Source organism: Helianthus annuus, chromosome 12 (genome assembly GCF_002127325.2).
Source record: "Helianthus annuus cultivar XRQ/B chromosome 12, HanXRQr2.0-SUNRISE, whole genome shotgun sequence".
Lineage (NCBI taxonomy): Eukaryota > Viridiplantae > Streptophyta > Magnoliopsida > Asterales > Asteraceae > Helianthus > Helianthus annuus.
This window is the reverse complement of record NC_035444.2, coordinates 2,305,678-2,376,847: the sequence shown is the minus strand read 5'-3', so window position 1 is coordinate 2,376,847 and position 71,170 is coordinate 2,305,678. Positions and strand designations below refer to the sequence as shown.

At 36.0% G+C, this 71,170-nt stretch overlaps 6 protein-coding genes across 10 annotated transcripts in view; 3 read left to right on the top strand and 3 right to left on the bottom strand.

Moving 5' to 3' along the window:
* LOC110893748 overlaps nt 1–9,296 on the bottom strand; it is a 9,495-nt gene extending 199 nt beyond the window's left edge. Inside the window, exons 1-11 of one of the 3 annotated variants that reach the window (XM_022140868.2) lie at nt 8,996–9,296; nt 7,669–7,866; nt 7,464–7,548; nt 6,707–6,782; nt 6,433–6,603; nt 6,224–6,326; nt 2,666–2,775; nt 2,428–2,517; nt 2,198–2,278; nt 949–1,659; nt 77–201 (exon numbers count right to left, since the gene is read on the bottom strand). In XM_022140868.2, coding sequence (XP_021996560.1) covers nt 109–201; nt 949–1,659; nt 2,198–2,278; nt 2,428–2,517; nt 2,666–2,775; nt 6,224–6,326; nt 6,433–6,603; nt 6,707–6,782; nt 7,464–7,548; nt 7,669–7,866; nt 8,996–9,218 — 1,941 coding nt within the window. In that variant the 5' untranslated portion in view covers nt 9,219–9,296 and the 3' untranslated portion in view covers nt 77–108. Of the gene's footprint in view, nt 202–948; nt 1,660–2,197; nt 2,279–2,427; nt 2,518–2,665; nt 2,776–6,223; nt 6,327–6,432; nt 6,604–6,706; nt 6,783–7,443; nt 7,549–7,668; nt 7,867–8,995 lie in introns of those variants that run through there. The other 2 variants (XM_022140867.2, XM_035980717.1) reach the window with 2 other exon arrangements.
* A 2,006-nt stretch (nt 9,297–11,302) lies between these two features.
* On the bottom strand, nt 11,303–18,818 carry LOC110893749 (proteinaceous RNase P 1, chloroplastic/mitochondrial). 2 transcript variants are annotated; one of them, XM_022140869.2, is made up of 7 exons: nt 17,310–18,818; nt 16,231–16,320; nt 14,811–14,992; nt 14,576–14,696; nt 14,382–14,450; nt 12,700–12,829; nt 11,303–11,721 (listed from the first exon to the last, which is right to left on the bottom strand). In XM_022140869.2, exons 1-7 carry the CDS (start codon nt 18,768–18,770, stop codon nt 11,564–11,566), a joined length of 2,211 nt encoding a protein of 736 aa, XP_021996561.1. In that variant the 5' UTR covers nt 18,771–18,818; the 3' UTR covers nt 11,303–11,563. The 2 variants fall into 2 exon arrangements, with proteins under 2 accessions (XP_021996561.1, XP_021996562.1); XM_022140870.2 differs by having other exon boundaries at nt 11,303–11,765; nt 17,310–18,812.
* Nucleotides 18,819–19,525: 707 nt separating this feature from the next.
* Nucleotides 19,526–23,239, top strand: LOC110893750 (putative uncharacterized protein YDL057W). Its single transcript, XM_022140871.2, has 6 exons — nt 19,526–19,640; nt 19,909–20,039; nt 21,325–21,407; nt 21,475–21,596; nt 21,736–21,900; nt 22,534–23,239. The coding sequence occupies exons 1-6, from the start codon at nt 19,598–19,600 to the stop codon at nt 22,812–22,814; spliced, it is 825 nt and encodes a 274-aa protein (XP_021996563.1). The 5' UTR covers nt 19,526–19,597; the 3' UTR covers nt 22,815–23,239.
* A 6,580-nt stretch (nt 23,240–29,819) lies between these two features.
* LOC110893751 (peroxisomal fatty acid beta-oxidation multifunctional protein AIM1) lies at nt 29,820–39,114 on the top strand. The gene is made up of 18 exons (XM_022140872.2): nt 29,820–30,087; nt 30,538–30,609; nt 31,592–31,654; nt 31,746–31,802; nt 31,899–31,966; nt 32,057–32,138; nt 32,244–32,299; nt 33,174–33,476; nt 33,555–33,641; nt 34,025–34,199; nt 34,337–34,458; nt 35,800–35,963; nt 36,436–36,690; nt 36,788–36,909; nt 37,002–37,123; nt 37,558–37,706; nt 38,211–38,349; nt 38,794–39,114. The coding sequence occupies exons 1-18, from the start codon at nt 29,994–29,996 to the stop codon at nt 38,836–38,838; spliced, it is 2,175 nt and encodes a 724-aa protein (XP_021996564.1). The 5' UTR covers nt 29,820–29,993; the 3' UTR covers nt 38,839–39,114.
* A 16,054-nt stretch (nt 39,115–55,168) lies between these two features.
* LOC110893752 (peroxiredoxin-2B) lies at nt 55,169–56,850 on the top strand. The gene is made up of 3 exons (XM_022140873.2): nt 55,169–55,392; nt 56,232–56,311; nt 56,403–56,850. Exons 1-3 carry the CDS (start codon nt 55,238–55,240, stop codon nt 56,654–56,656), a joined length of 489 nt encoding a protein of 162 aa, XP_021996565.1. The 5' UTR covers nt 55,169–55,237; the 3' UTR covers nt 56,657–56,850.
* A 6,741-nt stretch (nt 56,851–63,591) lies between these two features.
* LOC110893753 (polyprotein of EF-Ts, chloroplastic) lies at nt 63,592–67,751 on the bottom strand. Of its 2 annotated transcripts, none has more exons than XM_022140876.2 (4): nt 67,622–67,751; nt 65,441–66,548; nt 63,967–64,066; nt 63,592–63,871 (listed from the first exon to the last, which is right to left on the bottom strand). In XM_022140876.2, the coding sequence occupies exons 2-3, from the start codon at nt 66,471–66,473 to the stop codon at nt 63,984–63,986; spliced, it is 1,116 nt and encodes a 371-aa protein (XP_021996568.1). In that variant the 5' UTR covers nt 66,474–66,548; nt 67,622–67,751; the 3' UTR covers nt 63,592–63,871; nt 63,967–63,983. The 2 variants fall into 2 exon arrangements, with proteins under 2 accessions (XP_021996568.1, XP_021996566.1); XM_022140874.2 differs by having other exon boundaries at nt 63,634–63,871; nt 63,945–64,066.
* Between the last annotated feature and the right edge of the window lie 3,419 nt (nt 67,752–71,170).

Below are 71,170 nucleotides of genomic sequence, written 5' to 3'. Positions count from 1 at the left end.
ATTATTGATAGGTTAGATTTTGCATTTAGTTTCTTCATTGACCTGATGAAAAGTCAACGTAACAGGTCAAACTTACCTGTTTTGAACCTGTTAGTAGAGGTCAGAGGGTCATAAAAATGAACTGTAACCGCCACCAAGAGGTACTCTGGGACTAAATTCAACCGATACTTTCAAACACTTGCAAATACTGAAGCCGACACTCTGTAAATAAATAACAAAATTTGTTAGGTCCCGGAAAATGCGCATTTATTCAAGAATAAAGATAAATGGCAGTAAATGAAACGAACAAACATGAACAGAGGCATGTTCATGTTCGCTCATTTGACTTTAACCGAACACGAACATATAATCAAACACATTTTTTTGTTCATGTTCGTTTATTAGGAAAATCGGCATGTTCGTGTTCGTTTAAAACCTATACGAACAGTTCATGAACGTAAACAAGCATAAACAAACAAACTCGAACAAGCATAATTTAACAAACAATAAACAACACAAATGAACGTAATTGAACAAACATAAATGCACACAAATCAACAAAATTGTTACGAACATAAAGTAATTTTTTATAAATGAGTGATTAATTACGATAAATTATATTGGAAAACCTATTTTTATTACTAGAAAGCACAATTACCAATTAGTTATATTTATACAAGTAGTTAGAAAATTCCTTTTATGTATAATATATATATAATCATAACTACATATGTATTTAAATTTAAATGAACATAAACAAATGTAAATAAACGAACATAAACAGACGTTCACGAACATAAATGAACGAACAAAACGCGTGTTCGTGTTCGTTCGTTTACTAAATAAACGAACTTCCCGCTGAACAAGTTCATGAATGTTCAGTTCGTTTACAGGCCTAGCATAAATGTGTGAAAAATATAAATTTGAAAACATCTAAATAAATTTTTGAAATTAGCATAAACACATTACCGGGATGCTTACAACCCGCCCTTCAGGGTTAACCATAACCGGAAGACTTCTTCTTGCAGCAACTGGAATAGACTTTAATAACAAAACACTTCTTTTCGCTTGTTCAAGTTGACAATTTTCTAAATTCGTACTTTTGGTCAATTCGGAAAGATACAACCAATCAGCATCTACCATGTGGCGCACCTCCATGACCGAATCTTGACCGGACCCACAACAACGACAACCGTCATTTCCACCGACAAACTCCCACGACACCAAGAACCTATCCATAAAATGACCAATTTGCCCATGACCAAGTTCGTTGACTTTGACTAATTCCATACCCTTTTTCGACTTATGATCAGATAACGTCTCGGGTTTTGCTTGAAACTTTTCGAATTCGGTTTTGTACAGTTGAAAAACGCTTGTAAACGTTGGCTCGCTAAGAATCTTGACCCGTTTGGCGTCTGTTAAAATAGACCCCGAAGATGTTGCGTTCAGAAAATGCACGTTTGAGATGTTTTGTACCGTTTTATTTGAATATGATTTTCCGTTTTCTATGATTTGTGATAACTCCGTTGAAACGTAAACATTTTGTTTGTCAAAAGGATCGACATAATATGATCCCATTTTCATAGGTGAAGCGGAGTTGACCGAACAACAAACGAGAATCTTGGTGCCTTTTGAACCAGGGGCTGCGCATAGGTAGCAGCCGGCTGCAGTAAAAGAAGACTGCAAAAATCGTGAAAATATTAGTAAACTAATAAAAAAAAAAACAGTAACAAATCAGACAAGGAGAATATACATAATTCAGATCGAGTAAAATGCCATTTTCGTCCCTGAGGTTTGGCCAGTTTTGCGACTTTCGTCCAAAGGTTTGCTTTTCCGCATCTGGATCCAAAAGGTTTAAAATCTTGCCATTTTCATCTGGCTCGTTAACTCCATCCATTTTTATCCGTTTAGTCAGGGGTAATTCCGTTGTTTTTGTTAACTTAAAGAGCAATTCGGTTTTTTTGAGGGGTATTCGGTCTTTTTACATAAAGTGAAAAAGATCAAATTGCCCTTTAAGTTAAGCAAAAAAGACAGATTTACCATTGACTTAACGGAGAAAAATGGATGGAGTTAACGAGCCGGATGAAAATGGCAAGATTTCAAACCTATTGGATCTAGATGCGGAAAAACAAACCTTTGGATGAAAGTCGCAAAACTGGCCAAACCTCAGGGATGAAAATGGCATTTTACTCTTTTAGATCGGTAAAAAATAGAACACCTTGCATGGGAATGTACGAAAGTAATCCAATAGCAATTTCTGTGCATTGCCCCGAACCGGTCTTTGCCTTTGTGATACGAACTATAATAATAAATCAAGTATCAGAAAATCTTGGAGATGAATAGAAGTGGAAAGATGGGCAATTTTTTAACAAGTCAAAATGGGTCGGGTCGGGTCAGATTGACCTTCGCCCCGTTTTACCCATTTGACCCGTTAGAGATATAACTAACCTGCAACAGGAGTGTCACAAACTTTGAAAGACAGATATCCAGAACTTCTGATGGATTTAGAATTTCTAAATCGATAACGGCGTATCCTTGCTGCATCAAACAAGCAAGAAAGTTAAAAGATTGAAGTATAAAGAATTATTTATATCGTATAAAAATTTAAAAAAAAAAAAAAAAAAAAAAAAAAAAAAAAAAACTATAAAGAAGTATTATAGAAAGTTAGAAACCAATAGATACTTACAGGCATAACAGTCACTGATTGGTTAATCAACGTTTGACAAATTTGGTCAACATAGACACGAGTTCTTCGACAGGCTAATATAACTGCCTGCAACTCGGACTTGAATATAGCTGTAGAAGGTCAGAACTTAGTTTCAAGAAAGTGCTTATTTGTCAAATGCTAAGCAGTTAATGCGGTAAAATATCGGATATCGGTCAGCGATTGATATTTGAGATATAGGTTATCGCAATTGGATATCAGTAATTTTAATATCATGCAGAATATATATATATATATATATATCGGGTAAGGATAGTGTAAAAAGGGCCTAAAGTGTGAGAAGTGTGAGAAGTGTATTATAACACTATATATAATACTATATAACACCATATAAACACCGTATAACAATATGTAACACCATATAATACCATATAACACTATGTAACACTATATATCATTATATAACAAATATAACACTATACATCTATCATAGACATGCTATCAGACAACCTATAGTGTTATATTTGTTATATAATGATATATAGTGTTACATAGTGTTAAATGGTATTATATGGTGTTACATATTGTTATACGGTGTTTATATGGTGTTATATAGTATTATATATAGTGTTATAATCCATTTCTCACACTTTGAGCACTTTTTACAGGATCCTCTACCTATATCTATACTATATAATAAAAGAAACCTGTTTTGGGACACTTGTCATTCTCTCATTTAATTGATTAAAATTATTAATAATACTAAAAATAATAATATTTAATCTAAAAAACTAACGGATTGATAATAAACCAACAATTCAATAAACTTGATAATTAAAGTTAGTAAAGTTTCATACAGTCATAATCAAGTAATCGGTCATAGAATACCTTTTAATTTATTTATAATTTTATGTGATAGAACATAATTTTCAAAACTCTACACATTTGTTGATTTAAAATTTTAGCAGATAAGATTATAACAAATATAACTCATCCACCTAATAATACGTGTTTATGGTTTAGATAAAGTTTTATGTATATAATAATTTTTAATGTATTATCTATCTATCTATCTACTATATAATAAAACAAATTAACCAAGTTTTTAAATCCTATCGTACTTTAATAAAATATTATCCTCAAATCTAAATTTTTAATTTAATAGATTTTTAAAACAAATACCTTTCTTTCCTATTTATCTTATATTAAATATATAAATAGGGTAGGGATATGGTAAAAAGTGTCTAAAATGTGAGAAGGGTAAGAAGTGTTTTAAACCATTGGATATTTGATCTAATGGTTGAGATCAATAGGGTATAAAAATGTAAATTGTATTTTAATTAGAGGGACCTTATGTAAAATTGAAGGGCAATAGTGTCTTTTCCAATGTTTCAAGTATGGTAACCGTATCCTACACAACCAAAACCCCCCATTAATCTCCTAAAAACTAGCTATTCAAATTTAATTCCTAAATTATATCGATCCTCAATTCTAAAAATACAAAAATATGTAACTGCTGCAAAAAACGTATAACACTATACATCCATCATATAACACTATACATCTATCATATAACACTATACATCTATCATATAACACTATATAACAATATATAACACTATACATCCATCATAGACATGCTACCAGAAAAATATAACACTATATAACACTATGCATCCATCATCTAACACTATATAACCAAAGAACACTATATAACACCATGCAACACTATATAAAAAATATATAATACTATACAGTTCTGAATGGTAGTTGCACTACAAAATTAATAATTTATGGTGTTATATAGTGTTTTTTGATGGTTGCGCTACAGAATTATATAACACTACAAAATTATATAACACCAAAAACCATATTATAACACCATATAACACTAAGTAACACTATATAACACTATATAAAAAATGTATAACACTATACAGTTCTGAATGGTTGTTGCACTACAGAATTATATAACACTACACAAATTCGTAGATTAATTCCTAAATTCGAATTCCTATAATAAAGGGTGGCGGTTATTTTGGGCAGTTATCTTTTAATCAATTAATTGAAAGAAATAGAAAATTACTAATCCACCATTTTGAATTAATTTAGATATAGGACACTTGTCATCACCACATTATTTCTCACCCTTCTCACAAAAGTAGGACTTTGTACAGGATCCTCTACCTATATAAATAATAAATTAATATTAAATGTTACCCTAATTTATTAAAAAAATTATTATTTAGTATACAAAATTATATTTATTCAACTCGTGTAAAACACACGGTTTTTTAAAATACAAAATTTTTATTATTTACTACAAATATAATTTTTTTTATTATTTACTATAAATATAATTTTTTTTTAATTATTTACTATACAAAGTTACATTTATATAACCCGTGTAATACACGAAGTTTTTAAAAATATAAGTTTTTTTATCATTTGCTATGTAAAATTAGATTTATTCAAAACGTGTAATACACAAGGTTTTTTAAGGATATAATCTTTTTATTATTTGGTAGATTTTTCAACCCGACTATACATGGGTTTTTTAAAGATATGACGTTTTTAGTATTTAATATACAAAATTACATTTATTTAATCTGTGTATAGACATGGTTTTTTAAAGATATACCTCTTACTTTAAATATAATTTTTTTCAATTATTTACTATACAAAGTTACATTTATATAACTCGTGTAATACACGAAGTTTTTAAAGATATAACTTTTTTTTATCATTTGCTATGTAAAATTAGATTTATTCAACACGTGTAATACACAAGGTTTTTTAAGGATATAGTTTTTTTTATTATTTGGTAGATTTTTCAACCCGACTATACATGGGTTTTTTAAAGATATGACGTTTTTAGTATTTAATATACAAAACTACATTTATTTAATCTGTATATAGACATGGTTTTTAAAGATATAATTCTTTTTTAGATCTATTCAACACGTGTAATATACGGGGTTTTTAATGATGCAATTTTTTATTATTTGGTAGATTTATTCAACCCGATTATACACGGGTTTTTTTAAAAGATACGACGTTTTTAGTATTTAGTATACAAAATTACATTTATTTAATTTGTGTAATACACATGGTTTTCAAAGATATAACTTTTTATTATTTGATATATAAACTTACATTTATTTAACCCGTACAATATACGAGGTTCATAAATATATAACTTTTTATTATTTAATAAATAAAATTGCATTCATTCAACCCGTGTAATACACGGGGTTCTAACCTAGTGTGTATATATATATATATATATATATATATATATATATATATATATATATATATATATATATATATAGCAATTTAACACTCAAATATCGGTCAATATCGCTGATAATATCGGCACCGATATTTGACACCGATATTTTACATGGGGACCGATAACCTATATATCGGTAAATCACCGAATTAACTGCATAGGTCAAATGTCTAAATTACCTTCCACTAGTGACAAACAAAGAATCTTCATCATCAAATTTTATGTAATAATGACAATGGGTAAGTATATATTTGCAGATTAGAACGTAAAGCTATGGAACTCACATGATGACAAGTCTCGTAATGACATTCGGATCCTATTTCGTGCAAATATCGTATTTTGATTTGTGGGATCTTCCACCCACTCCTGTTTTTCCGCTTCACATACCTGTCAAAAGATAATAAATATATCAAACACTTTACCGTAACAAAAGAATGATCGTTTGACCAACTAGTTTGACTTTGGTTCAGACAGAAGTAAGAATATAGCGGACCTTATAAAGATCATGTTTCGAGAAATCCAAAAGTGGCCGAACAAGTAAAATACTATTCGATATTCCATCGTTAAAATTCGAACGTGCTGAAAACAGTTGTGTGGTCAATGCCATACCGGCAAGTCCAAGAACACCACTATTGCGAGATAACCGTAAAACAAATAGTTCTGCCTGAAAATTTATTCATTTGTTAGCATCTTAAACCGTCGATTTTCAGAATATAAATTGAGTTTTTTTGGGTAAGAATTGTGTTAAAGATTGTATAGAATTGAACCTGGTCATCGGCATGATGCGCGATTAGTAATACTCCTGTTTGGTGTTGACTACAAATGTGTTGTAGTTTTTCATACCTGCAAAATAAAGATAGGATTATAGGGCTGCAAAGTAAGATTAAAAAATAAAGATTGGATTATAGGGCTGCAAACGAACCGAACGAATTCGTTTGTTAAGAAATATATGTGTTCATGAAAATTTACCGAACGAGATTTTATATTCGTGTTTGTTTGTTTGTTAACGAAATGAACGTGTTCGTGTTCGTTTGTTAATTTTAGGCAACGAACGTTGATGAACACAAACGGACACAAACTAATGTTCATGAACACAAATGGAAACAAATGAACACAAAAAAACGTTCATGAAAAGAATATATCATACTCTGACACTTATTAAATATTTTATTTGTCGGAATTTTGAAGTATTTGAATAAAAATAAAAACTAAAAACACTAATGAACTATCGAACACAATAGAACATAAACGAACACGTTACCGAACGTTCATGGACATAAATGTACGAACGGGCCTCTGTTCATGTTCGTTCATTTAACTAAACGAACTTTCCGCCGGACGGTTTACGAACTGTTTATGAACGTTTGGTTCGTTTGCAGCCCTAGAGAGGAATAATCTATGTGGACCCATCAAAATATTTAACTTTTTTAATTAAGGCAAACTACTTTATAGGTCATTGTGAACCAAACCCTAGCCTAAAGTGAGCTCACTCAAACTCACTCACATAGATTGAACTACCGGTACCTAATATCTCGAGCGGCTTCTTGCAAATGACCCAATTTTGGCCTGCCATTGATCCATTCACAATGGGCAATCTCACATCTGATTCCTACAAAGATCCCGTATTAACCATCTATTGTTCGGTAAAAATAGTTAACTATTTGACACGCAAAAAAAAAAATAAAAAATAAAAAAAACTCAAGACTATGAATTGGAGAGTATTCAGTACCCATTTTCAGAACCCGATTTTGAACCATCTCTGCCTCACTTTTACTCTCTGCGCGTAATCCATGATCAACTATTACCGCCAATAACCCATCAACGAAACCATTGTTTACCCTTGAAGCAGCATCTAGTCCATTAGTTTTCCAATTAGCAGCTAGTAAACACAATGCCATACTGTCGGGACCACCAGAAACACCCACAGCTGAAACACGATAGAACTTATAACCAATAAATTTTCATCGAAAATCAGAGGGTTAGAACACACAGATCGAATCTTTATGCGCAAAGATTGAAACTTTCTAATGTTAGCTTTTCTACCCAGTTATCTAAGGAACAAGAATAGCTTCTATTATTGCTAAACAACCCACCAACAGAGGAGTAAAACATACAAACTACAAAGTTCAAATCTTTATGTGAAAAGGTCGAATCTTTATGCGCAAAGATCAAAACTTTCTACCGTCAGCTTCTATTTTTGCTAAACAACCCACCAACGGAAGGGTAAAACACACAAAGTTCAAATCTTTATGCAAAAAGATCGAATCTTTATGCGCAAAGATCAAAACTTTCTTCCGTCAGCTTCTATTTTCGCTAAACAACCCACCAACGGAAGAGTAAAACACACAAAGTTCAAATCTTTATGCAAAAAAAGATCGAATCTTTATGCGCAAAGATCAAAACTTTCCACCGTCAGCTTCTATTTCTGCTAAACAACCCACCAACGGAAGGGTAAAACACACAAAGTTCAAATCTTTATGCAAAAAGATCGAATCTTTATGCGCAAAGATCAAAACTTTCTACTGTCAGCTTCTATTTTTGCTAAACAACCCACCAACGGAAGAGTAAAACACACAAAGTTCAAATCTTTATGCAAAAAAAAGATCGAATCTTTACGCGCAAAGATCAAAACTTTCTAATGTCAGCTTGCTACCCAGTTATCTAAGGAACAAATATAGCTTCTATCAATGCTAAAAAACTCACCCCCACCACCATTTTGATAACTAATAGCCTACACTTACTTACCCAACGTAAAGCAGGGGCGAAGTATAGAAGGCGCGGGAGGGGGCGCCCGACCCCCCCCCCCTGAACTTTTCGCTAAGTAGTGTTATATATGTGGTTTTCGTATATAAATTTTTGGGTTACGTTTTCGACCCCTGGTTCTATGTAAATTTTTGGGTATATACGTTTTCAACGCCCCGTCATTCGGGTCAAGCTCAAATCTTATCATTGTTATACTGTTAACATCACAAAAGAAAAGATAACAAATTTATCAGGTCAAACATAATAAGATGACACAAGATTGAAAATTACAAGTGATATGGGGGGAAACTAACCAATACGGTGATGGGGTTTGAGACCAGCCATGGTCATACGCTTTGAGAACGTTTCTTTGTAGTTTGAGAGTACATCTTGGGGATTAGAGGAACAAGTACATAAGAATCGAACAAATTTTGAAGTGGGAAAGATAGGAGATTTAGTTGGGTATGAAGAAAAGGCAGTTTGGATAAAGTGTGAGTTTGGTTTATAATGTGGGAGCATGAGTAAACCCCGAGCCATACATTCGCAGGTGGAGAAGAAGAAGAAGTATGTTTAAAACAGTTTTGGTACAGGCGGCGAGGAAGGGTTGCTTCGTATGATTGGGTTTGTATGAAACTAGTTTTTGCCCCATCCGCGTTGTGGGGCAATAAACCGAATATTTCTCTCTCATAACATGTATGTCTGTATGGAAGGCAAAATCGTAATTATATTTTGAGCTGAAGGCGAAATCATAATTTTAAACTGAGAGCAAAATCATAATTTTGAGCTTGGGGGGGGGGGGGGAGATCATAATTTTATTTTGAACTGTGGGCAAAAACGTAATTTTGAGCTAAGGGCAGAATCGTAATTTTAAGGTAGAGGAAAAACCTAAATGTTATTTTGAACTGGGGGCAAAACCGTAATTTTACACGAAGGGCGAAACCGTAATTTTAAACCGAGAACAAATTTCAAAATGAGTTTTTGAACCGAGGACAAAAGCGTAATTTTGAGCTTGGGGAAAAATTATAATTTTATTTTGAGCTGGGGGCAAAAACGTATTTTTAAACGAAGGACGAAAGCGTAATTTTAAACTGCAAATAAAATTAAATTAAAAAAAGTTTGGTCCAATGGGGAAGTGCCAGGCAGCTGCCTGGCACTGTTCCCCTATCTTGTGCCTGGCACGGCACTGTTCCCCTATCTTGTAATTGTATATGTAGGATAATTTGCGATTTTGGATTTGGTATAAATGGGTTCGGTTAATTTACTTGATTCCGAGTCTGTCTGTCGTCATGAGATGAGATGTTGACGCAGTGGTCAAAATGTCTGTCCTTTTTAATGGAGACGTGGGTTTGATTTCTGCTTAAACCATTTTTGAGCGATATTTCATATTTGGGTGGATGGACGAATCAGGGCTTTAATTCCGGGTTCGAACTTGGGGGAAGGATTTATGGATTTCATCCGGTTCCCGCACATCAGGTGGCACGGTCTCATGGCGGTCAGAGAATCAACTTTGGACGTAGCTCCGAGCAAAGTGAGTTTACACGTGAGATTCTTTGCCAATTAAAAAAAGTTGATTTCAAGTCAAACTTATGAATATTTTGCTAAATGAGTTATGTTTGGATTAATCTGACATGTTTATGGATTGACCTGTTTATTTTATTATATTTTCTAAAATTGTCTTTTAGGTCATAGGTAGGTAATTTATGCTAGAATATAAAAGTCTAAAGACAAATAGCAATTAAGTTCTATAATTTAAAAGTAACTGTTTTATATAAATTTGTAATTTTACAGTATTAAAACGCAAAATAATAATAATAATAGAAGTTAGTTTAAACAGGTCGTGGGTTTGTGTCAACCCAGGGATATTAATGTCATGTTCAGGTCCATCTGTCTAACATGATTTTCGGGTCCGTATCAATTTTCTAGGCTCTTATCGAATTGGACTTGTCAACCAACCAACCAACACGACATGCATAACACCCATTAGATGTTTGAATTGTTGTTCTTGATTGGCATGTTGTCTAGTTGTAAGGAATGGCTAAACGTACCTCATGTGAGAGGGATATTACTTTTTAGAAACATATATTTTCATATTATATTTTAGTTTTTGAAACTTATATTTAAACACTGTTTTGATGATGCCACCAATGTTAGTTTGGTCCGGCTATAGCTTCATCAAGTATATAGAACGAAGTTGTAATATACAAACGAAAATATTATAAAGCGTCTCGACTCGAAAGTTTGCCAGACAAACCATTGGTGTTACACATTTTAAAAGAAAAAAAACCACGTGATTTTAGAAGTTGAAAAATAAAATTTGTAATTTACAGAACTACATGGATGATCCGTGAAATTTTCACTATCAGTGTATTTATTAGGTTTTTATAAATTATTAATGTTGATTATGATTATTAAAACGATACTGGTACAATAATTTTGTATGATTTAAAGAAAACAATTAAGGATGTTGTATGTATTAAAAATAGATTAAGACGAGGTACAACAAGGTTGTCACGTTTTTAGCTATTTTCTATTTAACCCGTTAAATACTTAAATTTAACCATACAACGATCCATTCATAAATGAATCAAACCTTCCATCAATGAACTCTAATCCAGACCAGATTTTTTTTTTCTTCCAATTTTCATTTTCAATTAGACATAAAGATGAATAATTGGTAACCAACATAAAAAAAAAAAAAAAAAAAACCAAAATATAATAATTACCCAGACAAGTTCTTTTACATAAATGGCCCTTAAGAAAGATGATTCATTCATTGGTACCCAACAAATGAAATTGTAGCTTTCTTCAGGAAAATCTTGGGTCAGCTCCATTGGATGGTCAACTAAAGTCAAAGTCTTCAGAGTCAAACCCATACCACATCATCATATTTGGAAATCTATCACACAGTCACCAACCTTCTCTGCTGCTATTATTTGAGTCAAAACTGTATCTTGATTTAGTTGAAAAGATGACAACATGATTTCTTTTAAACTTCCACAGATTTCTCGAGACGTCTTTTTGTCGCTCCCATGGCTGCTTTCTGTTCCAGAATCAAACCCTTTGAAGCGTTTTTTCGACCCGATTCTAGTGATCACAAAAAGCCCTCAACTTTAAAAGCATTGTTACATTTAAAATTGTCAAATGATAAAAATACCCCTGAATCTACTAAAAAGAATCCCTTTACATGAATTGACCAAAAAACATTTGTGTAGGTTCATGGGCATCTTTGGTTTTTTTTTTTTTTTCTGTGAGTAAAATGCCATTTTCGTCCCTGAGGTTTGGCCAGTTTTGCGACTTTCGTCCAAAGGTTTGTTTTTCCGCATCCGGATCCAAAAGATTTTAAATCTTGACATTTTCATCTGGCTCATTAACTCCAACCATTTTTCTCCGTTAAGTCTGGGGTATTTCCGTCTTTTTTGTTAACTTGAAGGGCAATTCGGTCTTTTTACATAAAGTGAAAAAGACCGAATTGCCCTTTAAGTTAACAAAAAAGATGGAAATACCCCTGACTTAACGGAGAAAACGGATGGAGTTAACGAGCCGGATGAAAATGGCAAGATTTCAAACCTTTTGGATCCAGATGCGGAAAAACAAACCTTTGGACGAAAGTCGCAAAACTGGCCAAACCTCAAGGACGAAAATGGCATTTTACTCTTTTTTTAATTTTCAAATGTGGTATAAGCTTTAAAGTTGGGAGAATTTTCGATATTTCATACTTTTCCAACAAGTTATTTTTGCCAGAATTAGTATAAATGAAACTAAGCTGAGGTGGCTTGTAAAGTTGTTCTAATAGTCGGGCGTCTAAGTGAATCCTTTTAAATACTTCGGTGTCGTGTAAATACATTATCCCTAGATCGTTTAAAGATTAGCGAGAAAACGAACAATATTTGCAATGCGATTTTAGAAAGAGACCGACGTTTAAAAGATTAGCGAGAAAACGAACAAGATTTGCAATGTGATTTTAGAAAGAGACCGACAAAATGATAAATGAAACACCCAAATCAAACTTCATAGTTACCTTCGGTTACTTCGATATGTTCTTGGCTATTTTTACTTGATTTATCGCGCGTAACACATATCCACACTCGATCATCTTCGGAATCTTCTTCTGAAGCTATAGGAATATGCCAATGGCCTTTTCGTGATTCCTGGTGCGTATCAAAAGACTTATACTCAGTGGCGAAGCTTGCTTTCGAAAACCGGGGGGGGGGGGGGGGGGCGAAAACGTATATACCCAAAAATTTCTATACGAAAACTACATATATAACACTGCTGAGCGAAAAATCCCCCCCCCCCCCCCCATGATCCTGCGCCCCTGTTTATACTTGATACATGTATCTTATCTTTCATTAATCCATATTTTTAGGGCAAACTACACGAAATAGAAACAAAGTATACACTTCTTCCTGATTTTAGATACAAAGCTTGCTTTAACATTAAGTGTAACATAAAAGTCACTTACCCATTATTACCGATATTAGCAACAAACGAATGGCATGTTCAACGGTAGCAGATCATTATACGTTGTTCTTTTAAAATGTGATGTAAAATTCATTGTCAATTTAGTGTATGCATATATAGGGGAAGGTTAACATACAATAGCCCCTTAACGTGCGACGGTGCGCGAGTAAATTACTCATATTCATTTTTAAAATATGCACGTTATAATACATAATTATGCATGTTATTTGCATAGTTACGCATGGGTTAGGTTAACCCTAATTACGCACGTTATTTGCATAATTACGCAGGTTATATTGGTGGTCGCGTACCGTCTCAAGTTAAGAGCCTTTTGTATGACATTTGGCATCTCATGTGACATTTTAAAGGTATTATTAAATTTAATTTAAAAAAGACTCACTTTTTTAAAACTTGAGAACAAATTTCATTTTAAAGTTTTTTTTCGCTTAAGCATTTTCTGCACATGTGGCATCCTTTGCGACAGTTGGCTTGAATCAATTACCACATTAGCAATTTACAAGTAAAATCAGTCGTGGTGGTATTGGTTGCTAAAATCGATAATTGACACAAGCTGGTTTCTACTGGCGCCCAGCATATAAAGCCAGTAGGTAAAATCAAGAAAAAAGGTAAGGTTCATTTCTATTTCATGCATTTTCACCCTTTATTTTAGGAAAAATTACAAGTTTTGTCCTTTATCTTTATACCACTTTTCAGGCGGTGTCCTTTTTAACGAATGTTGACAAGCGGTGTCCTTTACTAGGTATTTTGTTGCAAGTTTAGTCCTTTACACCCAACCCAGTTAAAAAACCCTGTTAATTGTTGACAGGCGGTGTCCTTGACTAGGTATTTTGTTGCAAGTTTAGTCCTTTACACCCAACCCAGTTAAAAAACCCTGTTAATTGTTGACATGCGGTGTCCTTTACTAGGTATTTTGTTGCAAGTTTAGTCCTTTACCTAGGTATTTTGTTTCAAGTTTAGTCCTTTACACCCAACAATTAACAGGGTTTTTTAACTGGGTTGGGTGTAAAGGACTAAACTTGCAACAAAATACCTAGTTAAGGACACCGCCTGTCAACATTCGTTAAAAAGGACACCGCCTGAAAAGTGGTATAAAGATAAAGGACAAAACTTGTAATTTTTCCTTTATTTTAACGTTAAATGTGTGTTTTGGCTTTCTGTCATTCACACAACACCAAAAGATGACATTCAAGTACCGAATACTAATCAGTAATCACTAACCTGTATCACAACAGAACATGGAGGCGGCATGCGGTACACAGGACCCGTTTCAGAAAAATGGAACCGAACCTGAAATTAGAAAAAAAAAAAATAAAAGCTCGTAAATTCGCTTGATTTGACTTTCTTTAGTCAAACAAACTACTTTGACTTTAATTTGACGTAAATATAATTAAAAAAATGAAGTTATTGCTCGCCTGATGCCTTTCTTTCCATTTAGGGAAAAAATCATTCCCCAAAAGTTGAAACAAATGGTCTCTCATTTCATCGTTAGTCACAAGTAAGCACTTAAATTTTATAGCTGCATACAACCAGTACCTGACAAAAAGAACGTCACACTTTAATTCACTCCGGCGGTTGGGAGGACCGTGCTCTATCCCCCCCCCCCCAAAAAAAAAAACAATAGAAAAATGTGATGGAAATGAAACTTACCAATCATCGTTTGATCCGGTAGGTGTTGCGTAAAGTGCATCAGCATTTTTCCACTTTTCAACTAGTGTTTTATTTATCCCTTCGTCCATTTTATCACCGGTTATACGTCTATTGTGTAGTATAACCAATGGCCATCTTTTAGAAGGAAGCATCTGCCTAATACCATTTGCAATAGTATTGACCTAAAGTTATAACACGAAAAAAAGTTACGAATATAACATGTATAAACAAATTTAGCTTAAAAAGAAACGGGTCAGACGGATCTAAGGTCGATTTGGGTTATGTTTTAGTAACAATGAAGATGTTGAGACGGGTCAAAGGCCTCGCACTTATAAGTGTCCGCGAGTGTTTGTTGTTTAAAAAGGCCCAAACTATCTACACACTCGGTGTGTAGATAGTCACCCCAAAAAAGTGTTTTTTGTCCTTATGTGCACACACTGCAGTGTCGAATTGTGGCCAAAACGCGGCGTTTTGGTCCGGTTAACCAGACAAAGACTGACGGGTGTCTGACGGGTCTGTTGACCGGACCAAAACGCCGAGCTTTGGTCGCGTTTTGGTCCTGTCAACCAGACCAGGTGTCAGTCTTTTGTCAATCTTTTGTCTGGTTGACAGGACCAAAACGCGGCCAAAGCTCGGCGTTTTGGTCCGGTCAACAGACCCGTCAGAAACCCGTCAGTCTTTGTTAGGTTAACCGGACCAAAACACCGAGATTTGGCCACAGTTCGACACTGCAGGGTGTGCATATAAGGACAAAAAAACATCTTTTAAGGTGTCTAGATAGGCAAATGGGTGTGCCAATAGGTACACCCTTTAAAAAAGAGTAAAATGTCATTTTCGTCCCTGAGGTTTGGCCAGTCTTGCGACTTTCGTCCAAAGGTTTGTTTTTCCGCATCTGGATTCAAAAGGTTTGAAACCTTGCCATTTTCATCTGGCTCGTTAATTCCATCCATTTTTCTCTGTTAAGTCAGGGGTATTTTCGTCTTTTTGTTAACTTGGGCAATTCGGTCTTTTGAATACTTGTACATTATGCTAAATGCTTGTACATAAAGTGGAAAAGACCGAACTGCCCTTTAAGTTAACAAAAAAGACAGAAATACACCTGACTTAACGGAGAAAAAATGGATGGAGTTAACGAGCCGGATGAAAATTGCAAGATTTCAAACCTTTTGGATCCAGATGCGAAAAAACAAACCTTTGGATGAAAGTCGCAAAACTGACCAAACCTCATGGACGAATATGGCATTTTTATCCTAAAAAAATATATGCATAAAATATGAATAAGTGAACAAAAGGTGTTTGTGGTTTAACCCGGCCCGACCCACTGCGACTCGCTGTTTAAAAGTGCACTTTCAGCCCGACCCTTTTTGACCCATTACCTAACCCGACCCATTTTGCCACCTATAACGAATCTTTAACTTGCCTTGGATGGTTTAAACCTTCTTTGGCTGAAAAGACCAACATTTGCTCCATCTACAACTGCTTCAAACGGTCCGTAGTAATCAAGCCATTTCTAAAAGCGAACAAAAATAATACATTCAAGAACTTTCGATTTTCATTTCAAATATTAACTAAATGGGATATGCATGTATGTATAACATTAATTAGGGCGGCAAACGAACCGAACGTTTAGCGAACACTTCGTGAATTGTCCGACGCGAAGTTCGTTTGTTAAACAACCGAACACGAACAAGAATTTTCATGTTCGTTAACGAACATGAACAGAGGCCGCATTCATTCATTTATGTTCGTGAACGTTCGGTAACGTGTTCGTTTATACTCGATAGTTCATTAGTGTTTTTAGATTTTATTTAAATACTTCAAAACTCCAACAAATAAAATATTGAGTAAATTACAAAAATCGTCCTTTATGTATGTCACTTATTGCAAAATGTGTCCTTTGTCTTCAATAATTACAGAAAACATACTCTATGTTTGCCGCCCACATGAGGGTATTTTGGTCATTTTACTCTCATGTGATGTCCATTTGTTCAGATTTAACCACAAAAATACCCTCATGTGGAGTCCATTTGGTCAGATTTAACCACAAAAATTAACTGAGTTAGGGCTAAAGGACATAACTTGCAAGGGTTTGCAAACATCGAGTACGTTTTCTGTAATTATTGAGGACAAAGGACACAGTTTGCAATAAGTGACATACATAAAGGACGATTTTTGTAATTTACTCTAAAATATTTAATATGTGTCAGTGTATTATATATTCATATTATGAACGCTTGTTTGGGTTCGTTTGTTTCCATTTGTGTTCATGAAAGTAGTTTGTGTTCATTTTCATTCGTTGCCTAAAATTAACAAACGAACACGAACATATTAACTTCCTTAACAAACGAACACGAACATAAAATCTCATTCGGTAAGTGTTCATCAACAGTTCGTGAACACATATATGTTTCTTAGCACACGAACACGAACAAGGTCGTTCGGTTCGTTTGCAACCCTAACATTAATACTAATAAGGAGTATAGTAGAATATTGTCATACTTGAAATTTCTCAAAACTCGAATTCCGCTCTCTTTCTCTAGCGATTTTAGCAACCGATTCAGCAAACAGTTCGGTCTCTATCGGATCAAGATCAATCGTTGCCAATTTTTCACCACAACATCGACACAATCCATCTTTTCCGACAACGGATCTTACAACCGTCCACTTTCCGCTACCCAACCACCCTTGCCCGTGCCACCCTCCACCGCCATTTTCAACCGCTCGATTAATCACCTCCTGATCCCATTTTCTTTTCCCGATTCTCGACGCGGTTCTGCTTTTAAACCACTTTTTGATCAAACTCGCAGTAGACGGTGACACTTTTCTTACACTAGTTCTCAACTTATGCAACAAGTAATAAACTTTATCACTTCTATTAGCTTCTACACTCACACTCAACAATAGTTCCAATTCAGGCTCTTCCGGATACACACCGTGCGCCAGCATGTGTTCTTCGATTTCAAACGCCTTTTCAAGATTCCCGGTTTTGCAAAAAACCGATAACGCAGGACCGTACGATCGTAACCTAGGGTTTATCCCCAAATCCTTCATTTGTTTCACTAACTCGAACGCCATATCACCATCGTTTCGAGACATCGCCATTCTTGCTAAGGACGTCAATATCGCTTCATTCATTGGGACTTTATCCGACAACATTTCGTTATAGATTTCGAAACCCCTTTTGAGTGCATATTCTTTAACATCTTCACCTACTTTAATCTCGGTTCTAACCGATAAATCCTCATGTTCGTCTATAAACCGGATTAACCCGTCTAAAGTCTGACAAACTGTATCTAACTTATGAGTCTGTTCTTCAAGATTTCCACTATTCGGGTTCGGACCGGTTCGCCCGCTTTTAGCAGGCTGGACAACCCCTACAGCAGCTGAAGAACAAAGATACAAAATCACAGCATAATGATACTGCCCTAAGTTTATCCCTTCTCTTTTCGCTAAATCGAAAACCCTAATTGCACCCATAACATCCCCTAATTTCGAACAAATTTCTAAAGCAACACGGACAACAGCTACAGGTGAATCAAATTTACCCTTTTTACCCTTTTTACCCCTCTTTCCAACCCCCTCATCTTTCTTATTCAAGTTCACATTTTTATGAATCTTTTCATTCAACCCATCAACCCTGTTTCTTGAATCTTTAACTTTAGCACCCAAGTTGTCAAATTTTTGATTTTTTGACTCAAAAGATGAAAACCCTTGTTGTATTTTGTCAAGAATTCTTCTACTGATTGTGGGTTTTGGGTGTTCTTGCTTTGGGGATGAGGGTTTTGGTTCTGAGTGAGTGGTGGTGTGTGCTTGAATTTGAAGTAAAGGTGGGATCTTTGGTGAGGAAATGGAAACCCCATGTGGGAAATTGGAAGAAAGAGAAGATGGGTACTTGCAGAGTGTGAAGGGGTTAAGTTGGCTTTGGGGGTGTAGAGGTTTGAAGGTGGAAGACAAGGCCATTTGAGGCCGTTTGTATGGAGAAGTTGTTCACTTTCGGATTAGATTAGATTATATATTTGGATGAGGCTATGTTTTCATACCTTTTGCCCTTTAAATTTTGATGAAACTTTATTTACACCCTTTGTAAAGTATTATTATGTGTACCTAATTCTAGTGTATTTAAAACTTTGTTTTTAAGTACATACGAGCGGAATTCCCCCCACATAATGTGGAAGGAATTCCGTTTTAGACTCTTCGTCAGGTTACGACCTTGTTACGGTATTTTTTATATCCAAATACAATTATGTATTCAACTTTTTTTACGTTAACACACGCAAGGTAAAAGAGAGCCATGAAACTACCGAAACTTAAAAAAAGGGTTATTGTTCATACCAACTAACGGGATGGGTATGCAATCGGTATCGGTTTGGTTCGTTAATCAGAAAAATAAAGTATGTTAAACTTAGAGTTGTGAGGAACTGAATGTTAGCGTGAAGTTCGTTCATTTAATAAACGAACCATTTAATAAATGAACGAATATGAACAAGAGATTCTGCTGGATGAATTAAATTAATGAACACAAACAAAGGTCGTGCTCATTCGATTGCATTCGTGAACGTTTGTTAATACGTTCCTTTACGTCCGGTCATGGTCGTTTGTTTTGTTTACTTATGTCCAGTCATTAGAAACATAAATAAAATCAGAAATCACGCATGTACAAAATCATAAATTACGTACAAACCTTAATTCCGCATATTATAATAATAATTACTACCTTAAGAATATTACTGAAACAAGGATTACCACCTATTAACAACCACTCTGACTCTCAACACAAGCAGAAGACGATGGCCGCCGGCGACTCCACCACCACCATCGATCAAAACCCAGGTCAGTTTTCAACCGATCTTTATGTATACCTACTTCAATTCACACTAAATTCACTTCCTTTTAGGGTTAGTTTCAGCCAGCAGTCGTGATCCTATGCACCCATTTGATTTTACAACTAATAAAGAAACGAAACCTCTGTTTCAGTCACAAACTTAGGATTATGAATAAAGTTAGTTAAAACTTAAAAGATTACCCCTTTGACCTTAAGGTTTTGCTACAAGATTTGAGAACTTGCATCCAATAATCAATAAAATTGTAATTGTTTCAGGGGTTGAACAACATGAACAGAAGAAGAGAATAGTTATACAAAACAAGTGTGGTGAAAAACTTGTGGGTTTGTTACACGAAACCCGGTCCAAAGAGATTGTAATATTGTGCCATGGCTTCCGAGACTCCAAGGTGCATCTTCTTTTTTCGCTTACTTTTATATATGTTGTTTAGGTAGATAAGATGAATGTATTATAACCCAAAAGCCAGTGGCGAAGCTTGAAAATTTCCACCAGTGGGTCGGAAGTCACCGAACCTAAAAATTCTATATAAGTAATTTTTTTTATAAAACTGGGGGGTCGAAAACGTATATACCTAAAAAATTCTACACGAAACGTACATACATAACACTACTGAGCGAAAAGTTCGGGGGGTCGGGCGCCCCTTGAAAGCTACGCCCTTGCCAAAAGCACATAGGCAAAAAAGCTGCAAACTTTAGCACCAAAATGGATCTTTAAGCTCTTGCAACAACAAAAAAGACAACAAGTTAGGGTCTTATATTCAATTTAAGGTTAAGTGCGTCCAGTGTACTATGCAGTTAATGCGGTAAAATATCGGATATCCGTCAAGGACTAATATTTGAGATATCGGTGGGATATCGATAATTTTAATATCATGCAGAATTCGTATATAGCAATTTAACACTAACAAGTATGAACTGATTAAGACTTAAAACATTAACAATTAAGACTTAAAACACTAATAGCAGCAATAAGAAGAAAGACGAATGGTAGAACTAAGAAGATAGGTACTGATATCAGTCAATATCGCCGATAATATCAGTACCGATATTTGACAACGATATTTTACATTTGCATAGCCAGCGTAAAGATAGAACTTCAGTTTTTGTATTTAGATCACAACTAATATAGTTAAAAAGCATTGTGTTACCAGTTACCACATGTGTGTATGGTGTTGTTGCACGCCCAAATTTAAGTGAAAAAACCCTTTTGATAAAATTACATTAAAACAATATAGTTTTATAAACCTTCTAATTTTTTTTTTGAACGGCAAATTTCTTTTATTCCTGTCGTCTGTAGGACTTGAACCCAAGACCTCTCCCTCCCAAGGTGTTTAAAGGCTTTGCCTTTGCCAATGAAATGATTCAACGTAAAATTTGTAAGTAAAGTTGGCAAAATGGGCGGGTCGGGTAACGGATCAAAATAGGTTGGGTCAACCCCTTTTTGTCCAGTTAACTATTTTCTATAAATAATTAATACGTTAAGCAAGATTACGGAAGCTATATTATCAGTCTTAATCCTTTTTTTGAATAAATTGATTTAAGAGTTTGATGCATTGGAAATATACTTTGGGTAACTTTTGACCCGTTTGATTGTAAAAGAACCCAAATCGACCTGGCTCATAATTATACTGGTCAAAACCGTCACTTCTAATTGTGAGCTTGTTCTTTATGCAGGAGTACAGTATGATGGTGGAACTCGCTTTTGCATTAGAAAAACACGGCATTAGTGCATTTCGCTTTGATTTTTCGGGAAATGGGTAAGTCGGAATGTTAAATGATGCACTTTGACTTTTAAAGTCAAATATACTAATTGTCGTATTTCAGGGAAAGTGAAGGTTTATTTCAATTTGGTAATTACTCTAAGGAGGTTGATGACTTACACGCAGTAACCCAACATTTCACTGCAGAAAATCGTGTTGTAAGTGCAATTATTGGACATAGTAAAGGTATGTTATTTTAGCTAATTTTGACTTCTTGAAGTCAAACAAGCTTCAACTTCAGTTTGACTTTGACTTTGTAAGTCAATATAGATTTTAGCTTCAGAGCTAATAGAATAGACCGAAAAATATAATATTTTTTTTGCAGGTGGGAATGTGGTGGTCTTATATGCGTCTTTACATCACGATGTTCACACGGTTATTAACGTGTCTGGTCGATATAAGATGGATAGGGGCATTGAGGAGCGTTTGGGAAAAGATTATATGGAAAGAGTGAAAAAAGATGGTTTTATTGATGTCCATTCGAAAACAGGTTTAACCATTTACAATTATGAATTTATGATAGTGAGTCTAGGGGTGCAAATGAGCCGAGCGGCTCGCGAGCTACTCGAGATCAGCTCAAGAAAAAGCTCGAAACAAGCCGAGCTGAGCTTGAGCCTAATCAAATCTCGTTTATTTATCGAGCCCGATCTCGAGCCTAGCATGTGAAATTAGTTAGGCTCGTCGAGCCTAGCATGTAAACGAGGCGAGCCCGAACCTAAAATAAGCTTGCTTAGTAAACGAGTCCGAGCTTCACCTATTGATACACCATGGTAGACCTGTGTGTAGATTGGGGGGGGGGGGGGGGGATGTGGTAAGTGCATTCTTTAAATGATCAATTCGGGTTATGTTTTATTTTATCTTTAATGGGTCGAAAGTCCCTCAAAAGTGCTTTTTAATGCATAAATCTTCTTAAATCATTTTAATTAAAAAACGATATTTTTCTTTAAATGATATAATTTATGTACTCATATTGACACACTAATTATCTTTAAGAAAAGAAATTATTGATATAAAGTGTTCTGGTCAACCCAACCAGTTTTGACACGTACAAAAGAATTACATGTTTTGACCCGAATTTGTTATGACCTACCCATATGTAGAATAACAACTATCTTCTTATTAGGAGAATTGTTGTTTCGTGTGACGGAGGAAAGTCTAATGGAACGCCTAAACACAAACATGCATGAAGCGGGACTCAAAGTTGACCAAGATTGCAGGGTGTTGACCGTTCACGGATCGGTTGATGAAGTCATTCCAGTTGAAGATGCTATGGAGTTTGACAAAATCATACCCAACCATGAGTTAAGAATCATCGAAGGGGCGGATCATGGTTACAACAACCACAAAGACGAATTAGTTTCGGTTGTTTTAGATTTCTTAAAGGGCAATATGCATAGAGCATGATCCTTAGAAGAAACATGTGTTCTTGGAAGTTTGAACAAGAGTTAATTACTGTTTTCGTCCCCGTGGTTTGTCAAAAGTCACTATTTCAGTCCATTAGTTTAAAAATTACGATTTCAGTCCTTTTGGTTTCACTTTCATAACCATTTCAGTCCCTGTGGTTTCACTTTCGTAACCATTTCAATCCATTTATTCTGTTAGTACGGGGACTGAAATTGTTACGAGGTGGACTGAAATGGTTATGAAAGTGAAACCACAGGGACTGAAATCGCAATTTTTAAACTAATGGACTGAAATAGTGATTGTTGACAAACCACAGGGACGAAAACAGTAATTAACTCTTTGAACAAATTAAAATTTAAAGCAGAATATTTGTATTGCCATATGATCTAAGCAGTTAATGCGGTAAAATATCGGATATCGGTCAAGGCGAAATACGCAATGATGAACCATTCTACAAGCTCATGTTATTATTATGCATTAAACAACAAGCAATTCTGGTTCAAGGCGAAATACGCAACAGAAAGATTGAAAACCGAACAAATATGATCTTTTGTATGACGTGAATCGACAAAAATCTTGTTATCCTACACACCATTACATGTCAAAATAAAGAACTTGTTTGACTTGTGTTTCAAAAAGCCATAACAATGTGTCATAAAGGCATTGAAATTCCTGCAATATCAACCATGAAGAGTGTTAGGACCGAATAATTAATCACAGTAACACACGTTGATCGATACAGTGATTAACACTGTTCTCATCAAGATCACTAGGCGCAAAAACGTAAGATCATATTATCACTAGATGCAAGTTTGTCACGATAGACGATTGTTGGAATGTAGGGGTGTAAATTTCTAACACGGTCTGAAAACACGACACGAACCTAACACGGAATTTGTGAGTTCGGGTTTAGTCTAAACGAGTTCGGGTTAGTTTCGGGTTGAACCCGTGAACCCGTTTAGCTAAAGGGGTCAGGTTGAATGGTTAACCCGTTTAACTCATTTATATTATATTTTTTACTGTATGTTTTATGTCAGGATGTGTATTTTATGCCATAATTATAACTTAAAAAGAGAAATTGACATAAGATTTTATAAATTAATTGTAACTGTATTATATACATTTGTGTTTTTTTCGTAAATTTTAATATATTAATTTGCAGGAAAAAATAAAAAAGAAAAAAATCCGGGTTGAACGGGTCGTGTTTGGATCAACCAGCGAATATTCAGGTCATGTTCGGGTTCATATGTATGACACATTTTCGATTCGGATTCGTCTAAATTTTTCGGGTTCAGGTCAGGTTGACCCGCCAACCTGCGAACACGACCCGTTTAGCACACCTATTGGAATGACCAGCATATTTACATTATTACAGAACATATGTAAAATAGGCTATAAATAACCTAATAAGTAATAATCACAACCGGCAACTATAAACTGATTATCAAATAATCGCGCTTTCAAAACACAATGCCAAACACTCTTAACTGATTATCCAAACCCTAAAAGCTATTTTCGATCTAAAATTAACCAATATTCAAAATCAAACACTAATAGATGATACATTAAGAATCAAAAACATACCTTGAGGGACTAATCCCCAGCTGTGAGAGTCGATTAACAAGCCCGATTTCAAGCATGACGACGCAATCGCACTATGCAACGGCATCATCGTTATCAATGCACTCAGTTCCACTGGTAACCTAACACAACAAATCAAACTAACTAAAACAAACCACCAAACATTAGGCGTTATTAGGGTTGTAAGCGAACCAAACCAAACGAAGCCTTGTTCATGTTCGTTGGTTTAGCATTGAACTTGTTCAAGAAACCAAACGAAAATTCTTGTTCGTGTTCGTTCATTAAGAATTTGAACTTGTTCACAAATGGTTCACGAACACAAACAAACACATACCATATTAGAAAAAAGAGTTAGTTACTGTTTTCGTCCCTGTGGTTTGTCAAAAATCACTATTTCAGTCCATTAGTTTAAAAATTGCGATTTCAGTCCCTATGGTTTCACTTTGGTAACCATTCAGTCCACCTCGTAACCATTTCAGTCCCTGTACTTACAGAATAAATGGATTGAAATGGTTACGAAAGTGAAACCACAGGGACTGAAATTGTTACGAAAGTGAAACCACAGGGACTGAAATCGCAATTTTTAAACTAATGGACTGAAATAGTGATTTTTGACAAACCACAGGGACGAAAACAGTAATTAACTCAAAAAAAATAAAAAAAAAACATAACAACATTCTTGATCCCAGACATTTGACATAATCACCTTGTTTAGCCCTTAACACAATAATCACAAAAGTAATTATCCAATTACAAAGGCACAAATTTGACATAATAAGCATAAACATGATGAACGGATGTAAACAAACATATTAGGGATGAGCTTTTTTTACCGAGTACCGGTACCGTACTGGATACAGTAGCGGTACCGCATACGGTAGCGGTACCATATCAAACGGGTACCGACCGAACAACCATCAGTATCAGTACCGTATTCATTTTTATGAGTTTCAGTACTAATTAGTTTTGGTATTTTTTGCACGGGGAAGACTATTTGCACACTTGGTGTGTAGATAGTCAGCCCAAAAAGGGTTTTTTTGTCCTATATGCACACCCTGCACACACCCTGCAGTGTCGAGTTGTCGCCAAAGTGCGGCGTTTTGGTCCGGTCAACCAGGCAAAGACTGACGGGTGTCTGACGGGTCTGTTGACCGGACCAAAACGCCGAGCTTTGGCCGCGTTTTGATCCTGTCAATCAGACACCCGGTCAGTCTTTTGTCTGGTTGACAGTTGGCGTTTTGATCCGGTCAACGGACCCGTCAGTCTTTTGTATGGTTGACTGGACCAAAACGCCGCGCTTTGGCCACAGCTCGACACTGCAGGGTGTTCATATAGGACAAAAAAAACCCTTTTTGGTATGCATTGCACTATCGATACTGTACCGCCATAATCGGCATTCGGTTTATGTTTTTACGCATTTTCAGTGTCACGGTATTTCTCAGTACCGGTATTGTACCAATCTCATCCCTTGAACATTTTGTTCATGTTCCTTCATTTAACTAATCTAATAAAATTCCTAGTTTATATTCATTCATCTATTGAACGAACTTTCAACCGAACGGTTTGCTGAACGTTTGGTTTATTTATAGATCCAAATTCAACTATTAACATCTGCATTTCAAAATAAACCTAAACTTTTCCATTAATTCTTTCATTGTAAGATTGAAAATGAAACAAACCTTGAAGTACGGCGAGATGAGGAAGAAATTGGGGTTTTCGAGGCCGAATTGATGAAGGATGGTGAAGGTTTAGTGTTGAATTTTGGGGAAATTGATTGAAGACGAACACATAATCTGGATACAGCTCTTGTGGAAGACGCCATGGAATAAACCCTAATTTAAACCCTAGTTTGGTTGATGAACAAATCAAGATTTGGATTCTTGTTTTGTTTCTCATTGTTTTGAGATCGGGTTGATGGTTATCGGGTCGGGTAACAAGCCCATTTATAGTTTTGAGTCGAGATAAATATAGCCCATTTGTAAAGTTTTGATATAAGTTAAAAAGTTAAAAATTTATGGGGTTTGGATTTTTCTGCGTTTTAGATGGGTATTTGATCTATTTATTTAAATCGAAACAAAAAATCCAAAAATTAAAGTCAATGTATGCCCAGTCATTGTAAATAGTTAAAAAAATAGTTAAATAATAAGACAAGTAAATTTTTATATAAGTTTTGTACATTTCTTTTGTTTTGATACAAGTTACTAATCAAACATTTTTTTGTAAAACAAAATTAGGATGCATATCGGGTAGGAAAAGGGAAAAGGTAATGTTCTTTATGTGTCAAGAAAGTGCATAGTATGCAATGGAACGGACCGTCTCGTGTAACACTCACCTTTTGCAAACTCGACTATGAAATTTAAAACGAATTATGGTTCAAACTTTTTGATACAAACCATGTGTCTTACAATCATTTTTCAAGGTATCAAACTTATATTATTTACATGCTCGATACACCATGATAGGCGTGATCACAAACCTATAGTTTATGGTAATCAACTAATCACCCTGATAGTATAAGTAATAATAAAATTTACAAAGACATGTTGAATGCACCCTTATAATCCAACTCTTTCATCACCATAATGCATCACACTTACCATATATGGCAATATGTTTGGGTGTAGAGTCGTACAAGCAGGCGGATTGAGCATACCATGTGCCACTTACATGTCAATTTTGATTGTTTTTTCATCTTTAAACATATTAACATCAAACCAAAAGCAACAACACATATGCCTGTGATTTAACATTTGTTTTTAAATAACCATTTAGTTTAAGACAAGCACATAATGCAAGGACTTTAACAACCCATATGATATTCTCAACCCGGATAATCACATAACCATCCATACGATATTATATCAACCGGTGTGAGCACATGTGATATTGTCAACCCGTATGATCAGATAACTACTCATGTGATTCAAAGTTTTTTTAATTAGACTTTGCCCTAATTTTATATCATCTAAGCCAATTCCCCCAATCATTCATACCACTACATGGTTTTAACCTCAATTTAATACAATGATCATACTAAATCCTACAACCTTAATAATAGAAACAACAAGTTTTGTCCATTAAGTCCAACCCTTTTGCATCAAATCACTAGTTACCCCAAACTACAAACCATACATTAATGGAGTTTTGAGAGTAATTACTACTTCATGATTTAGGTAAGTTACTAATAACCCAAACAAACAAGAATACTCAGATACTTTACTATTTCATCAAGGATTCATAAACTACTTAAATTAATTTTCACATAAGTATGATAATTGTTTCACAACACTCCTTTGACTAGTATAGGTGGTTAATCATCCCCACATTATTAAACTCAACATATTACTTAATATCACCTAGTTACCCTATATATTAAAATTTGGAAGGAATGAATAGTAATATCATGAGATGATCAAATGGTATCGGGTACCGGTACTAAATTTACCAAAACAATGTATTTTTTGTATCGGTTCGGCACCGATATTCACTGGTTCGGCACCCTCAAATACCGGTGCCATATCAGTACCGAGCGGTACCGAACTGTACCGTACCAGGTATATTTGGTACCGGTATCCACTTTTGGAGATTTTGGTAACAGTACATTCGGTACCGGTTGGTACCAAGCTCATCAAATCCTGTAGCAACGCAGCAATGCAAGTAATTGCACCGTTTAGATTATTTTTCATACACACAGTAAGTAAACGATATTTCGTTTGAATGAGTTTTTATATACACAACAATTTATTTTGCTCTCTTTTTTGTCTTTTTCTGTAATAAATGAATTGTAACATGTAAAATTAACTTAGATATTTAGAATATTGATGAGAAAATCTTAGCAAATCCTGTAATCAAACTGGTATCGTATCAGTACCAAATTTACTATACCAAATCATTTTCAGTACCAATTTGGTACTCACCTTTTGGCGTTTTCAGAATCGTTACTTTCGTTTCGACACCGGTCTAGCACCATATCTGTATTTATTGATTTTTACCTTCAAATATCATACCGTATTATACCGAGCATTTTCGTTGTCGGTACCTAATTTCGATGATTTTCCGGATTGGTACTTTTGGTGCCATTATCGATACCGAGCTCATCCATATTTTAACGTGTTAGCACCGTAATAACTGAACTGAAAACAACTGAATTTTCAACGTGTAGGACGTGTGGGTCCTATTATTATATATTAGGATATTTAAAATCGCTTTTTTAGAACGGAGTGACTATCCTTAACACGTCATTTTTTATGTTTTGATATTCGGTATCTGTTTGCCGTTGTTGGTACGTCTTTTGTAGTCATTGGGTCCCCGCCACAACACGCGGGCGGAAAATCAACTAGTATTATTTAATTGCAAACTAAGATACCTCAATAGACATTTTATATGATAACCTAAAATGGGTTATTACATCTAGATGATCGGTAGACATTGTGATATCATAAAAAAATATAAAAAAAAAGCACGTAACGCTTGTCCATCGAGTAAGGCTCATGTATAGTACAATAGTGACATTATACAAAGTCACAAATACTCTTGCAAGTGTAACGACTATTGCTTAACAAAAAGTGTGTTATTGTTTATTCTTCACAAGATATTATCTTTTAATCAAACTTATTAAACGAAGATGCAAACACATTTTTTTTCTAAAACACATTTTATTCAAACGACAAGTTACTCTACTTCTGATAACCACCAATATTTATACATTACACGACCTGTAGAATAAAAAGAAGACACCTTATCACCACACCATATTTTTTAAGACTCTTAAACACATTTTATAAATAAAGTTATTATTCATCATATTTAGGACTCTAAAACACATTTTACAAATAAAGTTATAATCCATCATATATAAATTTTATTATTATCTAAGGAGGTAAGGGTGGACATCCCGTCGTTGGAAACTCCAATTCGTGTACCTATACCAAATCAGGTACATTGTCGCCAGTCAATCACGTACCAATCCAGATACGAAATTCCTTGACCAGTCACCAAAAAAAACCTTGTTTGTGTTTGCTAGAGAAGACTACGTAGGCTTTAGACACTTCGTAAACCTAACCGCCAGCCAACAGACCAGATGATTGAAACTCAACCGCAGACTTCACCAAAGAAACGGGTCCAATTCGGACCAGATAAGGTGTACACCCCTGATTGGATATTAAGAGGGTATTGACGGGTTATGTCCAGGGGCGTCCCGAATTTTTCGCTCAGTAGTGTTATATATGTAGTTTTCGTATAGAAATTTGTGGGTATATACGTTTTCGCCCCCCGGTTATATAGAAATTTTTGAGTATATACGTTTTCACCCCGACCGAAAAATTCAAGCTTCGCCACTAGTTACACCCCGAAAATCCTATGGATAATTTGATCACATTAGACTAGGATAAAATATAAATAATCACAACTATATGGCACGTGGCTACCGCCCACGGTGGCGGCCTAGGTTTGTGAGCCAAAGTGATATAGTCAACAACTATTCACACTCGTGTCAAATCTTCTCAACAATTTCTTCTCACTATCTACATATACCCTGATCATCTTCTTCTCTTTCTTTATCAAACTCTCATTGCGTGCTAACCCAAAATTACCAAAAAAATGCCGGAAGTAATCGTCACAATGGAAGTGGGATCCGATGGTGTTGCTCTCATCACCATCTCTAACCCACCGGTCAACGCTTTAGCTCTCCCAAGTAACCTAATTCAATTCAGCTTTCTTAACATCAAGAAACAATCTTTATTGTTCTTCTGGGCTTTTGTAGTTTTGTTGCATGTTGTTTGTTTGTTTGTTTTGATCTGTTGCAATTGAGTTTTGTTTGAGTTTTCTTTTACCCTTATTAGATCTTTGCTAAAAGTTTAATTCTTTGCTAATTTTTATCAAGAAACAATCTTTATTTATCTTTTACTTCTGGGCTTTTGTTGCATCTTGTTTGTTTATCTTGATCTGTTGCAATTGAGTTTTGTTTAAAGGTTTTTTTTTTTTTTTTTTTTTTTTTTTTTTTTTTTTTTTTTTTTTTTAACCCGGATTAGATTTTTGGAAAAAAGTTTGATTCTTTGCTAATTGGGAGTTTTGATTTTAATTTTTTTTTTCTCAAGAAACAATCTTTAATGGTTAGTTATTTGTTTTGGTTTGACCCTCTTAGTTCTTGCTGGGTTGAAGGAGAAATTTGCAGAGGCTATGAGGAGAGATGATGTAAAAGCCATAGTCTTGACTGGTAAATTCTTGATTCCAGCTTTTGGTTTAATTGAATTTTGTGTTTTTAGTTCAGGGTTTGTTTGGTAAAACTGATAATCTAATGATAAAAGAGGGTTGTTTGGTAAAACTGATAATCTTATGATAACCAGGATTCAATAGTAGTTGAAAATAAAACTATGGTGGTATTTATATTATGTCGAAAGGAATTCGAATGAATCTATCCAGGGGGTTTGGGAATTGGGATTGTATATTAAAACTGGTTATTTAATTATATAATGTCTTGTATCAATTGCTTTCAGTTTAGAGGAGTATTGAATATATATATGAGTGAATTTTAAGGATTGTCCTTTATCTTTATACCCATTTTCAGGCGTTGTATTTTATGTTCAAAATTGACGAGTTTTGTCCTTAATGTTTTCATATCATACACGTTTTGTCCTTTAGGCCTAACTCAGTTAGTTTTTTCAGTTAAATTTGGTCATGTGCTTCGCACATGAGGGCATTTTTGTCAATTCAAAGGTAAGTTCAACGGCAAATTTATAGCTCAAAGCTTCTGCAACCTTTGAATTGACAAAAATGCCCTCATGTGCAAAGCACATGACCAAATTTAACTGAAAAAACTAACTGGGTTAGGCCTAAAGTACAAAACGTGTATGATATGAAAACATAAAGGACAAAACTCGTCAATTTTGAACATAAAGGACAACGCCTGAAAATGGGTATAAAGATAAAGGACAGCGCCTCAAAAGGGGGTGGCGGCGCAACTTGTTGCCCGACTACCTGCCATTGCTTTGTAATTGCCCTTTTTTTTGGGTAAAGTGTAATTGCCCTTTTTCGTGTGGAATGATATAGTTAGAACTGAGAATTAGAATAAAAAAAATATAATAAATACTTTAAAAATAAAGGACAATCCTTGAAATTCACTCTATATATATTTACTTAATTATATAGTCAAACTAATGACTTCCATGGCTAACTTTGAATATTCTTACTTTATGAAGGGAAAAATGGGAGATTTTCCGGTGGATTCGACATCAACGTTTTTCAAAAAGTTCACGCTACTGGTAAGAATTCATTAGATATATTTCTTTGACCTTTTCAGTAATTATCGTGTTTCTCAAACACGTATCGAAAAACTAACCGTTATCATTGCAGGAGACATATCTCAACTACCCGATGTATCTGTTGAACTTGTGAGCAACACACTCGAAGGTTTTATATAAACTTAAATCTTGTTAGTTTTGAATTTTAATCTATGCATTTGCTTACACGTTTTATTTATTTATTTTGGTTTTTGGGTACATTTAGATGCTAAGAAACCTATAGTTGCTGCTGTACAAGGACTTGCACTTGGGGGTGGCCTAGAAGTTGCAATGGTTTGTAGTTTTTGTGTATCGAAATTTGTTCGCTAGTTTAAACGACATTACTTTTTTTTTTTTACGATTTTATCTTGTTGGTCTATGCAGGGATGCCATGCCCGTATTGCGGCTCCAAAAACTCAACTCGGCTTGCCGGAATTGTCTCTTGGAGTTATGCCTGGTTTTGGAGGTAATTATACGTTTACGAGTCTACATTTTTAAGGTTCAGCTAAAATGATATCGTGTGATTTCGTGAATTAAGTTAAGTTATTAAATAACGGAATATTGTTTTAAGGTACCCAGAGACTTCCGAGGCTTTTGGGGTTGTCAAAGGCAATTGATATGATGTTGGTGAGCCCATATTTACACTTATATCTTTCAACGTGTTTTATTATAGTTGATTCCCCGATTTTGATTATTCATCAACTTGGCGATTTCGACCCATTTATCGAATTTTTTTGGTTATTGTAGTAATATAGTTTTGTGATCGTATTTGACACATTAACTATTTATAAAAATGGACATAAATGTTTGAAGGTCAATCTGACGCGTGCTAAAAACAACGCATTTCAACTGAAACCCTTACTTATAGATAAATCAATTGGCATGGCCGGCCCTGGGGGTGGGCAGGGAGGACCACCGGCCAAGACCCGATATTTCGAAGGACACTTTATTTTATATAAAAACCCAATATGTATATGTAAAATATATTTTTTTAATAAGGTATACCCATACAAACACCAACATGGGCCCACTTACAAAACTATTCTTATGGTTTAGATTAGTTATTAGCCCATTGGCATTAGGTTTAGACCTTTAGTGAGCCCAATACCCAATTTCGTTAAGGCGTAAGGGCACGTTTTTTCGAGCTCGAACAGGGTACACGAATTCTCAGGGCCGGCCCTGTCAATTGGGCTATGGCATATCTCTAATGGGATGGGTCAACTAGGTCAAATAAAAATATGAGCGAAAAGCGGAACGACTCAAACGGGTTGAAGTTGTTGAAAGTCACTAGTATACTTTAATGCTTACACGCATTTAAATTGCTTTATTGAAAAATAATAATATTAATATTGTAATAACATAGTTTTTGTAATCGCATTTTACACATCAACTATCTAAAAAAATGGATAGAAATGTTTGAAGATCACAAACTTTGATATTAACATAAGGTTGTTTTTTGTTTTTTGTTTTTTGTTTTTTGTTTTTTTTTTTTTTTTTGTAGACTTCTAAACCAATACTCTCTGAGGAAGGGTACAAGCTAGGGCTCATTGATGCTATTGCCCCCCCTCAAGATTTGCTGAAAGTGTCTAGGCAGTGGGCTTTAGACATAGCCGAGGCTCGTAAACCGTGGGTCCGCTCACTTCATCGGACAGACAAGATTGGTTCACTATCCGAAGCACGCGAGATTATTAAAAAAGCTAGACAATCAGCCAAACGGATGGCCCCTAATATGCCACAACATCAAGCATGCCTTGACGTAATTGAGGAAGGCATTGTTCATGGAGGATATGCCGGTGTTTTGAAGGTATTTTGGTTTTAGTTATTTTTCTATGGAAAATATTTGTGTTGAATAAATTAAAGATCTAATGTTTTGTTTCTACAGGAGGTGAAGGTGTTCAATGAGCTTGTTCTTTCGGACACATCGAAAGGTCTTGTTCATATATTCTTTGCACAACGTGCAATCTCAAAGGTACAATTATCGTTCCAAACTTTAGAACATATTTCCTATTCGAGTCATATGCCATTCGTCCCTAAGGTTTAGTCATTTTTGCTTGTTCCATCCAAAACGACTTTTTTGTGCATTTGAGTCCTTCGGGTTTGCGTTTTATTGCCATTTTCATCCTTGAGTTTGGCAGTTTATTGTGACTTTCGTGTTTCGTCCCTCGAAATTTGGCCCTCAGGGATGAAAATGGCAAGTTTTCAAACTTTTTCGATGAAAATGGCACCTCAGAGACGGAAGTCGCAAAAGTGGTCAACCTCAGGGACGAAAATGGCATTTTCCTCTTTCTTTTTTCTTCAAAATAGTTGATTTTTTTTTAACAAAATCTCGACTTTATTTTTGTCAATGAAAAGGTACCTAAAGTTACCGACGTTGGACTTAAGCCACGGGGTGTCAAGAAAGTTGCCGTGATTGGTGGAGGTTTAATGGGATCCGGAATAGCTACCGCTCTAATTCTTGGTAATATAAACGTTGTTCTCAAGGAAGTCAACTCTGAGTATCTTCAAAAGGGACTAAAAACCGTAGAAGGTAATAGATACTTGTATTTTTTTTAATCAATCTTGTAGTTCATTTTACTTTTTTATAAACTGGTTGATATTAGTCAACTTTTACACTTTTGTACCCTTTCTATATATATGGCACTTACGATAATGACACTTGTTTAGCAAATGTCCGAGGTTTGGTTGCAAGAAAGAAGTTAGCACCGGCCCAAGCGGAAAAAGCCTCATCGATGATTAAAGGTGTATTAGACTACTCAGAATTTAGAGATGTGGATATGGTTATAGAGGTAAGTTTATCTTTAGAGTTTATCTTTAGAGTAAACTGCCATTTTGGTCCCTGTGGTTTGGTCACTTTTGCCACTTTAGTCCAAAACTCAAACCTTTTGCATCTGGGTCCCTGTTGTTTCAGTTTTATTGCCATTTTGGTCCAAAAATGAAATCAAGTCATATTTGTCTTATAAAATCCTACTATTTTGCCCTTTTCCTCAGGGGCAAAATGGTCATTTCTTTTTATAAATAAATACCATATTTTATAAGACAAATATGACCTGATTTGCCCCTGAGGAAAAAGACAAAATTGCAGGATTTTATAAGACAAATATTACCTGATTTCATTTTTGGACCAAAATGGCAATAAAACTGAAACCGCAGGGACCCAGATGCAAAAGGTTTGAGTTTTGGACTAAAGTGGCAAAAGTGACTAAACCTCAGGGACCAAAATGGCAGTTTACTCTTATCTTTATAATGTTGTCTTCTACAAACTATTTTACATCTTTATAACATAATATAAGGAATTCATAAAAACATTATTTGGTATAATCCATCATATGCTTAATGAAGTATCTTTGTTGAAATATTGTCTTTTACTAGTTGTTTTACATTTTAATGACATAAAAATGTAAACTTTATGAAAACATTATATTATATGACTCCATCTTATGCTTAATCGTCTTCTTTTAAGATTGTTTTTACTAATTGTTGTACATCTTAATAACATAAAAATATGAACTTTAATGAAGACCATAGTTGTCAATAGCGGCTATAGCGACCGCTATGGCACGCTATGTAGCGAGGCGACCAAGTGTTGCTATTTGGGTCATAGTGATCAATAGCGTGAATAGCGACAGTTAGTTTTTTTTTTCTTTTTTGATGTAAATAGCAATTAGATATAGCTATAAAATAGCTGGATTTATAGGTTTTTGTTAAATATACATGTAAAATAGCATATATACCAGGATATTTTGATGTAATATACATATAAAAATTTTCATAATTCTTTTTCTAGTGTATCGCTATTTATAAAATAGCGGTCGCTATTTGTAGCTATTCGCTATGTAGCATATAGGTCCGTTGTCGCTATTTGTCGCTATTCGCTATTAACAACTATGATGAAGACATTATCTAGTAAAATCATTTGCTTAATCGTCTTCTTTAAAAGATCGTTCTTTACTATTTGTTTTGCATCCTAATAACGTAAAAATGTGAACTTTATAAAAACATTATTTTATACGACTCGTATGCTTAATTGTCATTGTAAAATGATTGTCTCTTTCTTATTACTTTCTAATAACACACACTTTAAAACTTCTTTGGTAGCTATTATCTTGATCGAGTTGTTCTTAACGCAGGCTGTTATCGAGAATGTTCCATTGAAGCAAAAGATATTTAGCGAGATCGAGAGCGTGTGTCCACCTCATTGCATTTTGGCAACCAACACATCTACCATCGATCTTAATTTAGTCGGAGAGAAAACCAAATCTCAAGATCGAGTTATAGGGGCACATTTCTTTAGGTTACACTTCATAATCCATATATTCGAACTATTTTCTCCAAGTCAGCAAACTAACGTTTATTTTATTTTGAGTTAAATTGCCATTTTAGTCCCTGTGGTTTGGGCCATTTTGCCAGTTTAGTCCAAAGGTTTCATTTTTAACCTGTGGGTCCAAAAAGGTTTCACAGTTGCCATTTTAGTTCACTGGGTTAACTTCATCTATTTTTTCTGTTAACGAGAAGGCCAATTTGGTCATTTTGTATGTAATTCTGTTAACTAAAAGGGCAATTCAGCCATATAAAATGACTGAATTGGCCTTCTCGTTAACAGAAAAAATGGATAAAGTTAACCCAGTGGACTAAAATGGCAACTGTGAAACCTTTTTGGACCCATAGGTTAAAAATGAAACCTTTGGACTAAACTGGCAAAATGACCCAAACCACAGGGACTAAATTGGCATTTAACTCTTTTATTTTTTATGAAATGATTACAGCCCAGCACATGTGATGCCTCTACTGGAGATAGTGAGAACCGAAAAGACATCTGCACAAGTGATATTAGACCTTATGACAGTTGGAAAAATCATAAAAAAAGCTCCTGTTGTGGTCGGAAATTGTACGGGATTTGCGGTTAATCGCACCTTCTTTCCGTATACACAGGGTGCACATATTTTGCTTCATTTAGGTGTCGATTTGTTTAGAATCGACAGATTAATCAGCAGCTTTGGACTCCCCATGGGACCGTTCCAGTAAGTTTCGCACTTTAGCTTCTAAAGTCAAACCGTAAGTTGACGTTGGAAGTCAAAGCTATGGGAAATTGAATTTTGTATGAATTTGCTATTATAGGCTTCAAGATTTAGCTGGATACGGTGTAGCCGTTGCCGTAGGTAAAGAATTTGCCAATGCTTTTCCTGATCGTACATTCCGGTCTCCTATCGTTGACCTCTTGATTAAAAGTGGACGAAATGGTAATTTCTTGAATTATGTTCTAAAAAAGGTTCATTTGGAATAATATTAAAAAAAATCCTCTTTTGAGTTAACACGAGATTAATTTTTTTAGGTAAAAATAATGGAAAAGGGTATTACCTTTACGAGAAAGGTAGCAAGCCAAAACCCGATCCCCAAGTGTACCCGATCATAGAGGAGGCTAGAAAACAAGCCAACATTATGCCTGGAGGGAAGGTACTTTTTTTTATTGTATAAATTAGGGATGAGCAACCGGTATGGAGCACCGAAAAATATTGGTATTGGTATCGAACTGGTACCGAACGGTACCATTTTTGGCGTTTTCTTGCAAGTACAAGGATCGGTACTTTCGATTCGGTACCGGTTTGGTACGCTACACTATATACTTTTGAATACCGTACTGTACCGAGCACATTCGTCACCGGTACCTATTTTTGGCGATTTTCGGGATCGGTTTTTTGGTATCAGTACCGAGCTCATACATACTATTTGTTCTATTTCTTTAAAAGAAAAGGACAAAAAAGTACTTACGGGTCAACCCAACTCGAATTGATCCGGTTTTACCATACAAAAATGGCCCGGACGGTAGTCAAATGATCTAACTAGCAACAACTTGTAAATAACACGTTTCTTGAAATATGTTTTCGCAGCCTATAACCATTACCGACCAAGAAATAGTTGAAATGATATTGTTTCCGGTTGTGAATGAGGCTTGTCGTGTTCTAGAAGAAGGAGTTGTGGTTCGGGCATCTGATCTTGACGTCGCATCTGTTCTTGGAATGAGTTTTCCTTCTTACCGGTAAGTTCTTAATGTTAGTGATTGTTTTCCAAATCATTAACTTTTATTATTTGTTGAGTAAATTACAAAAATCGTCCTTTATGTATGTCACTTATTGCAAACTGTGTCCTTTGTCTACGCTAATTACAGAAAACGTACTTGATGTTTGCAGACCCTTGCAAGTTACGTCCTTTAGCCCTAACTCAGTTAATTTTTTGTGGTTAAATCTGACCAAATGAACCCCACATGAGGGTATTTTGGTCATTTTACTCATGTGGGGTCTATTTGGTCAGATTTAATCACAAAAATTAACTGAGTTAGGGCTAAAGGACATAACTTGCAAGGGTCTGCAAACATCGAGTACGTTTTCTGTAATTAGCGTAGACAAAGGACACAGTTTGCAATAAGTGACATACATAAAGGACGAATTTTGTAATTTACTCTTATTTGTTTTGTTTTCTAGATAGTTTTAGTTTTGATTTTACGATTACGTTATTGATTATAAGAATCTTAAATTTACTGCAGTGGTGGTATTGTGTTCTGGGGAGATTTAGTTGGGCCTAAACATATATATGCAAGTCTCAAGAAATGGTCCGAAAAATACAGTAATTTCTATAAGCCATCAAGATTTCTCGAAGAAAGAGCGAAAAACGGTGTACCATTGGTGAGAATGCAACCGTCGTCTTTACTCACTTTTGTTTGTCAGGTTAGAGTAAAATGCACGGATAGTCCCCGTGGTTTGGTAAAATTTCACCTTTAGTCCCCAACTTTTCAAAATTACAGTCTTAGTCCCTGTGGTTTGACAAGTTATTACTCGGATAGTCCCCAAAGCGGATGGAGGTTAGTTTTTCTGGTTAAGTGGGTGTGAAATGACAAGGACTATCCAAGTAACAACTTGTCAAACCACAGGGACTATCCGAGTAACCTTCATCCGCTTTGGGGACTATCCGAGTAACAACTTGTCAAACCGCAGGGACTAAGAGTGTAATTTTGAAAAGTTGAGGACTGAAGGTGAAATTTGACCAAACCACAGGGACTTTCCGTGCATTTTACTCGTCAGGTTATTTTAACCTTTTAAACGATTCTGATATATTCACGGGTTTTGCAGAGTGCTCCATTATCGACATCCACAAGTTCAAGGGCTCGTCTGTAGGCAATGGTGGTACATCGAGAAATTACAAGGATATTGCCGTATTGGGGTTTGTAAACCGTAATCTAGTATTCGTCGTTGGAATAAGGTTTTAAATTTCGTGACATCTTCACCTGTTTGAATTGGTGCATTCAAGTTGATGAAATGCAGGGCGGTCCTCGTACTTTTTTTACTATGTTATTTTTATTTTATTATCGAAAATCGATTGACCACTTGATCGCAGTTTAACGATAATATAAAGCTTATATTTCTAGTATAAAGTTTTATTTTTCTATTTTACTTGAGATTGCCGCATCGCAATTCATGTTTTAGTCTATTTTTACAGTCGTTCTAAATTTCTCTCGCGATGCAACTAATGTATCAAATATGCATTTGTTATGAAACTAGCATAAGAGCGAAGTAATATGAGAAGAATAATAGGGAGAAAAGGGTATATATTTATTGGCAAAAGATCAAATACAAATAATCTTAACATACTAAACATACAAATTGAAGGAAAACCCAAAAAGACAAGGTGGCATTTTTGTAATTACCACCAACTATCAAAGTTACAACCAAAAATACCTAAAAAAACACAAAATTTTTTTTTAACTTTTTTTTATTAAAAAATCGCTACATTTCGTTAGCAAAAAAAAAAAAAAAAATTGGCTGCTACTAAAAGTAGCGATTTTTTAATAAAAAATGTTAAAAAAATAAAATAAAATAATTTGTGTGTTTTTTTTTTTTATAGATTTTTTTAGGTTTTTTGGGGGGTTTAGTTTTAAGCATTTTAGCTTGGGTGAGGGGGGGGGGGGAGGGGGGTTAGGTTTTTTTAGGTTTTTGGGGGGGGGGGGGGGGGTTAGGTTTTTTTTAGGTTTTTGGGGGGGGTGGGGGGGGGTTAGGTTTTTTTAGGTTTTTTTTGGGGGGGGGGGGGGGGGGTTTAGGTTTTTTTTGGGGGTGGGGGGAGTGGTTAGGTTTTTTTAGGTATATTTGTAGAGTAACTTTGATAGTTATTGATAATTACAAAAATGCCACCTTGTCTTTTTGAGTTTTCCTTCAATTTGTATGTTTAGTATGTTAAGATTATTTGTACAAGAACTTTACCCTATATTTATTAGTCGATGTGTTTTACAATGAGATACAAAGGGTTATATTTGACTTTTTCCTGGCGTCATGCCTCAAGGTTAACTTTCGCAAAATCAAAGTATGTGGCGTACTGGCGTCAGTGCGTTTGGATGAGTTTAGTAGTTCTAGATTGATTTAATGTAGCTATTTATGTTGCGCAAAAGCAAAGTATTTGGCGTACTGGCGTTAGTGCGTTTGGATGAGTTTAGTAGTTCTAGGTTGATATATGTTGATTTAATGTAGTTCTAGGTTTACCACTTTGTGGGGTCCTCTCTGGGAGTGCTCAGGTTCGAATCTCACTTCGACCGAGCTTTGGTTATGTATAGTCCTGATCGAGGTGGTGTTAAAAACAAAGGTTGAGATATAAAAAACCAGACCTTTTGATGAACATCAAGGTTTAAGGTTTATTAAATATTAAATATTTGATTTGATGGTATATGGAACAATAAATATCTTAATACTCAAATAAAATTCTATTAGGGTGTAAGGAGTGGTTAAACACTTTGGAGTGGCAAATCAAAAAGCCGACCAATCAGAGCGCGCCATGTCAATCAGTTAAAAGTGTTTAAACTTTACTGAAAAGTGTTGGTAATGGTTTAAACATTTGGTGGAGTGGTAAACTTTTTAAATAAAAAAAAGGAAAAAAGATGTGATTGGTTGAGATTGGAATGGACCCCACCCCATACCCCCTCTCTCTCTCTCCTTCTTCCCTTTGCCGCATCGGTGTTGGCTCACCGATTACACAACAATTTCGTCAAACATGGAAGTGGCAAATGGGTTGGCATTGGTTTGCCACCCATTGCCGATTCGGTGAAAAGCTTTTGCCGCCCCCCACTCCTTACCCCCTTATAGATGTGTTTCTTTTAACATATTAAATATTTGATTTGATGGTATATGGAACAATAAATATCTTAATACTCAAATAAAATTCTATAATAAATGTGTTTCTTTTAACATGTTTTTGGATCTAGAACCAGGGGACCCACTCTAAGACCATGTGTAGTGGTAGAACCTTATAATGCCCCCACCATGGGGCATTATACGACACGTGGCGTTCTAGTCAGCAAGGGGGCATTATAGCAAAAGTGGTGTAGTGGGTATAATGCCCCATAATGCCCATTCAATCATAAAAAAAAAAAAAAAAAGAAATCAAAAGTGGCTACACAATCACATGCAAAAGTTAGAGTGTGTCAGCCCACTTGTTCCCTTTCCATTGGTCCACCCTTTGTTCTCATATGCATCCAATTTGTAGTGTGGGCGTTTTGAAGAAAACGCCGAAACCCTTTTTTTTCAAAATTTTTGCAATAAAACGCCCCATGTAGTGGTAGTGGGGGCGTTTTAGGGCGTTATTTTTCAATTTTTTTTAAAAATCACGCCCCACTACACATGGTCTAATGGACAAAACATTTTTGAACGGAGTGAAAATATAATATTAAAGGGTAAATTACTTTTTGAGTCTCTATTTTTTAGTGGTTTTAACTAGTTGAGTCCAAAAGTAAAAATTTTAACGACCTGAGTCCCTATAAGCATTTTTATTAACCATCTGAGTCCTTTTGGGTCCAAATTTTAACCTTCTGAGTCCAATTTTTTGGACTCAAATCGTTATAAAATGAACAAAATTGGACTCAAAACGTTATAAAATAAATGGCTAGTGACTCAGGATGTTAAACTTTTTGATTTTGAACTTAAGTGTTTAAAACAATTAAAACATATGACTTAAAAAGTAATTTACTCAATATAAAAACTAGCCAGATGCTAGATAAGAATACAAATACAAATACATAAAAAAAACAAGCAAACAATGCTAAACAATATAATCAAACACAAACCACTCACAACAAAAATAATTTGTGTGGATAAAATATAGAGCTAAATCAGTAACTATGTTGCCGGCCCTTCCATTGAAACCATCCGGGTTCAAATGATTTGCGGAACCCATTTGATGAGCTGGCATTACATGTTTCATACTTAGCATCGGCAATGAAGAAGTTTGTTGGAAGGTGGGGGTGTTCAAAAAAAAAAACCCTGAATTCGAAAATTTGATCCGAACTGGATAGTGATTTTAAAAATTTTGGATATTTCAGATATCTGAAATATCCGAAAATTTATATTTTTTATCTGAAAAATATCCAAAATATGCGAAAAATATCAGAAAATATCCAAAATAACTGGTTTCAAAAATAAAATAATATATATATATATATATATATATATATATATATACATATAAATTTTGAATATTCGAATATCCGATTCACTATCTGATCGATACGGATTCAGATAGTGTAACCAGATATCCGAAAATTTCGGATATCCGGTTTTGAACACCCATAGTTGGAGGCACATGTTTTTTTAATGGTGAATTTCTTGCTCCTTACGAGACTTGAATTCAAAGCCTCATGCTTAAGTGTTTAGGCATTGCCTTATTATTGGACCACCAACTCGAGTGGTGAGTACACGTGTCCACGTGCATACAAATGCAAGTGTTAGGCCGGTGGGTGTGGCACGGCGCCACCCCGCCACATCACCCTCCATAGCGCCCCCGGGGCGCCATCTGTGACAACTCGACCTTTTGACTTTAAACGCACGTTGACTTTGACTGTTTGACTTGTTCGACTGTAACTGTACATGTTATGTTTAATGAAACGTGTTGTCATTTTGCGTATATGTGATTACTTGTTGTTGTAGAAAATAATATTAGAATTATTATAAGACGCTTAGACTAAATCACGTAATACCCGACGAAACAGAATTTTATTCGCCATTTAACCGACTCGACGAAACATATGTATTTCGCCGAGCCTTGATTCGCCAAAACCGCCAAAGCCCAAATCACGGCCCAAACTGGTTTGTTTGCGTAAATAAATATATACATTAGGTTAGGGAAACGGTTACCGGAAAAACACTAAAAAAAACCCTAGAACTCCTCACCTACTGACGGCAGCCTTGAGACCTCGGAACTCCCAAAGAACGATTAAGATTCCTTCCTTGATTTATCGTGGTTAGTGCAAGTCCTTATCTGATTGTGTGTTTTACTACGATTATTTGTATGTTATGCTTGCATGTCTTCTGTGATGATAGCATCTTTTATGGTTATTGTTGATACTGTAGTTGTCGTTTGTGAGGATTATTAATTAGTGGTGATTATCGACGGCGATCACTATTACTGTTATTCCATTTATATTATTATTACATTGTCAAATGTCAAATGAAGTGAGATTTATATATGTATGTCGGCTATTATATTAAAGCTTGCATGTGTGTTATGAGTCAATTATTGTACATCATTGGATGAAAATGGCGGCTGGGACTAGTGTAGATCCAATTACAATTGATAGTAGCAAAAGTAAATTGTCTACATATGATTATTTAATAGCCACATTGATTGATATGATAAATTACATGTCTTCTTGTAAATACATTGATATGATAATTGTCAGTGTGATGATGATGCTATTCAACAACCAGGCCATGTGCCGTGACTGTTATTATGAGTGTTATGTGGGCGGCTAATTGAAGACAATTGGGTAGTATGGGCGGCTATTATAAAATGCACAGGTGCTAAATCAAAGGTGAAGGGGGTTCATGTGGGGTTTGGGCGGCTAGTGATGGCCATTGGTTAAGGGCTTGGCCCAATAACGTTAAAGAAGGGTCACTCACTATATTTGGCTAATAATATTAATGGTCCAATAACTAGAGACTTGGGCGGCATTTTTTGGTATCTAGTGCATGTGCATTGATAGTTTTGATCATGTGTGTGCTTGTATCCGAATTTCATGTTTTAATTTGCTAGGTCCGACTTTTGTGAACTGTTGTGGCCCGAGTTTTATAGCATATCGTCCAAGTTTAACTCCTGTTATATGTTGCCCGAGTTTCTTTAGATAATAACCTCCGAGTTCTTGTTTATGTGAGTGTGTGTCCGAGGTTGGCAATAGGTCAGGGTGGTCCGACTTATAAGTGGAAGCCCCCCTCCTTTCATCTCTTGTCCGACTTGTAACCCCCTCCTTAGTGTCTGAGCTATGTTCAATATATGCATGCTTAACTTAATTTGTTCGTCAGCAAACACGTTGAGTAACAGTTCTGTAAACAGTTAACTTTATCATCATACGCATGAAAACTTGTTAAGCATGTAATGTAGTTACACATGTAAATCGGGATAAGTGTAATAGTTCTGTGAAATTATGTTATTATGTTGAGCATGTTGATCCTGTGAACACGACTAATCTGTTAACTGCGTTACTGAGTAACCTTATTTGTATCAATTAAGAACTGTATTGTATGAGATGCATGATATTAACAATAAAACACTCTATGCTGTGTATTACCTGCGTATTAATACGAACATGAACTGATTCACTACACGTGCACACAATAGGACTTGACTGATTACTTGTGAGCGCATAACCTAGCATACCGAGCAAACCAAGGTGAGTTCACACTCCTACTAAGGCATGGGATTCCCGGGTCGTGGGAATGGGATAAAGGTTACCATTGACTAAGAACGTATATATGCTTTTCCTAGACTATCACCTACCATGGTCCTCGGATGTCAGGACGGTTCCGTAGGTTAGGATAACACCTACGTGGTCATATGCCAATTACTGCCTCGGATGTCAGGCACGCACGTAAAACCTACGTGTACGCATTACTTACTTCTATCCTCGGTTGTGAAGGATACGTGCGTAAAACCTACGCACACCCCATACGCGCTACTGTTCTCGGACGAAGAACAGGGATGATACGAGTAGTTGATACGAATAGTCTAGTGGTCACATAACATGGGAAGCCCCCACCTGTATAACTTACTATTGGCCCATTAGAGCCACCCGTTACTTACTGTTACGCACTTACTTACTGTGAACTCGCTCAACTAGTTTGTTGATCATTCTGTTACATGCCTTGCAGATCGTTAGGTACTTGGAGCTTGCACTGGAGAAGCGGGTCGTTGTGGACAAGGATCGTGGTTTCTACGTTGAACTATTATGACATTTAAAACTATTAACTACTGTTGGATTATTTACTATGCTTCCGCTACATTTTGAAACTATGGTTATGTTTTGAACACCTATCGTATTGGATGGATGGTTTACATTTATTTCACTTAATATTAATTACATGTTCAATATGTTCAATCTGCGAACTTTTCTCACTTATGTTGCCTTTGATGTGAAGATCAATGGCCGCACGAATTAACATGACTCAAGCCCAGCTAGAGGCTCTCATTGCTGCGGCAGTTGCAGCCGCTCAAGCAGGTAGTATACCCTGCAGTATAGACACTAGGATCTTTAGATCCTACATTAATTCTCGTATTTAACTTTGCCCTATACGTACACAATAGGTCAACCCGCTCAGCAACAACCTGTGTGCACCTTCAAGAATTTCATGGATTGTCGTCCTAACACGTTCAGTGGCACGGAGGGAGCAGTTGGACTCCTCCACTGGTTTGAAAAGCTCGAGTCAGTTTTCGAGATGTGTGAATGCCCTGAGGCTCGCAGGGTGAAGTTCGCTACTGGCACACTTGAAGGGATTGCGCTCACTTGGTGGAACGCACAAGTGCAGATCTTAGGGTTGGCAGCTGCTAACGCCACACCCTGGAACGATTTTAAGGAACTTATCAAGAGAGAGTATTGTACGCGTGAAGATATTCACAAACTGGAAGACGAGCTGTATAATCTGAAAATGGTTGGATCAGAGATTGAAGCGTATACTAAACGGTCAAATGAGCTGGCCGTGCTGTGTCCAACTATGGTGGACCCTCCATACAAGCGTATTGAGTTGTATCTCAAAGGTTTGGCACCAGAAATACAGAGCCACGTTACCTCGGCTAACCTCGACAACATCCAGGAAATCCAGCGTCTCGCTCATCGCATCACCGATCAGGCAGTGGATCAGAATAAACTGCCTAAGCGCGTCAGCGCTACTGCTACAGTCACTCCTTCAGCTACTCCCGTTACCCTCAGTGACAACAAGAGGAAATGGGAGGGGGATTCAAGCAAAGCATCAGTTTCGGTTCAGTCCCAGAATCAGCAGCGAAAGACTGGCAACTATCAAAGCCCTAACCAGCAGTCGTCAGGTAGCCACAGGCAGGGTGGATATCGCGGAAACCTTCCAAAGTGTAACAACTGCAACAGGCACCACAGCGGCCAGTGTAACAGGGGCCGTTGTCAAAGATGCCTCAAGATGGGCCATGAGGCCAAAGACTGTAGAAGCCCTCGTCCTGCGAATCAGGATCAGCAGCAGCCACCGGCACAGCAGAATCAGCAACAGGGCAACAAGGGGTGCTATAATTGTGGTGCTGAAGGTCACATCAAGAGACACTGCCCTCAGCTAAACAGGAACCAGAACAACAACAACAACAACAATCAGGGCAACGGGAACAATAACAACAATAACGGGGGAAACAACAACAACAATGGCAACGAAGCTCGGGGTCGTGCTTTTGTGCTAGGTCGGGGTGACGCAGTGAATGATCCCAATGTGGTTATGGGTAAGTTTCTTCTCGACGATATTTATGTTACTGTCTTATTTGATTCGGGTGCTGATACAAGCTATATGTCATTGAAAATGAGTAAATTATTAAAACGTACACCAACACCCCTAGACACCAAACACGTTGTAGAACTAGCCAATGGTAAAAGTGTAGAAGCCGCTCATGTAGTCAAGGGCTGTAGTATTGTTCTAGCGGATCAGACTTTCTCAATTGATCTCATACCCATAGTTTTGGGTAGTTTCGACGTCGTCATCGGTATGGATTGGTTATCCCAACATCACGCGGAGATCTTATGCAAAGAAAAAGTTATTCGTATTCCTCGCTCCAGTCAAGAACCCCTCGAAGTACAAGGTGACAAGAGTGGTGCTGTGGTTGGCATCATCTCTTTCTTAAAGGCGTAGAAATGTTTACGAAAGGGACATACTGCCATTCTGGCACTTGTCACTGACGCATCAGCAAGGGTAAAGAAGCTGGAGGATATACCAGTTGTGCGTGATTTTCCTCAAGTGTTTCCTGAAGATTTACCTGGTTTACCTCCTCATCGTCAAGTCGAGTTTCAGATTGAGTTAGCTCCTGGAGCAGCACCAATAGCCCGCGCACCGTATCGATTAGCTCCAACCGAATTGGAAGAACTGTCGAAGCAGCTACAAGAGCTCTTGGAAAAGGGCTTTATTCGTCCAAGCTCTTCGCCTTGGGGAGCTCCAGTGTTATTTGTAAAGAAGAAAGACGGTACGTTCAGAATGTGCATCGACTACCGTGAACTCAACAAGGTGACGGTGAAGAACCGTTATCCTCTTCCGCGCATAGACGATCTGTTCGACCAGTTGCAAGGGTCGTGTTACTATTCCAAGATTGATTTAAGGTCAGGCTATCACCAGTTGAGAGTCCGGGATGAGGACGTCTCCAAAACCGCTTTCAGAACTCGCTACGGTCATTACGAGTTTCTGGTCATGCCATTCGGGCTTACGAACGCGCCTGCAGTCTTCATGGATCTTATGAACAGGGTGTGCAAACCCTATCTAGACAAGTTCGTCATTGTTTTCATCGACGACATTCTAATCTACTCCAAGAGTCAGGAGGAGCACGAGCAGCACTTACGCCTTATCTTGGAACTTCTTCGAAAGGAGCAACTGTACGCAAAGTTTTCAAAATGCGACTTCTGGCTTCATGAAGTCCACTTCTTAGGCCATGTGGTGAACAAGGATGGGATCCATGTCGATCCATCCAAGGTTGATTCGATCAGAAACTGGCCAGCACCGCGAACACCAACAGAAATACGCCAATTCTTGGGTTTGGCGGGTTACTACAGGCGATTTATCAAAGACTTCTCCAAGATCGCGCAGCCGCTTACTATGCTAACACAGAAAGGTGTCGTTTACAGATGGGGTAATACGCAGGAGACCGCTTTTCAGTACTTAAAGGATAGGCTTTGCAGCGCACCTATTCTCTCACTACCCGAGGGCACGGATGACTTCGTGGTTTATTGTGACGCATCGATACAGGGGCTTGGTTGTGTATTGATGCAGCGGGATAAAGTTATTGCCTACGCTTCGCGGCAACTCAAGGTTCATGAACGAAACTACACGACGCACGATTTAGAGCTGGCAGCTGTCGTTTTCGCGCTTAAGATATGGCGACACTACCTGTACGGTACCAGGTGCACGATTTACACCGATCACAGGAGTCTCGAGCATATTCTTAAGCAAAAGGATTTGAACATGCGTCAACGAAGATGGGTTGAACTACTGAATGATTACGAATGCGCCATCAAGTACCATCCAGGAAAAGCAAATGTTGTGGCTGACGCTCTCAGCCGGAAAGACACTTTACCTAGACGCGTACGAGCCTTGCAGCTCACTATTCAGTCCAGTCTTCCCGCACAGATACGAACTGCTCAGATGGAAGCATTAAAGCCCGAAAACATCAAAGCTGAAGCCTTACGAGGCTCAAGGCAACAAATGGAACAAAAGGAGGACGGCGCCTACTATGTAACGGGGCGTATTTGGGTCCCACTTTATGGCGGTCTACGAGAGCTTGTGATGGACGAAGCGCACAAGTCTCGCTACTCGGTACATCCAGGTGCGGATAAAATGTACCACGATATCAAAACAACATACTGGTGGCCAAGTATGAAAGCCCACATCGCCACCTATGTTGGCAAGTGCTTGACCTGTGCGAGAGTCAAGGTTGAATATCAGAAACCAGCTGGTCTACTTCAGCAGCCTAAGATACCGCAATGGAAATGGGAAGAAATTTCCATGGATTTCGTTACAGGCCTACCGAGATCTCAGCGTGGGAATGATACAATATGGGTCATAGTTGATCGACTCACCAAGTCTGCACACTTCCTGCCGATTAAGGAAACGGACAAGTTCTCCACTCTCGCAGACGTCTATCTTAAAGAAGTTGTTTCGAGGCACGGAGTGCCCACCTCTATTATTTCGGATCGCGATGCACGATTCACGTCAGAGCTATGGCAAGCAATGCATAAATCCTTTGGCTCACGATTAGACATGAGAACGGCATATCACCCTCAGACGGATGGGCAGTCTGAGCGAACGATTCAAACACTTGAAGACATGCTTCGGGCATGTGTTATCGATTTCAGCAACGGCTGGGAAAAGCATCTTCCTTTGGTGGAGTTTTCATACAATAACAGTTATCACACCAGCATCCAAGCCGCTCCATTCGAAGCATTGTACGGACGTAAATGCCGGTCACCTCTCTGTTGGGCAGAGGTGGGGGATAGTCAAATTACGGGTCCAGAGATTGTAGTGGACGCCACAGAAAAGATAGCACAGATACGACAACGTATGGCGGCAGCACGCGACCGTCAGAAAGCCTACGCGGACAAGCGTAGAAAGCCTTTGGAATTTCAGGTCGGGGACTGGGTATTATTGAAAGTCTCACCCTGGAAGGGTGTGGTACGTTTTGGCAAAAGGGGCAAACTGAATCCGCGGTACGTCGGACCATTCGAAATCTTAGAAAAGATTGGCAAAGTAGCCTACAAGTTGAACTTACCAGCTGAACTCGGAGCAGTTCACAATGTCTTTCATGTGTCGAACTTAAAGAAGTGCTTATCAGATGAAACCCTGATCATTCCTTTTAAGGAACTCACTATCGACGAGCGGTTGCAGTTCGTCGAGGAACCTATTGAAATCACGGACCGGGATGTTAAGGTCCTCAAACACAAGAGAATCCCTCTTGTTCGAGTTCGTTGGAACTCCCAACGTGGCCCAGAGTATACTTGGGAACGCGAAGACCAAATGAAAGAAAAGCACCCCCAGTTATTCGAAACCAATACATCCACTACTGAGGCTGAAGCTACTACTACTGAATTTCGGGACGAAATTCCAAATCAACGGGGGGATGATTTGACACCCCAGGAAAACCAGTGAAGCGTCCTCAGTAGGTACGTACCAAATTTCGGGACGAAATTTCTTTTAAGTTGGGGATAATGTGACAACTCGACCTTTTGACTTTAAACGCACGTTGACTTTGACTGTTTGACTTGTTCGACTGTAACTGTACATGTTATGTTTAATGAAACGTGTTGTCATTTTGCGTATATGTGATTACTTGTTGTTCTAGAAAATAATATTAGAATTATTATAAGACGCTTAGACTAAATCACGTAATACCCGACGAAACAGAATTTTATTCGCCATTTAACCGACTCGACGAAACATATGTATTTCGCCGAGCCTTGATTCGCCAAAACCGCCAAAGCCCAAATCACGGCCCAAACTGGTTTGTTTGCGTAAATAAATATATACATTAGGTTAGGGAAACGGTTACCGGAAAAACACTAAAAAAAACCCTAGAACTCCTCACCTACTGACGGCAGCCTTGAGACCTCGGAACTCCCAAAGAACGATTAAGATTCCTTCCTTGATTTATCGTGGTTAGTGCAAGTCCTTATCTGATTGTGTGTTTTACTACGATTATTTGTATGTTATGCTTGCATGTCTTCTGTGATGATAGCATCTTTTATGGTTATTGTTGATACTGTAGTTGTCGTTTGTGAGGATTATTAATTAGTGGTGATTATCGACGGCGATCACTATTACTGTTATTCCATTTATATTATTATTACATTGTCAAATGTCAAATGAAGTGAGATTTATATATGTATGTCGGCTATTATATTAAAGCTTGCATGTGTGTTATGAGTCAATTATTGTACATCATTGGATGAAAATGGCGGCTGGGACTAGTGTAGGTCCAATTACAATTGATAGTAGCAAAAGTAAATTGTCTACATATGATTATTTAATAGCCACATTGATTGATATGATAAATTACATGTCTTCTTGTAAATACATTGATATGATAATTGTCAGTGTGATGATGATGCTATTCAACAACCAGGCCATGTGCCGTGACTGTTATTATGAGTGTTATGTGGGCGGCTAATTGAAGACAATTGGGTAGTATGGGCGGCTATTATAAAATGCACAGGTGCTAAATCAAAGGTGAAGGGGGTTCATGTGGGGTTTGGGCGGCTAGTGATGGCCATTGGTTAAGGGCTTGGCCCAATAACGTTAAAGAAGGGTCACTCACTATATTTGGCTAATAATATTAATGGTCCAATAACTAGAGACTTGGGCGGCATTTTTTGGTATCTAGTGCATGTGCATTGATAGTTTTGATCATGTGTGTGCTTGTATCCGAATTTCATGTTTTAATTTGCTAGGTCCGACTTTTGTGAACTGTTGTGGCCCGAGTTTTATAGCATATCGTCCAAGTTTAACTCCTGTTATATGTTGCCCGAGTTTCTTTAGATAATAACCTCCGAGTTCTTGTTTATGTGAGTGTGTGTCCGAGGTTGGCAATAGGTCAGGGTGGTCCGACTTATAAGTGGAAGCCCCCCTCCTTTCATCTCTTGTCCGACTTGTAACCCCCTCCTTAGTGTCTGAGCTATGTTCAATATATGCATGCTTAACTTAATTTGTTCGTCAGCAAACACGTTGAGTAACAGTTCGCACTTACTTACTGTGAACTCGCTCAACTAGTTTGTTGATCATTCTGTTACATGCCTTGCAGATCGTTAGGTACTTGGAGCTTGCACTGGAGAAGCGGGTCGTTGTGGACAAGGATCGTGGTTTCTACGTTGAACTATTATGACATTTAAAACTATTAACTACTGTTGGATTATTTACTATGCTTCCGCTACATTTTGAAACTATGGTTATGTTTTGAACACCTATCGTATTGGATGGATGGTTTACATTTATTTCACTTAATATTAATTACATGTTCAATATGATTGGTGGCTTGATCCTGGTCAGTCACGCTCCCAAGCGGTGATACTCCGCAGGTGGATTTTGGGGGTGTGACACCATCCTCTACATCGTCACATTTAAAGGGGGGCGCCATCAATGTCTCGCCACCATGATAACGAGCAAAAAGGGGTGTGTAGGTGGGCCCCACCTCTTTTCAACCAATAAAAGTTTTTTTTTTTAAATTTGTTTTATAGGGGGATTTATACCATACCATACAAGTTAAAGGGAGGAGCTTTAAAACCCCTCATATGACGTAGCGTCTAGGTGAATCTGACATGGCGTAATAAAACCCATAGGAAATTTATACCACGCACTAAAGCCTTACTGGGTGCCACCATTAAAAAGTTTAGTTAGGGGAGGGGGGTGGTCACTAGTGACCATTTTTCCATCACTCACAATATCCAATCATGTTCCGCCATGTCAGCAACCATTTTTTCCATCACTCACAATATCCAATCATGTTCCGCCATGTCAGCAACCATTTTTCCATCACTCACAACCTTTTTTAGTGGGGGTGGTCATCACTCACCACCACACCCAACAATTTCCCCCAACCAACAATTACACTAAAAAATAAAAAAAAACCATCACGCGTTGAAAATATCACGAAATCAGATTGCGTTATAGTATAACGCGTTGAACTTTTGTTGTGGGGGTAAGTTCAACGCGTGATACAATTGTATCACGGTAAATTACGGGAGTGCCGCGTGTGCCCTTAGGTAGTGTTTGGTATGCAGGAATGAGAGATGGAATGGAATGAGTGATTACAAGGGAATGAAGAAAAGAGTGTTTGGTTGGTCAATGGAATGGAATCACCCATTCCAAAAGGCATTCCATTCCCTCAAAATCATTCCTTCCACCCCCCATGTTTTTTTTCCATTCCATCCCCTCTTGCACCATTCATCAACAACACCACAACCCACGACCTTCGCCACAACCCACCACCACCCACCACCGACGCCATCGCCGCCACCCTCCACCACCTCACCCCGACAGCCGCCGCCGCCGCCGCCACCTCTCCACCGTTATCACCCACAGCTGCGACCAACCGCCAATGCCACTCGCCGTCGCCGCCCACCACCAACGTCGATGCCACCACCACCGCCGCCGCCACCACCTCACCCCGACAGCCGCCACCGCCGCCACCACCACCACCAATCACCGCCGCCGACACCCACCACCGCCACCTATAGCCACCCACAATCACTACCACCGACCACCACCACCACTCACCGCCAATTTTATTACTCCGTTTTTCATACCTACTGAACAATACACAATAATAATTCATTCCATTCACATGGTAACCAAACAAGACATGGAATGGTAATGATCCATTGCATTCCCTCGTCCATTCCATTACCTCGTCCATTTCATTCCTTCGTCCATTCCATTACCACATACCAAACAGACCCTTATTGTTTTTGATTTTGCCTTTTCTTTCATTTTATTTTATCTAAGGTGCATTAATGAGTTTCACATTAAATGACTTATGATATTTATTATATAATTTTAATATAGTAATTAGATAAATTAAGAAGGTAAGTAATGTTTTATATAGTAATAATGTAGGACTAATCTATTTGGTAGAGTCTTATGTCTCTTATATAGGAGATTCTAAGTTCAAACTTAGGTAAGGGTGTAATTAGACAGGGGGTGGGCGGAGGGATCACCGGCTAAGACTCGATATTTTGAAGGACACGTTATTTAGAAAAAACCCCGATATGTATATGTAAGAGAAATTAATAAGGTATACCTATATAAACACCAACATAGACCTATTTATAAAACTATTCTTATGGTTTAGATTAGTTACTAGCCCATTGACATTAGGTTTAGACCTTTAGTGAGCCCAATACTCAATTTCGTTAAGGCAGACAAGCACGTTTTTTTCGAGCTCGAACAGGGTACACGAATTTTTAGGGCCGGCCCTGTAATTATATTTATTGATGTAATTTATAGTAGTAAGGCTATAGGGTGTGGTCATGACCCTTATGGTCACCATAACCCTCCACATCAGCGCCATGTCACCCACTTCTAATCCATCATCTAAAACCACAATCCTAAAGGTGTGGTTATGACCCAAACCACTATTTTCTTATTTTAATTTATTTTTGTGAAAAGGAAAAAGAAATATTTAAAAGAAAAGTAGGTCCATGATTGCCATGGTTTAATCTATGCTATTGCTAATCATGGTGGATGAGCCAAGGGGATAATGTGACAATCCATTAATGGTCTTATGTGGCATTAATGACTCAACCCATGCCCCCACAACCTTTAGCCTAATAACATTTTCCATTCCAAAAAAAAAGTAATCTTTTATATGAAAAGTAAGTATTAAAAAGTAATGTTTTATATGAAAAGAAAGTATAAAAAAGGAATGTTTTATATGAAAAAAAAAGTATTTAAGATGCATTAATGAGTTTCACATTATTTGACTTATGATATTTATTAATTATTTTAAATATAGTAATTAGATAAATTAACAAGTATGTAGTGTTTTATGTGAGAAAAAGTTTAATACAAAAGTCACTTTTAGAAAAAGTTTTTATGATTTCGATTTGTCGAAAAATCTTTATTTTCTTAATATATTCTAGTGATTTAAATAATAAGAAAATACAATATCATATAATTATAAAAAGAGTATTAATAATAAAATGTAAACGATGGTAATGATGTGGAAAACAAATATAATAAATCATACCGAAATTATAAATTTACACTTAAAAACCCAAAATACTTCATTAACCTAACTTAATCAAAAAAACAAGAGTCGGTAACATGACCTGATTAAAAATAATTTTTAACTAACACGCGGAAATAAAGTTGTAGCCCAAATAAGTTATGGATTCGTTTCCCACAAGACCATGTGTAGTGGTAACTTGTTATAATGCCCCCACCATGGGGCATTATCCGACACGTGGCAACCCAGTCAGCATGGGGCATTATAGCATAAAGTGGTGTAGTGGGGATAATGCCCCTTTCAATCCTTAAAAAAAAAAACAAAAAAACAAAGTGATTTCTCATTGGTGGGTCAACTCAAGTCATACCTCTAACAAGTGCAAAATGGCGTTATAATTATAATGCCCAAGCAAATTTTTTTCCCCCATAATGCCCCATAATGCCCTATGTAATGGAAGAGTGGGCGTTTTTTTTTGTTATAATGCCCCCATAATGCCCCATAATGCCCCACTACACATGGTCTAAGGAGAGAGAGTTTCCTATATTTATTGGATTTCCTTCCAAATTAACTGATGATATGATGATAATACTCTAGTGTATTTTAGTGATCCAAATTTGCTATTAAGAAGAAATTCCATAAATCGGTCAACTACGTTTAATGCGGAAGATATCACTACTTACTACAAAGAACCGGACCCCAAATTCTTATTCAATCGGTCACATAATCCGATTCAAATCCGCCACAACCCACCTATAAATAACTCAACTACTCACCGCCATTTCGTCACAAAAAAATAAACAACTCAACCACTTACCACCCACAACCAATTCGTCACTAAAAATGGCTCCGATCAAAGTTGGTGACACAATTCCCGACGGAACCCTTGCTTATTTCGACGAGAATGATGAGTTGCAACAGGTTTCTGTTCACACTCTCGCCGCCGGCAAGAAAGTCGTCATCTTTGGTGTCCCTGGTGCCTTCACTCCCACTTGCAGGTTTTATAAAAGCTCTAATTTTTATAAATTTTGTTGCTTTTCGAGGTGTTTGAGTTCTTGATTGTTGGAAATTGGAGTATTGTTAGGTTTTATGTGCTGTTAATTGATGTTAATTGGGAAAATTTTGAATTGATTTTAGGATTTAGGGTTTTAAGGTTTTGAATTTTAGGGGTTTGGTTATTGAAACCCTAAATTTTATAAATTATGTTGCTTTTTGAGGTGTTGAGTTTTTGATTGTTGGAAATTGGAATGTTGTTAGGTTTTATGTGCTGTTAATTGATGTTAATTGGGGAAATTTTGAATTGATTTTAAGATTTAGGGTTTTAAGGTTTTGAATTTTAGGGGTTTGGTTATTGAAACCCTAATTTTTATAAATTATGTTGGAAATTGGAAGGTTGTTAGGGGTTTTATGTGTACATGTGTTGTTAATTGATGATATTTGGGGAAGTTATGAAATGATTTTGGGTTTTAGGGATTTGGTTATTAAAACCCTAATGATAGTGTGTGTGTGTGTGTGTGTGTGTTTCTTGATCTAGGGTGTTTGAATGTATGTTTTTGGATTGTTTGGTTTGATATGAAGAATTGGAAGCAAATGATAAGAGGTTGAATTTCGGTTACAATAATTAGGGTTTTCTATTCAGAAGGGAATGACGGCGCAGTTTGTTGCTCGTCTGCTTGTAATTTAATTCACATACACGCTTTCTCGATGCAAAAAAAAAAAAAAATCACAAATTTTAAATAATTAGTTTACTTGCAGACATCACTTTTCCTTTTGAATGTCAAATTGTTTTTTTTTTTTAAATTGTAACAAATTCTTGTCGATAATTCGTGTGGCGTAGTATGAAGCATGTCCCAGGCTTCATTGAGAAATCTGAAGAGCTTAAAGCAAAGGGTGTGGAGGACCTTTTGTTGATTAGTGGTAAGTGTTTGTATAAACAAGAAATTTAATTGTGTCATTGTGCTAATTTAATGAAAAAAAAACAAATCTTTTTTTTTTTTTAAATGTGCAGTGAATGATCCGTTTGTGATGAAGGCGTGGAAGAAATCGTACCCAGAGACCAAGAACGTGAAATTCTTAGCCGATGGGTCTGCAACCTACACCCATGCACTTGGGCTGGAGCTTGACCTTGCTGAGAAAGGGCTCGGGGTCAGGTCAAGGCGGTTTGCTCTGTTGGTTGACAACCTGAAGGTGGTGGTTGCTAACGTTGAATCAGGCGGCGAGTTCACTGTTTCCAGTGCAGATGATATCTTGGCGGCTTTGTGAACTTCTTTATAGTGTTTCAAACCTTTTCTTTTGATGCAGTCTTTTTTTTTTGTATTTGAAACTGAATTCTGCTTTTTATTAAGATACAATAATTAAGGTTTGTGCTTGAAGCTGTGTTTTCTGGAATGCTTGGATCTTTAAACATCATGCTATTCTAGCATTTTTAATAAAAAAACAAGTAAATTCTTGTTTTTTTTTTTTTTTTCAAATGTGTTATTTTAAAAATCACTGATACATCTATTAATTGTTTGATAACATATCTGGTGAGGAAGGTTCAAATGAAAACCACTAGTTATTGTGAAAACTCGAAAACTAATTTAAAAAGCCAAAAAAACATACAATTTTTTTTTTTTTTTTTTTTTTTTTGCAAACCAAATTTCGCAGGTTTTTATATATATAAAAAAAATTTTCAAAAAAAAAAAAAGAAAAAAGAAAATTTGTGTAGTGCACATGTGTAATATGTGTATGTGTACTACACATGTGTACTAATTTTTTTTTTTTGAAAAAAAGTTTTTTTTTATATATATAAAAACCAGCGATTTTTATAAAAAAAATTGAAAAAAAAAATTTGTGTGTTTTTTAGGCTTTTTTTAGTTAGTTTTCGAGTTTTCACAATAAAAGTGGTTTTCATTTTAACCATCCCTCATATCTGGTAAGTGAGTATATAACTGAGGGTGCACAAGGCACTCTTCAAGATGGAGCCATGAGTTCACCGGCGTACCACAGAAACACCGACACAACCGCTGTGGGTTCGGCTTGTGGGATGGATTCTGGGTTGACCAACCCATGTTAGATGGATGTACAGGATGCAATGTATCAAACGGGTTGAAAGTTGACCACATGGCCACATGTACTTTTAATGCATAAAAGTAACAAACTTTCCCATTCAAAAAATCACTAGTATTAAAAAAGTTATAGTTTTTGTAAATCATATTTAATGCCCCAATTGTTTGTACCCCAACCTGACCTGACCCGTTACCTCAGGCAGCTGATGAGCAAGAATTCAAACCTTTGATTATGTTTTCCTCAGGCACATCTGTGAATAATTGAATAAGAATTTGGGTTCAAGTCCTACAGACGATAAGAATAAAAAAAATTTGCCGTTCAAAAAAAAAAAAAAGAATTTGGGGTCCCGCTGCTACCTGTAAATAATAATATCTTTCACCTTATTATTATTATTAGATGAGGATCAAATAGAAAGTTTATTTTGGCAATGAAGAATATGAAGCAATATGATTATGACATGTGATAAAATTTAAAATAAAGAGGAAAGATATTTTAGTCAATCGTATCCTTTATTCTTCCTTCTTCTCCCCAGTAACTTCAAAACCCACCATCTTCAACATTTTCTTCACTTACTATCTCAATAATCACTACATTATAGTGCGATTTTCGTCATCAATCAATGATTCAAGCACCCGATCAACGTGTTCTTCAGCTTTTTTTTTTTTGAAGAAAACCCAGTTTAATTTAATTCAAAATCTCGTTTTTTCCCGTGATTTTGAAGATACTCACTCGATCCGTTCGATTCGATCGCTGATAAGTGTTTCTATCATTAAAATTTTTTCAATCGTTGAAGAAATCGGCTTTGATCCATGTAAGAAATTCTTTAATTTCATTTTTACGATCTAGTTTTTGATTTAGTCATTGCGTTTTACGATCTTGGCCGGGGTTCGAGGGCAGCACCCCTGGTAGCAGGGTCCAAGGGACAGAGCCCCTGGCTGGGGTCGATTTCTTCATACTTCCTGGTTCAGACAATTCACAGACAGTTTTTTATTTTCGATTAAATTGCTTTAATAAAAATGCATGAGAAAATTTAATTTTCTGTAAATTTGCCTTTGGAAAACTGCATTCGTAGACAGTTTTTGATCTTATACTTCCTGGTTCAGACAATTCACAGACAAAACTATTGTCCTGGTTCAGTGCGTTTTAGAAAGAACACTTTCTTTGGTGTTTTTAGGCCATTGCGTTTTAGAACTAAGACATTTTTATGTGTTTTCTAGCCATTGCGTTTTAGAAAAACACATTTTGAAGTGTTTTTAGTAATTGCGTTTTAGGTAAAACACATTTTTAGGTGTTTTCAGTCCATTGCGTTTTAGAGAGAACACTTTCTTTTGTTTTTTTAGGCCATTGCGTTTTAGAAATGAGACATTTTTAAGTGTTTTCTGGCCATTGCGTTTAATAAATAAGACATTTCTTTGTGTTTTTGGTGCATTGCGTTTTAGGTAAAACACATTTTTATGTATTTTCAGTTCATTGCGTTTTAGAAAACATACATTTTAAGTGTTTTCTGGACATTACGTTTTAGAAAAATAACACATTTGTTTGTGTTTTTTGTGCATTGCGTTTTAGGTAAAACACATTTTTATGTGTTTTCAGTCCATTGCGTTTTTGAAAGTACACTTTCTTTTGTGTTTTTAGGCTATTGCGTTTTAGAAATAAGACATTTCTTTGTGTTTTCTGGCCATTGCGTTTTACAAATAAGACATTTATTTGTGTTTTTGGTGCATTGCGTTTTAGAAAAATGTCATTTTTTAGGTTTTTTTTCCATTGCGTTTTACGCAACTGGGTTTTTTCCATTGCGTTTTACGTAACTGTGTTTTCAATTTTTTTTTCAAAAATATAGCAATAGTATACTCGTTTTAAAGATAAAAAAAACGCTTGTTTTTTGGTGCAATTTTTATAAAAAAAATAATGTCGTATGAATGAAAGAGTTATTAACGTTTAAAGATGAGAGGGAATTGGAGGAGATAGAAACTATTGCCTGGATTGACTAGAATGCCCCTAACACACCCCCGCGCCTCCAATTTTTTCCTTCAATTTCACTTATTTAATCTTAGCCCTTGACTAAATAAACAGATGGTCAAGATTACTTCCTAGGCTTCCTACCCAAATAAACTTTCTATTATATCCTAACCCATTATTATTATTATTATTATTATTATTATTATTATTATTATTATTATTATTATTATTATTATTATTATTATTATTAAATACAGTTTGACCGAGCGTTGTTCTGACCTTTGACCGACATACGCATTGTTTTTAAATTCATGCATTGTTGATCATGGAATTCAACTCTTTTGTGTAGTTCTTGAAGTAAAAGATCTTGTATATCTAAATGCAGAAATAAAAAAAAATAAAGGTTTTATTTATAAACAGGTTTAGTCTTTTAATTTGTGAAATTCGGGTTTTAATAGTGACACTGACAGTCACAGACAGTGGCGGAGCCACGCTTTTAACAACAGTGTCGTCCGACACCATTGAATTTTGTGTAGCAAATACAACGTATAATAAAAAAATTCGAGCGACACCATTGTTTTTTTACGAGCGACACCATTGTCTTTTTACAAACGACACCATTGTTTTGTTTTCTTCTAAAAGAATTACATAATAAACAAATTTATATTTAAAAAAAATTAAGCCCAGTTACTTGAATTTAATTAGTATACTTTAAATCATTAAAGGTCCATGCTTAATTTTTATTTTTTCTAATCCAGTAAGTATTATAGTCTCATGTCTAATTGGTTTTGTTTCAATTGTTTAACATAACAGGATGTTTGATGATTATTTGAATGATCTGTGCATTTGTTTGTTATAATGAAAAAGAGGTTTTTTTTTTTGAGTAAACTGTCATTTTGGTCCCTGTGATTTGGTCACTTTTGCCACTTTAGTCCAAAACTCAAACATTTTGCATCTGGGTCCCTGTGGTTTCGGTTTTATTGCCATTTTGGTCCAAAAATAAAATCAGATCATATTTGTCTTATAAAATCCTGCTATTTTGTCCTTTTTCTCAGAGGCAAAAAGATCATTTCTTTTTTATAAATATATACCATATTTTATAAGACAAATATGACCTGATTTGCCCCTGAGAAAAAGGACAAAATTGCAGGATTTTATAAGACAAATATGATCTGATTTCATTTTTGGACCAAAATGGCAATAAAACTGAAACCACAGGGACCCAGATGCAAAAGGTTTGAGTTTTGGACTAAAGTGACAAAAGTGACCAAACCACAGGGACCAAAATGGCAGTTTACTCTTTTTTTTTTGCAAGTTGCCATTGAAAACATTATGAATCGTTTTAAAATATGAAAATGCGTACAGAGGAACTACTAAATGCATTTTTTATATATTTCAAATGACTTTGTAATTTTATTATGTATTTTTATTCAATAACATTATACTTTTATTGTAATATTTGCTTTTATTATGTGATTTGACAGGACTAGATCCGAACCGATCCAAAAAGTTCGACTCCGGGTTACTATAAACCGGAATATTCATAAAAAATGACACCATAAGAAAAAAATTCTGGCTCCGCCATTGGTCACAGACCCAAAAAACTTTTTCATATGGGCTACAAGCAATGTAGCACGGGGACTCCATTCATGTGGCCGTACCCGTCTCGGGTACTTGTCGGGGACGGAAACACCATGGGTACTCGTCGGGGACGTTTCCTAAACGTTTCCAATGTCGGGGACGTATCTGGTAGAAGTATCCAGCCCGTTTCCATTTATTTTTAGGGTTTTTACCCTTTCAAATTCCACAACCGGCTATTAAATAAATAGACCTATCATATTCGGCTTCTCTAATCTCTAAACTCTCAAGTCTCCTCATCTCTAATTCTCTATCGATTGCTGATCTCTCACTAGATGAACCGGAATTTGAAAATGATTTGATTATTGATAATTAATTACCTTTGGAAGATGTAGTATTTTTGGAATTTGTTTAATGTATTTTTATTTTTTTATATTTTTTATTGCCGTACCCGTATCTTGGAATTTTGAGTTTTGCCGTTCCTCATTCCCGTATCGTCCCCGTACCCCGATCCCGTAACCGATCCAGTGCTACTTAGTTCAGGTTATCGATTTTTTTTTTCTTTCTTAAGTTGGGTTAGCTAAGGCTATGGAGTATGGAGTCGGGAAGGAGGTTGGTATGACCGACGTGGCATCAGTGACAACTTCAGGGGCCCATTCGTAAAAGCTAGTTACCCCGACCCATTCGTTACCTGTAGGGCTGTAAACGAACCGAACGTTCAGCGAACAGTTCGTGAACCGTTCGGCGGGAAGTTCGTTTATGTTCGTTCGTTTAATAAACGAACGAACATGAACAAGAAATTTCGTTCGATTAGTTAAATGAACGAACATGAACAGAGGTCTCGTTCGTTCGATTGTGTTCGTGAACGTTCGATAAGGTGTTTGTGAATGTGTTCGTGAACATTCATTGATTTACGTTCGTTTATGTTCGTATGTTTGTGTTTTAATTGAAGATCTTTGTACCTTCTTATATTTTATTTGTACTTTTTATATTATTAGACTTTTATTTATTTTATTTCCCTAACAATTAAACTAGGAAACCCATTTTCACCTTATTTATGCATCATTTCCCTTTCATTTCTCATTATTTACATCCACGAAAACGATCGACCTCCGTTCCACAATAAGGGATTCAAGTTCGAGTGCTACTCTCTGGGCCATCTATCTTTATCCTTCGTCGAGTTCGCGAAATTTATTTGTGTTCGTGAACCGTTCGCGAACACGCTCATTTCCTTAATGAACGAACACGAACATAAAATCTCGTTCGGTAAGTGTTCATGAACCGTTCGTGAACACATTTATTTCCTTAACGAACGAACACGAACAAGGCCTTGTTCGTGTTCGTTTGGTTCGTTTACAGCCCTAGTTACCTGCTTACCGAGCAACATTCACTGATCTTGTAGTCCTTTTTATACTACATGTTAAAAAGAGAACAGAGTTTGCTCAATCCAACAATCTATCCAAGATCTAATAGTGAATTCGCCGGCTGATTCAATGTTGGCAACCAACGAGCAAACCGCCTCGACCTGATCCCGAGCCCTTTGTCAGTACGGTCAAGCTCCAGCCCAAGTGCATGAGTGTGGTTGCAGACCCATCGGCTAAGAATTTTACGTTCTTGGTCTCTGGCGCTGGGTACGATTTCTTCCATGCCTTCATCACAACCATATCATTTACTGCAAATCAAAATAAAAAACAATTTACGTTAAACATGTTGGAATAGAGCTGCAAACGAACCAAACGTTCGGCAAACAGTTCGGCGGGAAGTTCGTTTGTGTTCGTTCGTTTATTAAACAAACGAACACGAACAAGAAATTTCGTTGGTTTAGTTAAATGAACAAACATGCAGTTATACCATATTGTATTTTTGTATTATTGAAATAGTAGAATATATTAAGAAAAATAAACATTTTTCTATTAATTCGAAATCATAAAAACTTATATGAAAGTGACTTTTGTATTGAACTTTTTTTTCATATAAGACATTACATACATTGTTAATTTATTTAACGTAAATTTGTCTGTAATAATCCCACATAGACCTTATTGGCCATTAAGAATTCCACCTCAGAATATTTCCCCCACCAGTCCCACCTTTCACCTATTTTTCCTACAATGGTCCCCCGTTAAAAAAACTTAACGGAGTTAAGTTTTTTTCCAAATTACAAACAGATTTTTTAGGGCTTTTGATCAGAACGATGATACGAGTCCATTGATGTAAAACTTACTTCGAAATGGTGCTCCAAGTGACTTGATTTTGGTTAATTGGAAATTTAAACACCCGAATTGAAGCGTCGTTTTCATCGTTTGGAGCACTGTTTCGAGACAAGTTTTACATCAATGGACTCGTATCATTGTTCTAATCAAAAGCCCTAAAAAATCTGTTTGTAATTTGGAAAAAAGCTTAACTCCGTTAAGTTTTTTTAACAGGGGACCATTGTAGAAAAAATATGTGAAAGATGGGACTGGTGGGGGGAATATTCTGAGGTGAGATTATTAATGGCCAATAAGGTCTAGGTGAGATTATTACAGGCCAATTTCCCTTTATTTAATTACTATATTTAAAATAAATAATAATAAATATCTTAATATTAGAGTGGGTTCTAGAGCCGAATAAATGTTAAAAGAAGCACATTATTTTAGTACTATGGTTCCAAATACCATCAAGTTAAATGTTTTATAACCTTAAACCATGATATTCATCAAAATGTCTAGTCTTTTACATACATCTCAACCTACAAATCAACATAAATCAACTTACAACTACTAAACTCATCCAAACACACTCTTAATCTACAACTTGTTGGCCCTCAGCTACAATTCCAACATCAACTTCCACTTGGACTTCGGTTTCGGTTTCCTCGACTCTCTACGACTTAAGCTCGAACATCGGTATCTAACGGCAGCAACAAATCACTAGTTAGAGATCTTTACTTATTGAAATAACATGTAATGTAATCAAAACAAACCTTAAACTACAGGGGAACTAACTTGTTCGATTGAGCCCGTTATGCCACCTGCGGTATCTCTACTTGTTCTTCACTGATAATGCTACCATTTTCATCAGAAACAGGTTTGATTACATCTTCATCTGGTTCAAAATAAGTTGTTTCAGTCACTCGTCAGATCTTTACAGTCGATAGCAGTCGTAATTTCGACCAGTTCACATATGAACGGACCGATTTGGGTTATAGTTTTATCTCTAATTCCCAAGCGATAATATAAAGAGTTAATAGCCAAAATGGTCCCTGAGGTTTGCTCACTTTTGCCACTTTAGTCCAAAATCCAAAACTTTTAAATCTGGGTCCCTGAGGTTTGCATTTTGTTGCCATTTTAGTCCAACTTTCAAAAACCCCATTTTTTGACTGTTGCAACCAGCCTATTTTGGCCTTTTGCGCATGGGTATTTTGGGTTCTTGATCTGAGTTTGTTATGATAACTCATAAAAATGACCAAAATACCCCTGCACAAAAGGACAAAATAGGTTGGTTGCAACAGTCAAAAAAGGGAGTTTTCGAAATTTGGACTAAAATGGCAACAAAATGCAAACCTCAGGGACCCAGATTTAAAAATTTTAGATTTTGGACTAAAGTGGCAAAAGTGAGCAAACCTCAGGGACCATTTTGGCTATTAACTCTAATATAAAAGTTAGCTAAAGGCGTATAAAGAAAACGGATCAAACGGGTTGAAAGTTTCCCACTATGTATTTTTAATGCATAAAAGTAACAAACTTTCTCCAAATTATCATCTATGCAGTTGATGCGGTAAAATATCTGATATCGGTCAAGGTCCGATATTTGAGATATAGGTTATCTCGGTGAGATACGGTAATTTTAATATCATGTAGAATTTATATATATAGCAATTTAACACTAACAATTCAGTGATATATCGGTTATATCGGTGATTTATCAGTTATATCGGTCAATATCGCCGATAATATCGGTACCGATATTCTGACCGGATTTACATGGGGACCAATAACCAATATATCACGGATATTAACTGCATAGATTATCATGTGATTCAAAAATCATTTTATTAAAAAAAAGTTATAGTTTTTGTAATCATATTAAATGCCCCAATTGTTTATAAGTACTAGGGGTGCAAACGAGCCGAGCCCGAGCTCGACCAGGCTCGAGCTCGAGCTCGTTTAACATATGAAAGCTCGAGCTCGAGCTCGGCTCGATTCGAGCTTTATTAATTAATTTATATTAATTATAATTATTATTATACAAATAATTAAGTTATTTTTATATTTATATAAATGGTAATTATTATTATATAAATATATGTTTAATATATGAATAAAAAAATATATAAACAGAAAGCTCGTTTAGGCTCGCGAGCCGGCTCGAGCTCGATAAGCGAAGCTCAGGCTCGGGCTCGTTTACTAAACGAGCTTGTTTTTTAGGCTCGGGCTCGAGCTCGTTTAAATTATAACCCAACCCGACTCGATCCGTTACCTGAAGACTTCACATCCTCCCCTTCAACTTTCTCCCGATCATCTAAAAACGAAGCGAGATCTTTATTTTCACGGAACGCTATAAGAAACGGGTTCGTAGCAGTAAAAACTTTTCCTTGAAGCTTTGAGTCTAAATCTTTATTATCATCATCTTTCTTCATGGTTAAAGTTACTTGACCTCTAGCAATTCTCAAAACCCGAACTTTGACTTCTTGACCGATTTCAAGCGATGAACCGCCACCCATTAGACTCCCAAACCCTTCATCGGCTTCTTCAGAAGCCGGTAAAAACCCTTCCTCGCCTTCCGATAGGTTTATAAAAGCACCCGAACGTGTAAGATTTTTTACGGTCCCTTCAAGTTCTTGACCCTTAACAAATTTAGTACTTTTTCTCCCCTCATCTCGGTCCCGCCTCGGGTTTGACTTCTGACCCGTGTTTTTACTGGACTCGTTTTCCCGCATGGTCAACGTGATACGGCCCGTTTCGATATTTGCCTCCACTAACTTCACCTTCACTTCTTGGCCCACCGAAACGACACTTGAAACATCTTTAACGTAACCGTCACTTAACTGTGAGACATGAACCAGCCCGTCTGTAAAAGCACCGAAGTCAACGAAAGCTCCAAACGGTTGGATGGATCTTACTTTACCCGTGAAAGTTGCGCCCGGAACCAATTCTTCGTCTTTCACGGGTGGCATTTCACTCTTTCTAACGGGCCGTGATCTTTGTTTAGATTTATCGACGGTTGATGTTGGTTTTGATGTTTGACCAGAATCTTGACCCGAAACAGTAGAATCCAATTGGTCAGCTTGTTGTTCTACGGGTACATCCACATCCACCCCAGTGGCTAATGCTACTCCGAATCTTGGCTTATGGTGGGACCCGAATGCCCCGATATGCGTAAATAATCTAAGGGACGTTGATAGAGGTAATACACAACATTTTATCGAACCACTTTTGGTTTTTATTGTATTAAAAGTGCACCCGGGGATAAGAGAGATACTGCTTGTTGACGATGGGATAGCGCGTGTCATCTTGTTATTCAATTACGAATCAAATTCGGGCCGCGTGAGTTGGTAATGATGCTAATTCTTCATTAACTACTTCACCTGTTGAGCAACATATATGCTATCAAAGTCAAACGGGTCAAGTTGGGTCATATTTCACTCCTAACAGTTAAAACGTGTAGGTCAAACGGGTTAAAAGTCAACAAGACCCGTTACCCAACCCGTACCCAGCTATAACATTGAATGATTTATATGCATCCATGTTCATTGCAAAGATTTTTTTCACTATCTTATGAATTTTAGTACTACATTACCGGGGGTGCAAACGAGCCGAGCCGAGCCCGAGCTCGACCAGGCTCGAGCTCGAGCTCGTTTAACATATGAAAGCTCGATTCGAGCTCGGCTCGATTCGAGCTTTATTTCTGAAGCTCGAGCTCGGCTCGAAGGTAATTTTTCAAGCTTGAGCTCGGCTCGGGCTCGACTCGTTTAGTATTTATTAATTAATTTATATTAATTATAATTATTATTATACATATAGTTTAGTTATTTATTTATATTAATATAAATGGTAATTATTATTATATAAATATATGTTTAATATATTAATAAAAAATATATAAATAAAAAGCTCGATTAAGCTCGCGAGCCAGCTCGAGCTCGATAAACGAAGCTCGGGCTCGGGCCCGTTTAGTAAACGAGCTTGTTCTTAGGCTCGGGCCCGTTTAGTAAACGAGCTTGTTCTTAGGCTCGGGCTCGTTTAAGCTCGACTCGTTCGAGCTTTTTTTCGAGCCGAGCTCGAGTAGGTTTGCACCCCTAAATTAAGCACTATCTTGAATATCATATGAATGTTCTTAATTTTGCTTACAAAACGAATCAAAACGAACGGCATTCGATCACATTCAAACTGGATATGTAAATGCTACATTGTTTAAACTGATTTCACATATATCCACAAGAATCCAATTAATCTAAATAACCCACAAAAATTAGCCAAAAGTTTCATCAAATAATTATGTAACACCAAACAAGAGGGGCTTCAACTCATCATCAAGAAATTATAAGTAATTGAAACAGCATTACAAATTACACAAATTGACACTGACCCAGTACTCATAACCGATTGTTTAAGGAAAAAAATAAGAAATTGTAGATACCCATATGGAAAATTAAGTTACCCTGATAAGAAGAACACGATTCTTTGATAAAGATTCAAGCTTTGTGCTCTGGGTAATGAGGAATAATGATGAAAAAGATGGGAATGAAAGGCGAGTCTTTAAACCCTTATCTCGTCATCCTCGAATTTTCATGTTTTTTTTTTTTTTTTTTTTTTTTTTTTTTTTAAATGGCCAACAAATCAATCCCGAACACTCTTGGGCATCCACGGGATAAACGGAGTACTCCGAGAGTAACCCGAGTCATCCACCACGAATTCTGGAAAAAACCCGGTAACCCACCCGCATATAGGCACGACAGTAAAATTACCAGTAAAACTCGTTTGACTCAAGCATCGAACACAGGTTTCCCTAGGTCTCCTATCACTCCCACCAACCAGTGCCTCACTCCTTTTTTGCACCAAATAAGAATTTCACTTTAGTCTTCAAAGAAGAAGTCAAATCCTTTTTCATCTTCAATTTTGCATCTTAGGCATAAGGTAATTTGGTAAACTATTACATCTTTTACTGGGTATAAGGTAATTCATCTAATTAACTTACAATAAAAATAAGCATGTCGGTCGTGTGTTACGCCAGGTTGGTTTGAACGCATATAGAAAAAGTACGTCGTATTGTTGTATTTTGAGATAAGCATTGGACAATTTAAACACGTTTAAAACAATCTGTCGCTTTAAAAAATGGCGTTACATATATTTGAATATTTATAGAACATCATATTTTAAATAACCATGTCGCAACCGAAGGGTTTGTAGGTGCCACAACCGGAGAGTTTTCTAATACATTTTCTAGAGGCGGTTTTGGAATTGAAAAGCCAATAATTTATCGATGGATTAATATTTTATAGTCGTGAAACATGTTATTTAAATATGAGCTAACCACTAATACCGGATTATTTTGTTAAATGTCAAGTTTGTGTATTTTTGATGGATTAATATCTATGTAAAAGAAGTGTTATAATTTTATAAATCACACAACATGTAAAAGTGATTAAGAAAAAAAAACTCTTATCTACACCATTTGTTTGTCTATAAAACATTATAATAATCTATATCTATACTATATAATAAAAGAAACCTGTTTTGAGACACTTGTCATTCTCTCATTTAATTGATTAAAATTATTAATAATACTAATAATAATAATATTTAATTATTAATAATACTAATAATAATAATATTTAATCTAAATTAATACAAATTTTTATTATTAATAATATTTAATAAAATCTAAAATCTAAAATCTAATCTAATACGAATTTTTATTATCAATAATATTTAATCAAATCTAATAAGAATTCACACGAATTCCAGAGTAATATATATTTATAAGCTCAGCCGGTTTTTTTCCTCATGGCACATCTAGATAATTACATCTAAATTTTAAATTTGAATTTGAATTTGAATTTATTCACATGCATTAGCACATCTGTCACGTAAACTGTTTAAAAGCATAACATTTAAAATTAAAGTTAGTCCATAATTATTTAAATTTGAATTTATTCACTTTGCATGTTATCATCTTTAAAAAAACCTATGTATAGTCGGGTTGAAAATCTATCAAATAATAAAAAATATATATTCTTAAAAACCCTGTGTATTACACGTGTTGAATAAATCTAATTTTACATAGCATATGATAAAAAAGTTATATCTTTAAAAACTTCGTGTATTACACGGGTTATATAAATGTTCTTTAAAAAACCCATGTATAGTCGGGTTGAAAATCTACCAAATAATAAAAATATATATCCTTAAAAACCCTGTGTATTACACGTGTTGAATAAATCTAATTTTACATAGCATATGATAAAAAAGTTATATCTTTAAAAACTTCGTGTATTACACGGGTTATATAAATGTAACTTTATATAGTAAATAATAAAAAAATTATATTTTATAGTAAATAATAAAAAAATTTATATTTATAGTAAATAATAAAAAAATTATTAAAGTTTTAAAAAATTATTTATGAGATATACATAGAGATATATTATTTAATGTGTAAATTTGAGTACCGTTTTACACAAGTTGAATAAAAATATATTAAATTAACAGTTTAGATTTGAGGATAATATTTTATTAAAGTACGATAAGATTTAATATTAATTTATTCTTTATTTATTTAATTAATATAAAATAAGTATAGATTTGAGAATACCTTTAATGAATGACACGTGTCCAAAACTTGGTTTCTTTTATTATAGTAGATAGAAGATATATAAAATTACATTTTTCAACCCGTGCTTCCGTTATTTTTTTTAAAGATATAAATATTTATTAGATTCATTCAACTCGTGTAATAAACGAGGTTTTTTATGGATATAACACTTTTATTTTTTACTATAAAAAATTACATTTATGCAACTCGCGTAATACATTGTGTTTTTTAAAATATAACTTTTTTATTATGTAGTATATAAAATTAGATTTATATTAATTAACCGCCAGAGGGAAACAGACTCAGCTTGGGATGGGGTATTCACCGCCAGGCAGCATTGGGACGTTGCTAGCTTGTGGAGTGGGATCACTCCAGCAGCCGGGAGGTCCGTGCAATAACCCCCCCCCCCGGTATATAAAATTAGATTCATTCAATCCATATAATAGATAGGGTTTATAAAGATATAACTTTTTATTGTTTGGTATATAAAATTACATCTGCTCAACCGGTATAACACACGAGGTTATTAAAAATGTAACTTTTTCGTTATTTAATGGATAAAATTAAATTTACTTTACCCGTACAATACACGGGGTTCTTAAAAATACAATTTTTTTATTATTTAATATATAAAATTTCATTTTTCAACCCATGTAATAAACAAGATTTTTAAATATATATTGTTTTATTATTTGGTATATAAAATTACATTTATTCAACCCGTGTAATACACGGGGTTATAACCTAGTTGTAAAATAAGAAAAACAAATAATTAAATCAAACAAATTAAAATAAATAAATCATATAAACATTAATATATACACACACAAAAATAAGTTAACAATTAATTAAGAAAGCGAGCTTCAAACTGCGATCTTTTTGAACTGTACTAGCTTGATATGTAAGTTATGGGCTCCCTTATGGCTAGAGGTGCACAAAAAACCCGAACCTGGGTATTAGGAAAACAAGGTTTTTTAAACCCGACCCAAACCTGAATCCGACAATACCCATAGGGTAGGGACTGGGTATGCATATTATGCTTCATACGCGAGTTTTCATAGTACCCGGACCCGGGTTTTTGTAATACTCGGACCCGTTGTGAACAACTTTTTTTGAACGTTTAGAGCTAGTGTGAGACTTTTTTGGGCAAATTTCAAGGCATACAATATATTTTATGCCAAAAAATGAATCGAAAAACCCTATCTATTATCAGAACCCGAACCATACCCGACCAATACCCGGAAATAAGATATTCTAATACCCGGGTATTGAAAACCCGAACCCTACCCAAACCCGAGTATACAGGATATAGATTTTCTGGCCAATACTCGAACCCAAACCCGAACTCGACCCAGGTATGATCAATATCCAAAAAGTCAAAACCCAATCATACCC

What these genes read in the sequence shown, in the direction of transcription:
- LOC110893751 (XM_022140872.2), top strand. Translation starts at nt 29,994, where the DNA reads ATGCCGGAAGTAATCGTCACAATGGAAGTGGGATCCGATGGTGTTGCT. An exon ending in AGGCAATTGATATGATGTTG is followed by an intron (nt 32,300 to 33,173) that starts GTGAGCCCATAT and finishes TTTTTTTTGTAG; the next exon opens with ACTTCTAAACCAATACTCTC. An exon ending in ATAGGGGCACATTTCTTTAG is followed by an intron (nt 35,964 to 36,435) that starts GTTACACTTCAT and finishes AAATGATTACAG; the next exon opens with CCCAGCACATGTGATGCCTC.
- LOC110893750 (XM_022140871.2), top strand. Translation starts at nt 19,598, where the DNA reads ATGGCCGCCGGCGACTCCACCACCACCATCGATCAAAACCCAG. An exon ending in CACCATCGATCAAAACCCAG is followed by an intron (nt 19,641 to 19,908) that starts GTCAGTTTTCAA and finishes TAATTGTTTCAG; the next exon opens with GGGTTGAACAACATGAACAG. An exon ending in AATTATTGGACATAGTAAAG is followed by an intron (nt 21,597 to 21,735) that starts GTATGTTATTTT and finishes TTTTTTTTGCAG; the next exon opens with GTGGGAATGTGGTGGTCTTA.
- LOC110893752 (XM_022140873.2), top strand. Translation starts at nt 55,238, where the DNA reads ATGGCTCCGATCAAAGTTGGTGACACAATTCCCGACGGAACCCTTGCT. An exon ending in GCCTTCACTCCCACTTGCAG is followed by an intron (nt 55,393 to 56,231) that starts GTTTTATAAAAG and finishes CGTGTGGCGTAG; the next exon opens with TATGAAGCATGTCCCAGGCT. An exon ending in GGACCTTTTGTTGATTAGTG is followed by an intron (nt 56,312 to 56,402) that starts GTAAGTGTTTGT and finishes TTAAATGTGCAG; the next exon opens with TGAATGATCCGTTTGTGATG.
- LOC110893753 (XM_022140876.2), bottom strand. Translation starts at nt 66,473, where the DNA reads ATGACACGCGCTATCCCATCGTCAACAAGCAGTATCTCTCTTATCCCC. An exon ending in GGAGGATGTGAAGTCTTCAG is followed by an intron (nt 64,067 to 65,440) that starts GTAACGGATCGA and finishes ATTTTGAACCAG; the next exon opens with ATGAAGATGTAATCAAACCT.
- LOC110893749 (XM_022140869.2), bottom strand. Translation starts at nt 18,770, where the DNA reads ATGGCCTTGTCTTCCACCTTCAAACCTCTACACCCCCAAAGCCAACTT. An exon ending in GAAGGTTTAAACCATCCAAG is followed by an intron (nt 14,993 to 16,230) that starts GCAAGTTAAAGA and finishes TTATAACTTTAG; the next exon opens with GTCAATACTATTGCAAATGG. An exon ending in ACATATCGAAGTAACCGAAG is followed by an intron (nt 11,722 to 12,699) that starts GTAACTATGAAG and finishes ATTCTGGAACAG; the next exon opens with AAAGCAGCCATGGGAGCGAC.